The sequence below is a fragment of the Rousettus aegyptiacus genome, unplaced genomic scaffold, assembly GCF_014176215.1.
Source record: "Rousettus aegyptiacus isolate mRouAeg1 unplaced genomic scaffold, mRouAeg1.p scaffold_m13_p_12, whole genome shotgun sequence".
Classification (NCBI taxonomy): Eukaryota; Metazoa; Chordata; class Mammalia; order Chiroptera; family Pteropodidae; genus Rousettus; species Rousettus aegyptiacus.
Window position 1 is genome coordinate 61,446,413 of NW_023416287.1, and position 72,089 is coordinate 61,518,501.

The following is a 72,089-nucleotide window of genomic DNA, read 5'->3' on the forward strand; positions in this document are numbered from 1 at the left end:
TCAATTCATATTCAGTTAATCTTCCCAGGTTAGCTTTTATGAAGCTAAACAGCTAAAATTATGAAGCATTTAATATGTGCCTGTTACCTTGCTAATACTTTGCTTGTATTATGTCATTTAACACTCACAGTTATCTTATCAGTAAGGAACAATAATTATCTACATTTTATAGGTGAGAAAATTGAGGAACAAAGAAATAAATAATTGGTAACAAAGACACAGAGAACTAGGACATGAATCTAGGTATTTTTATTCTAGAATTTTATGTTTGACCATAAAGTGATACTAGGGAAGCAATAAGGGACAGGCAAAATCGAAAGATCGCCAATACCATCCACGAACATGCTATCATGCTATTGTCACAGGCTGATTTCTCCTGAAGCAGATGCTGAGATGGAGCTTTGGAAATAAGATATTTATTTGGGATCAACATCTTTGAAAGGTAGGGAAAGGGAGCAGAATGAGGAAGAAGGAGCAGTCAAATTCTGATACAGATTTGACAAAGTCTTGGTCAACTCAGTAAAGATGTGGAGTAAATGCTGCCCATCGGACGGTCCTGCATTGTCCTAAAATAGGTGGATCTTACTACCCTCACCTCACTCAGTCATTTTTGTGGGCTGCTCTGGGAAGAGTATGACCTCAGGTAAAGTAGCTCTTAGCAGTTGAGGCAAGACTTAAGGAGCTAACAGCTGAAAGGTGTCTACAGACATCAATTCTTATAGCTGGACAGAGAGTTCTTTCTTAGAGGGAGGTTTGAGGTAGAGCACATCTCTTTGTCTACCATCCCTCTTATTTAGATCAGTTTTCAACATTGACCATATATTAGAATCATGTGAGGAACTTTCGGAAAACACCAGTACCAGGGCCCTACCTCCTTTAATTAAATCTAATCTCGCAGTTACAGCATAACATCGGCATTTTAATAGAATCACCAGAATGATTCTAATGTGTAACCAGAATTGAGAATTGTTGATAGAGAGGAAGCCTGAGGGAGTAGGTAATTTTTTGGAACTTCCAAAAATATTAAGAAAAAAATTATCTTTGAAAGCCACTTGGGTTGTTGAAAAATTCACTTAATAAGGTATCTATAAACACATATTTTAATTAGTTTTGCTACAACTAGTTTTCATATTTACGGATATAAATAAAAACATGTACAAACATATACACATACAAACAATAATTTTATATAATTTTTGCTTAAGTATTTCAGAATCTTCCCAAACTTGCTTGTTTAGTATTGAAAAAGAGTTTTTATCCCTTTAGGCTTTAAATATCTCTCCCTGAAACAGTTCTTCAGTACCATGGAAACTCAGATGGATGAATTTCCAATTATCTATTTATAAATGAAATTCTGACCTCACTGCTGGAAAGGTCATGCCTAGTGTGATCTCTCAGCCATATGGCTGAGAAAATGAAGTGGTAAGTTTATTCTTTTGAGATATATGTTGATGCCTCAGCTAATTAGCCTTTTCCAAATTTATGTCACTACTATTAAAAGACCTAAGATAAAGAAACTCTATGGTATTTAGTTAATTATATACCAACTTACTCTGATATAAAGCCAGGTAGATCAATGAATAATCTTAATTAGAAGACATATGAGTAAAACCTTATAATTCTGAATTACACAGATTAATCACTATTGTTTTTAGTTCAACTAAAAATTTTTATAGCAAAAATTTAATTTGTTTCTAATTGTAATAGTTATTATAATAAAAAATCTTAATTATATTTTATTGAGGTATTTCCTATTTCTTGTGGTCAAGATCACTTTTATCCATACTTATAGATTTAACTCTAATTCAGACTTTGTAATCAATTGACTCAAAGACCTAGGAGACAATGAAAGACCTAGTCAGTAAATTACTGGTTTAGTATTGTTACTGTAATGCTATCTTCTTAGATAATATGCCTCCTCTTTTTGAACCCTTCACTTTGTCTCTATTGCCTGACACTAGACCTTTGAGATGCCAAGAGCTTACTTGGTTTTGCTGTGACTACCTGACACTTGAATCTTTGTAACCATCAGCCCATTCACTATTTGGAGTAAGAATATTGAATCTTGGTCTTAGTACTAAATTTTGGCAAACAGATTTTTTTTGTCTTTCTTTTTTCTAATAAATGCATATTTTACATTTAATAATGTATTTTCAGATTCTTGTTTCTAAGTGTCTATCTATACCCTAGATAACATTGTCTTACACTCAGATTTTAACCATCTTAGTAGATCTTTTGGAACTCCTATCAGTTTTTACAAGTGCTATATACTTTCCCAATTGTTAATATTAATTATCTTAATGTTACTTTGAACTTTAAATATTGTTCTATCCTGGCATAAAATTTTACTTAGATATTGTATATAAGCAGCAGATCTTAAATCAAAATTCTATGTTATTTTGGTGTTACTCAATGGAAGAGGATTATGTCTCCATTTTTCTTCTATACTGGGGTAATGGTACTTATCCAATCATGTAAAAATATCACATAAGTTATATTATCTACAGAATACTAACACATCTTTTAACTGAAAAAGAAAAACCCTAATACTCTGTGTAGGAAGCATTCAATAGCTGAATGTTAAAATAATATGAAAAAAAAAACCTACTAAAATAATAATAGAAATGCACATAGAAAATATTGGAGGAAATGAAGTTTGCATGGGTAGTATACATAAGCCATTAATTTTTCTAACTTTTGGTTCTTTTTCCTCTTTCAAGGGTTATGACCATTATCTCTAGAATAAAGTTTTTAGCCTGATCTTAAAGTCCATCAGTGATATGATATGAACCTAATATATCTAAATATTTATGTCCTTGACCTCTCTCACTTGAGGTTTTGAGAAAATTAAAATCTTTAGATAAAAACATAAAGATATATATAATACACACAAATATATATGAATACATATATAAGCTTGCATGTATGTATATATGTATGTATGTACATATGTATGTATGTCTATCTGTCTGTCTATCTAATGTACACTAGACGAAGACCACAAGGAACACATCTGTGGTTAAAGTGGTGTTTATTAGTGCTTTCTTGCAATAACCAGCTAACATGAGTAACCAGTAGAGGAAGGGCTTGTTATAGGACTATACCTTGTGTTAGGATTTTGAGTGTCTGGTGGAGTTTTGAATCGGGTGCTCTCAGAAACCAGAGCAGGTCTATAATTTGGTATCTAGATAAGTTTTATCTCAGGTGCAGGAGGAACAGAGTGAGCCTAAAACTCAATTTGGTAAGGGAATAAGGGAATGGCAGTCACTGACGTTAGCTGAGAGAGTATTTGATCATTTATTATGACTTGTTTTTTCTGTTTGTCTGTTTTATCTGTGTTCAAACATGATTATGAAATGGTTCTGTCTTTGTTATGCTCCATCATAGTCACGGAGAAGTCTTTTCTGGTGTTGATGTCCTTTAAAATGGTTTCCATCCAGTAGGAGAAGCCATGGTTTAGCTGTGAGTCCAGAGCCAGCCCTCATCTGACAGCTGTTAGGTCTTCTTTTTCCTTTCTCTCTCTCTAAATATAGGTACATGCATGTGTAACCAGATTTAGGATTTTTCTATTGCATTATCGTCATGTCTTATTTGTATTTGTGCTCATAATTATATTAGCATCAAATAGGGCTACTTTAAATGTTGAAGGAAAGTTAGAAAAGAAGAGAAATTGAGTTAATATGTAAATAATTTAATAACATCAATGATTGCTAAATGATGTCTGTGTGTTTTACAAACAAGAGTATTCTGGTTGTTTGGACATAGAGTGGTGTGAGAACTGAGTTTTCACAAGGCATATAGTGACATATAGATATGACAAATTCAAAAAGACCTGGGCTTTAACTCTTTTATGTTTTGAGCAGGGATTTGCTTGCACATACACCATTCACTACATTCCACTAATATTCTTGATATAAATTTTACTGGTTTGGTTTGGTCGTTTTTTATTTAATTCGTATGTAAATGTTTTAATTTTATATTTGGATAAGAATTATGACAGGAGTTAATGAAACCAGTTTAATTAAAAATAACTACCTTAATCTTTGACTATGAGAATTTTTCCTTTTAAATATTTCTGAACTCCATTTTGATTAGACCTCTGGGTGATTTGTCATCACCTCAATACACTTATGCTTTCTGTTTTATATATTTTCTAGTTTTTGTTTTTTAATTCTACCTGACTAGCTTTCATTTCATCTCTATCTCTTGCGATCTTATGCATCCTTCAAAGATCATCTCAGATATCACCTATCTTTTCTCATCAGTTCTGTGTAATTTTAACCCTTCCTTCCTTGTGTTTTTATCACATCTCTATACTAAAAGTAAACTTCTGTTCACTTGTCCTATTTGCTCTATTTGTGTGAGTGATCATCTGCTAATTATAAGCTCTTTGAGTATAAGGAGTATCCTATTAATCATTTCCTTCTCCATATTTTTTTATTTAAGTTTTGGCATACATGGTTCAATGAATAAACATTATTTTGCATAAAATTCAGATGATTAAATATTTGAAAATTACTAGGATTTTATAAAAAGTTGTAGGTGTCAGAGTATTAATTTTGAAATGAGAAAGGTCAAAATGTTTTAATAAACATCTAAAACTATATTAAGATAAAGGAAAATGTACTCTTTAAAGTAATAGTCATAACTATTTTGTTATAGAAATACATTGCATGCTGACTATATGTCAGACATTTTGTGAGCACTTAATTTGCAAACACTTGTTCAATTTGCATATGACTCATATGAGGTAGGAACAATTATTATTTCCACTTTACAGATGAGAAAACTGAGGAACCATGGTGTTAAGGACCTCACTCCAGATCACATAGTCACTAACCAGGTCACATAGTTCCAAATCTAGGTTTTGCTCTACAGTCGATGACATAATTAAATCATAAATTAAATTAAACTAATTGTAAAAATACAAATTCTATTTAGGTATAAATTTACTTTCAAATGTCAAAGGTATCAGGTTATAGAAATGATTTTTAAGGCACCTTGTAGCCTTTATTAGGGTATCTGAAAGTAGGTGACCAGAAAAATTTTTATTCACAAGTATATTTTTAAGATTAGCTATGTCTTGTAGGTTTTTTTAAAAATTAAGGCATTTGATGTTTCTACATATTTTCTACTTGATTATTTTAGAAAAATAATTATAACATTCAATTAAAATAAATATGCAAAGATTTTTTTATGAAGTAAATTTGAAAGCCTAGAATGCTTAATGCTGTCACATAGTTAGAGGTCATTATTAGTCTCTATTGGCTCATAAACAAGTTCCTTTTGATGAAATTTTATAACTCTATTTGTAGTTATATGGAAATTCTGTCTACTCACAATAAAAATCTGAAGCTTTATTATAATAATTTGCAGCAAATATACTGGAGCAGAAATTTTACAGTGTTTTTTCCCCCAGATACAATACAGATGACTAACATTTAAAAGGCTGACATTGTGTTAGATACTTCAGTTATTAAATGACAAAAAATCTTCCAAGAAGGATAATAAAGACCTTTTTTATGTTTGACCTGTGACCCAATTTTGTTCATTTTTAAAAATAATTTGTTTCCATGTTCAATAAATTGCTGATGAGTCATATTCATCAAAATAAGCTTAATTGGCATGCAATAAGGAATCTGGCCAGAACATTTTTGAGATGTTCAAATCAAGAGCAAATGAAGCTGTGGAATGCTCCTCTTTTGTACCAAATTATACATATATGCATAAATTCACTAATGATTGAGAAACAGAAATATAATTAGAGAAAGTTGAGTTCTCAGGGACATATCAATAACTGGCTTACAGACACATAAGGAATAGATAACTAAGAGGTAATTTAAAGGACCAATAAATATGAATGATTTCCCTTGAAATTAGGCCAATTCCAATTTACATAGGGTAGCTATTAGAGTTAAATACTAGTCGTAGTCATCATCTAAATGATATTCAAATCCAGTGTCCTCTGCAAACATTAAAATAAAACATTAGCCTTCGGAGTTATGAAAATATAAGGTTTGGCTTTGTTATTGATTTTTTTTCACAACAGCTTTGTATCTAAATTTGAAATCATCACAAATATTTAAGAGTATTCTCCAAATTTTAAATAGCTATTCCTGAATGAACATTTCGGGCAAGAAAAATGAGACCCAGGAAACTTACTTGCTTAATACCATGTAGTTAATTATTTGAACTAGAACTCAAGCCTCCTGATTTTCTGGATGGGGTTACTGCTACCACATTCTATATATGCCATCTAATTTATAGGCAAAAGATAAAATCTTATTTAAGTTGTGTAGTGTTTAAATTGAATTAGCAGTTTTAGTTTAGGATAACAAACTATTTTTTCACTTCTAATTCATTTTAAGAGCCCATTGAAATAAAACATGTGTATTAAGCACAATGAATAGAATAGTAAGAGGGTGCTATCAGAGAACAGGATATTGCAACCAAAAGAGATTGGGAGAGTGTTTATACAGAAAATACAACAAAGGACATCAGAACCCAGAATAATCTAAAGAAGACTACAGTAACAATGAAAACTGATCTGCTATTCAAAGTATAAACAAACTTCAGGAAATAATTGCAGTGGAGAATTAGATTTTTAAAAATCAGTTGAAAATAAAGGAATTAATTGATATTCTTTATGTAGAAATAATGATTCCTCTATATTCCAGGGATTTACCAGGCATCCCACAAACAATGGGACTATATCTAAACATAATCTGGGGAGAGTTAAACCTCCAGAGTGGTTATGGTGCCCAGAGTAGAGCTGTCCTCATTCTGGCATCTGAGGATTGACACATCCGATAAACGGAAGCCTACTAGTGTAATGCCAGACAACCTCCCAGAAATATTTATAGTGCAGATTAAAAGATTATAGGGGCACCTACTATTTTACCTAGTAGCAGAGGATGCTCACACTCTCAGTTTAATTCTTAAATATTGCAGAACCAACAATCACATATTGCAGTGTGAGTTTCCCATGAAGCTAACCCTGAGATAGAGTATCACGCAGGAAGTTTATGAGAAGTGCTCTTGGGATCAACACCTGTAGGGTAAGAAAAGGTGGCAGGACTGGGTAAAGGGAGAAATGGGGTTGTGATACAGTTATAACAAGGATGCAGCTAACCCTGTAGGAACTTTGAAGCTGCGATAGTCCTTCGAAAGTTTTGGAGCCACGGCTCTGGGTCTCTATGTTCCATTGTTGATTAGACATTACATGTGAGCTGCCCCAGGAAAAGCACAAGACCTTTGGTTAAGTGGAACACCCAGAGAAGGCAATTCAAGCAGTGATTGACAGCTAAGAATGGTCAGCTGACAACTATTTCAGTAGCTGGGGGAATAAATCCTTCAATCCTGACAGGGAAATCTGAATGACATGCCACAGCATACTCCAAATCACAAGTGTGTAAGGAAAAAGTCAGAGTGAAAGAGAAAAAACAAAACGAAACAAAACTATTAACCTGGGATAAAAAAACAATTTGTAAAACAGAAAAAATAAAAAACACAAATAAACTAACATAGTCTAAGAGATGCAACAAACCATTATATCAATAAAGTTGGAAATGGACAGTTGTAAAAGCTGCATTAGAGAAAGAAAGAGTTGTTATAGACTAAAAAGTAATTTGAAAATGTATGTAAACATTCAATTAAAAGTGTTGGAACATAAACAAAAGTCTAAGAATATAGAGTAACCAACAAGAGGCCATAAACAGGTGAATAGGCGAAGAGTCACTATATCAACTAAAAGTAGAGAAAGAGAGAACAGGAAAAAATGGAAGAAAACCAGAAAAATAATAGATTTTATTCATAAGAAGGGCACATTCTTCACATTGAAGGAGTTCTTGATGCTCTAAAAAGTCTCTTTAGGGTGATTCAAGGAGTGAGAGATTGGACACAGAGAGAGACATAAAGCTCTAATACTCTAAATGTTTATAGTTATTAATCATGTAAACTGTTTATCAGATTTTAGATTGCACAGCCAATTTAAAACTAAGCACAGAAAGTTTGATTAAGGTTTCAGAATGGGAAGTAAATGTTAAAAATCTCAGTAATGTAAAAGTTAAAGCACAGCTGACTAAGGATGTGTATCTGGTGCTGGATATGAACTGAAGGAGGCTAAAGAAAGGACAGGGAGACAAATCACATCTTACATTATCTTATATAGATGGGTGTGCCAGGTTTGCAATTCAATTTTACCCTACTTCTAAGTTAACCTGTTACTATTTCACAGATGTGGCAGAAAACCCAATTCCTTGGTCAGAGACAAAGAACTTATTACTCACACCATAGCAAATAGTGTATGAGAATGATGTTTAGGTCAGTGTTTCCTTTCCTCCCTTGTGCCATTTAGATGGATTTAGCAGGATGCTGGGCACACAGTGGGTTTGCATCACAGGTGAGGGACACCGAGCTTGATGAACCCACATCTTTTATAAGAAGCATTAAGCAAAACTGCTCTTTGCCCCAGAGAGAGACATTACATCTTCCCACAAAGTTGCTCCCTGCCAAGCGCAATCTTGGTAAACAGCAGTCAGGGCCTTGCCTTCTCTGTAGAACCAAGGAAAATGTGGCATGAAAAACTCATGGAAGACTTTTTCTCTCAACAGGGAGGCAAAATACTAATTCAAGTTTTAAAAAACAGGAAATACAAGTCCAGCTAAAATTTCAAAGGTGATCAATAGAATTGCTAAAAATGATACTGTAACTCTAAAACAGTGGGAGAATGAGGAAATAACATGTAATAAATCCCACTCTTTCATGACTGAAAATTAATAAATAGAGTCTAAAGTTAACAAATTTGGAAAAAGTAATAAAAATGTATTATTTAGAGAAATAGAGGCAGCCATCTACAAGAACTAAAAATATAAGTATTTAAAAAAGATTGATTTTAGAGTATAGTTAAAGATGTAGGAGAGAAGGTGGTTTTTGTCCTGTTTTATTTAAGTTTTTATCATGCCCATGGTTTTATGTGTGTGTGTGTGTGTGTGTGTGTGTGTGTGTGTTTTCTTGAATGTTAGACATGATATACATTTTAAGTAAGTACAGGAAAAAACACTAGAAATATCTTTAATCAACTACAAGAGACAACTAAACTTGTCAATTGCCAAAGTCAGAACATCTATGATGCTAAAATTATCAGAATGAAATAGTATTTTAGAAATGAGGTAAGTTTTAAATTCAGTTAGCTGAGACTCTACTTCTATTCAAATTAGAAGATAACTTATAAAATTAATTTAGCAAGTGTTTCTTGAGTGTTTATATGCTAGACAGTGTTTTTGGTGACAGAAATATAAGATAAATGTTCTAATGATAGAATTTGAAGTTTAATAGAGAATAAAGGCACAAAACCCAATAATTATAATACATCACATTAATTTACTATCTAATTTTCAAGTTTGACTTTTTTGATTACCTAATAGTATTTTAATTTAAACATCATTTTATCATTTAAAGTTAAAATTCAGACATATGTCATTTTTCTTTCCATAAGAAAGAAGTATAAAATGTTCTAATGCCAGATTTGGCTTTATAAAGCTTCAGTTATTAAGAAACTGAGTAGAAAATTTCTTAGGAAATAACAAAAATATGCTAATTTAAATTTTATTTTTCTCATTCTTTTTTTGTCTCCTTTCACTCTGAGTAAATAGAAAGATTAATTCTCATCATTCCTAAAGCTCTTCTTGGCTCTAAATTAGATAAACTTGAGAGTTTCTTCCTTATTATGTTACTTCTTCCCTGCTAGCATAGTGTCTTGTCTCTGTCACTTGTCTATAGCATGTGCCGTTTATCTTCCCAATTAAATTGAGAATCCTTAAAGTTTATCATTCGGCAATTTTAAAAAATCTGGGATTTAAAATGCTCATTTACATAAAAATATATATGAATACTATTAAGCAAATATTGCTATATTTAATGACTATTTCAATAATTGGAAATAGAAAACTTATTAAAGAGCAGCAATTTTGGAAATTATATTACAACATGATCAGAGTATTATCTATTAGATTACATATTTAAGTGCAGTAAAACTATTTCTGTATAACTACTGTGCATTAGAAATTCTATTATTAGAAGAGAATTAGTGAGATTAGTGGCCATATGAATTCTCGTTGATTAATAACTTAAATCAATACAAGTTATCTCCTTAGTATATATGACTACACTGAACTTCTCAAGTACTATCTGAAATTTATGTAACTAATATGATAATAATAGTGGAACATGAAAATATTAAGTATGTGTTATTTCTGTAGTCAAAAGGATGGGAAGGGTATACATTAGAAGATATATTCCTTCTAATTATGTAGAAGAACTCATGTGGTAGGAATTTTTAGCTTTTTAGATGGTTCTACATTTCCATGGTCAAAAACTTAAAAATTATAAAGTATGATAAATTTTAATCTGTTTTAGTCAGCCTCTGTTATGTTCCCCAATGATGCTCTCCTGCTTAATCCGTACTCCCTTGCGTAGTTAGTCCCCTCCCACATTGAATCAGAGGTGGCCGGTGCGACCAATAGAACACAGTGAATGTTATGCTGTGTTACCTTCTGAGGCAAGATCACAAAAAGCATTACAGCTTCTGTCTTGGTCTCTTGGATCATGTGTTCTTGGAAAAACCGGTTACTGTACTATAATGTAAAGACTGTCAAGCAGCCGTGCAAAAAAGCCGAGTGAATAGAAATGGAGATCCCAGGCCATCACTGGTGTCAACTTCCTGTCTATGTGAGTGAGCCACCTAGGAAGCAAATTCTGTACTTTCACTGCATCAGATGAGTACTTCAGATGACTGTAGCCCCAACCAATCTCTGATGTCAATCTCATGAGAGAATTCCTCCGGCTGAATTCCTGGCTCACAGAACCCATGAGAAATAAAAATTTAAAAAAAAAAAGATTATTTTTATTCTAAGTTATTAAGGTTTAGGGAAAATTTCCCCAAAATATAATCAAAATATAATCCACTATCTTTCTGTTATTTAAAAGTTGTGAAGAGCTCTGTGCTGCTTTTCAGATGTGCCTGAAATAAGTTGCCATATATGTGACCAATAAACCTTTTCAGAAACAGTAGAGTTTTTACACACAATTTTTTTTTGAGCTGGCTCTGTGACTCCCATCATGATGGCTTTTCATATTACTGACCACCTCATGCTCTCTCATTATTCATTCTAGAATTACAAGGAAACAAACTCAAATGTGTCCATATAACAGAAAGTTGGCACACAAACAGTGAGGCATTTTCTGACCGACTCTGTTTTATAATTGAATAAATCAAATGCTTTAGTGCAGTCATTGTGTTTATTCGAGCTTTATATTTTTTTCTACTTGGATAATGAGAAAGATATTTTCTTTTTGTCATTTAGAAGCATGGTGCTCCAGTGCTACAGAGCCATACATAGATGAACATTAAGTATCATTTAGATAATTCAGAAATAAGATTTCTTTGTATGAACAAGAGTTTCTCTGAAAGGAAGAATGATTTCTTAAAGGCAGATAAAGATAATTTTCTAGACTGAACACAGATGTCTCCCACCTTTCAAAAGTTTATGTTATTCCATTTTGCTTTCAAAAAAGCGAAAACACTAGGACCTGTTTTCGCTAACCAAGAGAAATCCAAAGATTTCACTTTTATGAAAAAAGCTGTTACAGTAGTAATATAGATCTTTCATGAAAGTGAAGTGTCATAGGGCAAACTTTTGGAAATTGGGGCATATTTTTAGCTTTACACCATTTCTTAGAAGCTCTTTACTTTTGGATAGTGGGCAAAACCTGTATTAAAAATAAATAATTATGAGATAATAAATGTAAAAAAGTCTAATAGTTTATAAAATTATGACATTTTAATATTACTTATATTGATGCAATCTAACTACCTGAAAAATATAATTTGGAGGCATAAGTTCAAGAGGCAGATATCAAAGGTTGAGTTTATGAATATCGATGCTGTGAATTGACTGAAATGAAGTTATGGAAAATGTAACTTTAAAGATATGTAATTTTAGCTATATAATCTTAGAACCTAAAAGTGAGAAGATAAATTTTAATGTTTATGCCAAACAGATTATAAAAGAAAGCATGAAACTAAATGAACTTTTTTCGATACTGTGTAACTGATGTAAAGAAAGACTTATACTTTCTTATTATTTTAGGGCTGTTTGTATGTCTGTTAATATTCATTGCCTCTGAAATATATTTTCTACTTTGTCTCCATCTCCACTCAAATTCATTATTTTATTTCACATTTGTTTGCTAAGTTATGCTCTATAGCATTCATCAATATCTTTACTATGCCAAAACCAAAAGGGAAAACCAACAGCTAAACAACAAGACATTTTGGCATATAAGTACATGTTTGAAAACTCACAAATAATGATTGTACCTTTAGGCAGCTCAACATTCAAGTTCAGAGATTTATAGTACTTGCAATCCAACTTCAGTCTGACATTTCCATTGTCTGACATTTCCATTGTCCTCATCAAGTACTTCTGCTAGAGTAACTAATATAATAATATTTGAATTCCATAGTCACAATTAAGATGCCAACCACTTTGTGGAATTTTATCATATGCACAGTCTAAACCAACATTCCTGCCTCCATATTCTAAATTAGGTAACATTTTCCATATGAGTATCATTGGAATTCTTGAAAAATGCTTGATAAGTTGAGGTTTTCAACAATTCCAAATCTTTAGACTAGAAGTCTTTGAGATGACAAAACAATATTGCATTCCCAAGTGTCCTTGATGCTAAATAGCTTTTTTTTTCTTCTCTGTGTGTTGTCATTTGGTCACTCAAGCAGCATTGCCTGTTTTCCAAAGTTTCATGACTTCTCCATGAGAGCATCTCCTTTAGCTTTTGCCTGTACGCTTTCACTCAAGAGTTTAAAAGTCATACTTCAGATTTCTATTTGAGCCAGGTCAATCAGTGTCTTGAACAGACATCAGAACACCCACTCCACCCTTCAGCACTCATCCTTCTTCTTACCAGAGACTCCCCAATCAATCTCATTTCTTCTTTTTCTTTCAGCAAAAAACTCCCAAGCAAACTGATGCCTTGGACACCTATCCTCTCTTTCATTAGATACTATGAGATATGCCTGAATCTGAGTTTATGTTCAAGTTGAGCAGTTTAGTTTCATAGAATTGAAAAACAACATCAATGTCACAGGGGTGTCTTTTCTTCTTATTTTTCTTTTGCCACCATGTGGTCAGTTGAAAATTATTTCTACAACTGGTACTTGATAATGCCATAGAAGAGAGTCAGAAATAAAACAATTTTGGATCCTCTGTTCTTGATCTTATTAAATAAATAATGCTGAATGAAATAAATGAGGGGAAAAAACATAAAATTAGAGGAAAGTTGTAGCCTAGTAGGTAGGTATTTGTTGACGGGCATAAGAATGATGTTGACAGGCTGCCATTCCCAACACATATGTAATATTGGGAATTCTAGAGTTTTGGATTAGAACCACTTTACCAATTACTAAAATCTTCTCACGTAGTAGATTATGAAAATAGGGTTCAGAAAGTTGTATTCCCTAAATCAGAATCGTTATCTCTCTTCTACAACCTGTGTAATAGTTTTATTTTAAATTGATATTTATTAAGCACTTAAGTTGAACAGTTGTAAGTCTCTCCTTACATTAATTACTCTCTTTTTGACACCTTTGTGCTTAACTATTAACCCTGTTATTGTATATATAACAGGAGGTTTATTGGTTAGTATGCAAGTTGGGCCATTGTAGCACATAGACAAAAATATAGATTGTTTTCCTCACACAGGTTAGTAATATAGAGCAGAGAAATTCTGTCTGACCTGGTTCTTTAGAGACCCATTTAGAGACCCATTTTCCTTCCATCTAATCGTTAGTTCATTTGCTAGGGTACTAGTTAAAACTGGGTTCTGCCATGTTCATGTTCCAATTCTTATGAAAGAAGAAAAATAATAGTGAATAAGCAAGGCCTTTTCTACAGGAAATAAGAAAGTTGTACATATTATTTCTTCTCAAATTCCATTTTTTAGAATCTAGATATATGATCATAACCAGTAACAAGGGAGGATAAGAAATTTAGTCTTTAGCTGGGTCTCCAGGATATATGTAACTGAACTGTGTTACTGTGGAAGAAGGAGAGACATGCTATCAGGGGGAAATGAGCTTTTTTATAACATTTATATTTAAATAAATACTTCCGCTAAGACCCTAAGATTATAGATAACTTTGTTATCTATGATCCACGAGTTATGAAACAGGCTACCCTGTAAAAGATACATAACACCAATAGCCAAAGCTCTTTAGATGCCTAAAGTTCTCACTCATATAAGAAATTTATGTATTAGGAATTAAAGAAAGATTTGTGAAGACTTTCTTTTAAGATATTTGAGGATTTTGAGAATATATATTTTAAGACATCTGAGTTGTAAAATACTAAGAGGGAGGATACGTATTTTTGTAGTAGCTTCTGACCCCAAGCCTTGTGAAATGGACTTTAAGGAGACTAGAGAGCTTTATACTTTTCCTATATTGTTTTGGAGAATGTAGTGGATTTCTCCCTGAAGCATCTAAATGCTAAAGATTGCTTTGAACACTGTGGGTTTGTCCAAACAAAAGTATTTCTTATAGACTAAACATGATCCATAGCTGAGAAGAGCCCAGGTGTTACTGTTCTAGGTTCTAGGCAACGGGGTTGCCTAAAAGGAGTAAAAGACTTCAGCTATGAAGGGCTGAGGAAGAAATAGGTAACCAACCAGAATACAATTGCCTCAGCATGGGTCAAAGGGATGTCAAAATTCTGTGCTTCTCCCCTAAACATCTCCAGAAAACCCTATTCATAAAACAAAGCTGAGTTTATTAAATTTATTACAGCAAGGAAGAATACCACCTTGACAAAATCTTAATATTGTCCAAAAATGGAAAGTTTGGGAAGAATATAGATGAGGTTTAGAGCTGGGCCGGGTGATTTTAAGACAGCGGCTACCTGAGATTGGGCAGGTGTAACAGCTTTGGATTGAAGACCAGGACAAGCAGAGAGTCATAAAGCAAATCTTAATGCACAAATTGTGTACTGGAATAGTCTTAAAGTACAAGCTGTTACCATAAAAAGTATCTTGTTTAATGGTTTATCTTCTTGGGAACAAGTACTGTATGGAACAAGTAGCAAAATAATTTTTGTTTTGCCTCACTATTTTTTACATAGAGACTGGAAATATATTTCAGTTCTCAAAAATTGCATGTAAGAGATTGGCAAAATGGGTTAAACCCAAAGAACCCACTAAACACTCAAAAGAGAAGTATTAGTATGAACATTGCAAATATTTTGCCAATTTCTGAGAGCGATAACAGTGGATCAGCATGAAAGTACCTCTTAAGTATGACTTAGCCTATCCATTCATTCTTCTCTAACCCATAGCCCTCTATCACGCTTGCCACTTCCTCCTACCTCTCTGTTCTGCCCCAAAGAGAAGAAACTACCCTTGAATTCCTAAGGAAGGACAAGTCAAACACAACTTAGGAAAACACAAGGTGCCCATGACTGTGACCTCTTCTCCACCTGCAAACTTCCTGATTATACTAGGCTCACATCCTATCCAGAGATAGAACTTCAATGTGGATATTAGGAGAAAAGAGAGAGCGAGAGCGAGAGCGAAAGGGACTTTATGATTTCATCCAGAATATCTGCTTGTTCAATGTATGGAATAGTTTTATATGGCTCTGACTGGGTTGAGATTTTGTTTCTGTCTACCTTCTTTACTAGATCTTTAAGCCATCATGTCTTACATACCTATGTGTGTAGAGAAAAGATAAGTAGCTGTGAAAAAAAAGAGACTTGTTGAATACTTTTCACTTGGTCACGTAAACTGTCAATGTCAGTTGTTTTTTTCCTTTGCTGCCTCCCTGAGATACTGTCCATATTGTCTCTATAGCATAATGGTGAGTAACTATTTTAGTTTGATGAATCCTAGGAAAATCTGTGTTTGTAATTCAATCTAAATCTAATTAGGTGTTTTGCTTTCAAATAAAATAAACTTTTTAATTTATTGTCCTCAATGTTGCCAAATCGTAGTCACTAAATATCCATTTTTTGTGTGTAAATAGATGATACAAAGAAGCATATAGAGCCTTATACTAGTTTACATGAATATTATGTAATGATAGTTCTACTTTTTTAACCTTACTAATGCTTTTCCATGCTGAATATTTGAAAACCATATTGAAAAGCTATCTTGATACATCAGGTAAAATCTAGACAATATCTGTTAACCTAATGTGTTCCAGATCGAAGAAAGTTTCCAGATGGAAAAGACCCTACAATTCGGATAGATTATTTTACCCATCAATGACATTGTGTACAATTCTGAGAAAATGCCTCATTCTCTATCGCTTTCTGCATTTATAACATGAAGAATAATTATTGCCTGCACTACAAAATTTGAACTCTATAGGGGAAGACTACCTTCTGAATGTTTTTTTTTTTTTCTCTCCCCAGGAGAAAGGAGCTGGGGTTTGAGGCTTTTTTTCTTTCCTATTTTGATAAATTATCTTCAGAACCAATCTATTCATTTTGTGATATGCACCTCTTAGAGTTGTAGAAAATGGGAAGAACATAGTATGGAAGGATTGGCTAGAGAAACTAATTGCATATCTCTTTTATATGTCTAATACATTTTTGTTAGCATTAATGCCCTGCTCTTTTAACTTTCCATGATTAAAGCATTCATTGAAGTGGAGGATAATTTTTAGTTCTTGGGTATTTTTCCCCCAAACATTAAATTTGAGACTACACCTCCAGATTGGGCTAAACATTAAGTGATATCTATAATGACTAAGAGAGACCACTAGAAAAGAATGAGCAATATCTCCTATGTTACTCAAATCTAAGTTTGCAGTAATGTTTTCTGGAGATGGAGCAGAAAGAATATAAGCAATGCTACCAGATAAAGCAGGGTTTGAATCCAGTTCAGCCACCGATTACTTACGTGAATTTAAATGTTTGTGCTCTCTCTTGGGAAATTTGGGATAATAATGATTACATCATGGTCTTGTGAAAATTAAATGTGAGAGTGAATACGAAGGAGCATTTCTTAATTTGAGCTTGTGGGAGGTACACGCCAAGTGATCCTTTCCTTCCTTCCTTCCTTCCTTCCTTCCTTCCTTCCTTCCTTCCTTCCTTCCTTTACTTCCTTCCCTCCCTCCCTCCCTCCCTCCTCCTTCCTTCCTTCCTTCCCTCCCTCCCTCCTTCCTTCCTTCCTTCCTTCCTTCCTTCCTTCCTTCCTTCCTTCCTTCCTTACCAGAAAAATTGATTTTCCTTTCAGTTGACTAATTGGTCTAATTGAAACAGTTTAATTATAGGATTTATAATCTATACTTCTGATTATTTATTTTACCTCTCTTTTTCTCTTAGTAATTTGTCTCTCAAAATAGTTTGTAATTCCTTGTTAAACTTTAGGAATAATTAAAAACTATATATTACGTCAGGTGCTTTTGTAAAGTATAGTGTGTGTGTGTGTGTGTGTGTGTTAGATTAGTTCATATATTCAAGCCAGAGGCAGGTAGCCTCGCTGAAGAAATGACCAGATAAAATTGCTCTGAGAAAGACTGCTACCTGTATCCTTTGGCTACATGTGTGATTGTTCATCATCGTGACAAATGGGGATACTATCTTTCAGTCAGCTCCTGTTTACAATGCATCTTTTAATATAAAATATGAAAAAGTTAAGTTACATATGGGCAGCAAAACAAAAACAAACTAAAGAAGATGTTATACCTTCATATTTAAATTTTGAGGAATTTAATTATAGGACACATATTTCTTTTTTCAAAGTTTATGTGAATTTCTCACAGGCTAGTTTGAGACAGGACTGACCATTGTTTTTTAATGTGAGCAAGTGAGAAGGGTTTTGATGAGCCCTGCAGTGCAGTAAATGAGAACACTATGGCCTGGCCTGACCTGGGTCTGTCACTTCCTCTCAAGCAGATCTGGTGCTTTGAGATACAGATTCTGAAGCCTTAATTTCTCTAGAGGTTTCTTGAACTGAGCAGCCTCAGAGACAGTGAAGTTGCTGGCTAAAACTGCATGTATTAATTACAAAAGACATTTTAAAAGATACTGTTTAATGCATTTTAAAAGACATCTGAATGCATATTATTAATATAATGGTATAAGATATAATTTTTTTTCTATTCCTGCTACTAAACACACACACACACACACACACACACACACACACACACACACAACATCAGAAAAACAACACCAGAAGACTCTGAAACACAGATAAAAGAGGGAAAATTGGCTGGGGACTTCAGAATCCAAGAATAAAGTGGTAACAAGTTCCCTGGGTATTCTTTTTGTCTTATATTTCTAAGACTTAGTTAAATTTGAAGAAGCTAGTAATCCAGAGAGCCAATGGGTGCAGACCAAAAACAGACTCAACAAAAGCCTACTCTTTCTAGCCAAAGAGCCAGAATGGAGGCAGCCTAATAAGACAGAACATTTTGAAATAGCAAATTCTCTTCTGTAGCCAAATAACACAGAAAAAAATTGTGCCCCTCTCCCCTGTTCCAGCAAAGGCTAAGTGGAGAGCTTAAGTGTCGACTCTTGCCAGACTATAATGAGGCATCTCAACACTCCTGCCAGGATGGGGTCAAAAAAGAATGATTAGGCATGGCTTATGCAACTGTTATATTAGTTTCCAAATACAGAAAAATGAGACAGGAGACAAAACTTGGATCATGATACTTTATAGTATAGAAATAATTCAGAATGTTTTTCTCAATGAAGTCCATAAGATCTGACTGTCTTCCCCTTTCCTGTCCTTCCCTTTTGGGTAGAATTTGGCCTCAACTTAGATTTGATGGTTATAATATTGCCACATCCCCAATGGCCAACAGGAAGACATAGACTTCCTAGGACTGAGCCTTCCTATCTCTGTGAGACTACATTATATGACCAAAAGATTTGTCATCAATACATCCTTTGTATTGATTTACGACTTAAAAGGGGAACTGTAGATGAAAAAAAATAAAATAAAATAAAAGGAGGTTATATGGAAAGTAACCTCACAGGGTTATCTGATCATAAATTCCTAACCAGGACAGTCATGATGGGTAGTTAAACACAGGCATATAACTTTTTAGTAAAAAGTTTATCTTTGCCTTGAACAATTCCTCTTCATTGTTTCAGTGCATCTATCTTAACATATCTTTGCAATAAACTATAACCACCCTCAAGAGAGCACATAATCTTGTTAATTATTCTGTAATCCAATCCCTGCTTTACTTTCTACTACCTCCCTATAATCTTCCTTACTTACCCTCTTTAATTTCAAATGCATCAAAGAAACTACAAAACTCTTATTTTCTGGAGAATTTTAGTTCTTGCTCCTTGTCATATGTTGTCAGTTTGGCTCAAATAAACTCTTTAAAAAAAAAAAAAGATTGAGTGAGGAAATAGGACTTTCATTTCCACTAGAAGAAAATGACCCTCCACCATCTAACAATGTCAATGGAGGCTATCTGGGAAGTCTGGACGTGCACTTCCATACAGCAGTAAGAAGGAGCTGCTTACCTAGGAGTCAACAAAAGAAAAATGAGAGACCTGGCTTGTATACAAATTTGGCAATAACAAGACAGTGCCCCATACCCCCCTCTGCCTTTTCCTATCAAAACAGCATCAGAAAAATCCAGCTAAAAGTAAAGGTTTAGATAAGATCCAGAATATCACATCATAACACTTAAAACGCCCAGATTTTAATTGGAAATCACTCATCTTACCAAGATCTAGGAAGACCACAAACTGAACAATAAAGAATAACCATTGATGCCAATCCTGAGATGGCAGAGATGTTAAATTAAGATTTTAAAACAAACATTATAATAATGCTTCAGTGAGCAACTATGAACATGTTTAAAACAAATAAAAATATAGAAAGCCTCAGAAAAATGAGAAAGGATGTAAAAATGAGCCAAATGAAAATTTTAGAACTGAATATGTAATATTTAAAATAAAAACTCACTAGGTAGACTCAAAGCACAATAAAGAGAACAGAGAGGAAAAGAAGTTAACTTAAAGATAGAACAACAAATTACTCAATATAAACAACACGGAGAGAAAATAGAAAAAAGAAAAATGAGCAGAGCTTGCAGGGACCTGAGGAAGAGCAACAAAAGATTTAATATTAAATTATTGACATTTTTAGAAGGAGAGATGAAAGAGGGTGGAGCTGAAAAAGTATTCGAAGAAATAATGGCTGAAACGCTCTAAATTTAAATTTAACAAGATATATAAACATACAGAATTAGGAACTGAGTGAATCACAAGCAGGACGAAACCAAAGAAATCCACTCAAAAATAAATTAGAGTAATGCTTCTGAAAACTGAAGCTAAAGCAAAAAAAAAAAAAAAAAAAAGGTTGTAGGCAGTGAGAAAAATGATACCTTACATATAAAGGAAAACAATTTGAATATTAACTGATTTCTCAACTGAAACCATAAAACCCAGAAGGATTAAAGCAATAGAATTTATCAAATATTGAGAGATTTATTCAACCAGAATTCTGTATTCGATGAGTATTGTTCAGGAATAAAAGGGAAATCAAGATTCTTGGATTAAAGAAAACCAAAAGAATCTGTTGTCAGAAAATCTACTCTGAAGGAACAGCTAAGGATATCTTCTAAATAGAAAAGGAATGGTAAAAGAAGGAACCTTGGAATCTCAGAAGGAAAGAAAGGGCATGACAAGCAAAAATTTGGGTAAATACACTAGAGTTTTTTTAATTTTCTAAATTATGTTTAATGTTTGAATAAAAAATTATAAAAGTACCTGATGTTCTAAATGCATGTAGAGGAAATACTTAAAACAATTATATTATTAAACAGCAAATTACTCTAAAGGGAGACGTCATATTACTTGAATTGGTAAAATGATGACATCAATAGATGATGATCACTTATTTATGTATAATATAATACCTAGAACAATCATTAAAAAGGCTATGTAAGAGATTTGATTAAAAAAAACCTATATCAAGATGTAATTCTAAAAAATGACCAAGTAACTCATAGGAAGGTGAAATAAAACAGAGATATAAAACAGATACAACAAGCAGAAAACAAAAATGGTAGACTTTACCCTCCCTCCATTAGTAATTATATTACATGTAAATGTTTCAAATTTACCAATTAAAGACAGAAATTGGAAGAGAAAATTAAAGACATGCTACAACCAACCATATACTGTTTAAAAAAATATACTTCAACATAATGATTTAATAGTTGAAAGTAAAAGGAAAGAAAATGACATATCATAAAAACATTAATTAAAAATACCAGGATTGGCTATATAAATATTGGATAAAGAAACAAATAAAATTGCAGAGACAGTGAAAGATGATGTAAATTGATAAAAGAGTCACTCCATTAAAAAGATACAGCAATCCTAAATGTGGATGTACTGAATAAGAGCGATCAAAATATTTATTGCTAAGACTGATAAAACAGGAGAGATAATACACATCCACAAATATAGTTTTGTGAAATAAAACTTATAAAATTGAAAGGATAAATAGATAAATTCATAATTGTATTGCTGACTTCAATAGCCCTCTCTCGACAACTGATATAACAGTCAGAAAAGCAGCAAGAGCATAAAAGGACTCAACAACACCATCAATATAAAAGGAACCAATTGACAATTATAGGACTGTTCCCCAACAAAAGCACAATACGCACTCTTTTCAAGTGCCCATATAACATATGCCAGAATAGATCACACCTTGACCATAAACAAACAGCAACAAATTTTAAAGAATTGAAATTATACAGTATATTCTTCAACCACAACAATATCAAGCTAGAAATCAACAACAGAATGATAACAGAAAACACTTGGAAAGTAAATGACACATTTTGATAGTTCATAGTTCAAAAAAGAAAGTCTCAAGAAAAAAAATTAAAATATATATTAAACTGAATGAAAATGACAATACAACATATCAAAACTTGTGGGATTCAGCAAAAGCACTTTTGAAAGGAAAATTTTTAGTACTAAATGCATACATTAAAAAAGAGGAAAGTCTCAAATCAATAATCAAAATTACTACTTTAATAACCTAGGGGGAAAAAACACATAAAATAAACCCAAAGCAATCAGAAGAAAAGATACACTGAAGAATAGAAGTCAACAAAACAAAACAAAAATAACAAAAAATCTATAAAACCAATAGCTATTTCTTTGAAAAATGAATACAGACAAACCTGTACCAAGACTGATAAAAAAAAAGGGGGAAAAATACAACTTACCAATACCAGGAATGAAAATAGTAATAGCACTAGAGCAATTGAAGGAATAAGGGGATATTATGAACAACTCTACAATTACAAATTTGACAGGTGAAATAAAATGGAAAATAAAATGGAATAATTCCTTGAAAATCACATCCTACCAAAACTCACCCAATATGATTTAAGTCACTTAATACTAATGTAAATATTAAAGAAATAGAATTCATAATTTAAAAGTTCACAACTCTGTAGTAAGTTTAGATGGGTTCACTGAATAATTTGAACAAATGTATAAAGAAAAATTAACACCAATTTTAAACAATTTCTCCTGGAAATTAGAAAAGGAGGAAGTAATTACCAATTTGTTTTATTAGGCTAGTATTACCTTGATACCAAATGAGACAAGGAGAGTTTAAAAGAAAGAGAGAGAGAGAACTATATTTCAGTGATATTAATGAATATAAGTATAAAAAATTCTTAACAAAATATTACTAAATAGAATTCAACAAATAAAAAATAATTATATGCCATTACCAAGTCGGGTTTATTCTAGATATCTAAGATTGGTTTAATATTAGAAAAGAAATTAATCAATTTAATATACCATATTAATGGGCTGAAGAAGTAAAAACGTGCTCATATTTACAGATGCAGAAAAAGTATTTAATGAAATTTGATACCCATTCATAATAAAATCTCTCAGAAAATATAAGAATTTCCTCAACTTAATAAAATCATCTATAGCAAAACTGCAGGTGACATTATACATAATGATGAATGCTTTTCCCAAGAAATCAGGAACAATGTAAGGTTATTCTCTCTTATTTCTCTTAGTCAACATAATACTGGTAGATCTAGCATTAAGGCAAGAAAGCAAGATAAAGGACATTTGAACTGGAAAGAAAGGAATAAACTATCCCAAATTGCAGGTGACAATATTATCTACAAAAAATCTTAACACAAATATTTCAAAAACTCTCATAGAGATAATTAGTGAGTCTTGCAATATCACAAGATACAAGATAAGCATACAAAATCAATTGTATTTCTATATACTGGAAATAAAAATATGGACACTCAAATTAAAAAGGAATGGCTGAGGGTAGGAGGGAAGTAGTAGTGGGCTATAAAAGTGCAATGTGAGGGAACCTTGTGGTGATGCAAATGTTCTGTACCATGATTACATCAATGCTAATATCCTGGTTGTGGTTTCACATTAAAGTCTTGCAAGATTTAACTGTTGAGGGACATTTGGTAGAGTACACATAGGATCTCTCATTTCTTAGAATTGTATATTGAAAGTAGAGAAACCCATAGTCTTTCTTTCTACCTGTGAGTCTTTCTTTACTCTCATACAAAACAATTTATATCTGACAGTTCTAATCACCAAATGTGTAGAGATGTTCCTCCACGAAGCAGTTCTCTGCTACATCACCTGTATGTCCCACAATTTAACTCAATGCAAATACTGTCTAGAGATAGCATCAGATCCCACAGGTTAAGGGCTCAGTCTTATAAGACTGCCGCCAACCCCTCACTTCAGATGCCACTTACAAATTTAGGTTGTCACCTGTGCTGCTTACAAATCTCTGAGGGTCCAATGACCCCTTCCTTGGGTTCGGTTAATTGCTAGAGTGGCTCACAGAACTCATGAAAACAGTTTATTTAGGTTTACCAATTTCTTATAAAATAATATGATAAAGGGTACACACGAACATTCAAATAGAAGAGATACTTAGAGCAAGGTTTGTGGGAAGGGGCACGGAGCTTCCCTGCATTCTCAGCTTGCACCTCCCAGCACTTCCACGTGCCTACCAGTGGAGAAGCTCTCCAAATCCTGTACTTGGATTTCATGGAGGCTTCATCACATAGGCATGATCCATCATTATCTCTGTTTTCAGCCCTTCACCCTTCTCAAAAGAATGGGGGAGGGTGAGACTAAAAATTCCAAGTATCTAATCATGGTTTGGTCTTTTTGGTGACCACCCTTCATTCAGCAACCATCCAGGAGACCACCCAGAGCCACCTTATTAAAACAAAAGACACTCCTACCACCCAGGAAATTACAAAATTTTGAGAAGTACTGTGTTAGGAACTGGAGTCAAATACCAAATATTAGAACAAAAGATACTCCTAATGCTTTTATCATTTAGGAAATTACCAGGGCTTCAGGGCTTCATACCTGGATAAAGGGGCAGAGGCCAGTACATATTTCCTATTATCTCTCACGTATGAATACCATTATCTCAAATAAACAGTTTAATAAGATGAATTTTTGAAGGGGCTTATATATGTTTGTATCTCTATATACTTTTTATTAATATGATTTCTATTGTATCTTTATTAACATAAGTACTCCTTGGTTACTGCAAGTTTTGTGGAACAATTCATTTTAGGAAGAGAGAAGTTAACATTTTTTAAAAGTTAAGAATTCAAGATTAGGGTCTATATTCAAATTCTCATGAATACAAGCAAGCATCCAATCCTTACTATTTAAGATTTTAAGAATGGTTTGAAGCAGATATATTTCAGTCAAATCAGAACTATGTAAGGTCATGTGTCCTCGTTTTGATTGAACACTCTTAATTATCTATAATAACACATTTCATTGACATTCCAATTTTATAGATTATGAGCCTTTCAATCCTAATATCAATTTCTATCTTCACAAGAATTGGAAGTAGTTGACAGAGCATATATCATTATTCTCATTTTTTCTTCAAGAAATAAAACCAGAAGTCAGAGTGTTTAAATGAACTTGCCCATATAACCATAGTTAACAAGTATCAGAATGGGAACTGGAATTTTGTCTGTTGAAGAAGTTCCTTATGCATGATGCTGCATCAAAATATCAATTGTCTTTTATTCTTATCTCATTCTCACACATAATAGTAACTTTTTAGACTGCAACAAGTGTGAATCTTCTCTTTCCTGAAATGTGCCATTTTAATACAGTACTAATCACCTATACATTTTCTTCAATCTTAATTCTTGAGATATATTGAGTCACTTGTTTACAACCAAGGGCATTCAAAACAACCCATAATTTTTATTAAAAAAAATTAGAAACAGAAGAGCCATGATGTAATCCTATTTAATACACTTTTGTAGACAGTAATTAGTATTTTGAGGAAAAACAGTGACTCTAATATTAAAATGAAATAAATTCCATTGAAAGAAACATAAGTATTGCTCCTCATAAACAAAGTTGATTTTACTCAAAACTTTGAACCAAATGTCATTTCCTGCATCACAGAAGAACATTTCTCCATAATTAAAACGTTAACTGTTGGTATCAACTAACCATTCTGAACATAGTACCTGCTAACTTGACTTGATCAGACTCTAGTTAACCTTCCACCTTCTTTCTGGCCCCTACACTTTACCCACACTGAGCCTGAGCCAGCACTAGAATGTGGAACAACTCTTTCTTAACAGCCTTTAAGATGTTAGAAGGAAAGATACTTTATGCTCAGCTATCTGATCATACCACTGACTCATCCTCTCATCCTAATCCACCATATCAGGTTCTTTAAAACCTTGTTTACCCTTCCCTATAAAAGAAATTTCTTTCTGCCTGAACTCTAAGACTCTTTCAGGTCTTACAGTCAGAGTATTCTCCTTATTTCTCCTATTGCAATAGTCTTTTCTGATAAATTTTCTCCTTAGCGAAGTCCAAATTTGTTTTTATTGGACAGTTGACAGTGGTAAAGGAATCAGGAAGGAACGTTAAAACACCTGGAGATGCTAAAGAACGGACAGCTATTACCACCCTCAAGCCTTAAGGGGCAGAGCGAGGAAACCAGGGCCTGCTTGAGAAAGCTACTGCGACAGAAGAAGGACCACTCTGCAAGAGTTTACCTATAGAAGGATGCAGTTCCGTGAAAACCACACTGTGGCAGGGAGGGAGATGAAGGAATAAACAAATACCTCCTTCTCTCACTTCCATACTATTTCTTGATGGTACTCCTCGTCTAAAATAGGCAAAAGCTAAAGGACAATGGGCTGAATGATGTAGTGCTACTGTTATCCCCACCCTAGGGTGGGAAGCAGGGCATAGAAGGGCAGCGGTGGACATGGAAACAGAGAGCTAGCACAGTTACTTTATTTTAATCTCACATCAAAGGTTTTGTTATTGTACTCAAGCTTCATTGTACACTGTGCTATTATCATTTTTGGATGTAGATGATTTGCTAGCCTGAACAGTATTTTGACTACAATTTCTAGAAAAATCTGTCCATTTCAAAGCTCTTTTTAACCATTCCTGCCAAAGTTTTTCAATTTGATACATTGTAAAAAATTTTTTTTCTAAGTGCTTAAGAATAATGGATCTTATAACATGGAACATATTACTAAATTTATTTATTCAGTATATATTTATTGAACATCTCTGACATTGTGGGCACTGGCTTAGGCATAAGTAGAGTTGCCAGATAAAATATGGTGTGTTCAGTTAAATTCGAATTTCAAGTGAAGAATAAAAAATTTTTTAAAGTGAGTGTGTCCCATGCAGGATGAGATGGAACCCATCAGAATCATTTTTACTAGGTAACGGTGAGGGAAGTAATCAGCCATTTTCCAATTTAAACTATAAGGAACTTGCATAAACTTTGGAGAAATAAAAGAAAAATATGTGTCCTATTATGATTTGCTAATTCTGGAGACCCTAGATGTGGGTATATAGTGGTGAACCCAACATGTATGCTGTCTATCCTCAGATTGCAGTTGGTGGAAAAGATACCTCATAAAGAACTACAAAAATAAAATATATAATTACAAATTGTAATGATAAGAGTTAGATGGTTAAAGGCATACTGGAATATCAAGCATTCTTAGAAAGGGAGCAACATGTACAAAAGTGCTCAAGTCAGAATGGATGTTGGTACAGTCAAGGAAATGAACAAAAGTTCAGTGCGGCTAAAGCCTGGAGGCCGAGGGTAAGAGTTAAGAAGATAGATCTGGAGTTATTTCAAGTAATGCACATCTTTTAGGAATCATTGAGGCCTTTAATCTTTGTCTCAAAATTGACGGAATTTACTCATAGGAATGAAATAGGCATTTACAAATATAATTCACATAGAATAGAATGAACTGTGAAATATAATTCAAATAGGATTAGATGGGGTAAAGAGTGATATGCTTTTTGTCCATTCAAAAGACTGTGGAAGTTTGAATTGAGAAAGTAGTACTGAATATGGAGAAAAGTGGAAAGATAAAATATACATCTAGGAAGCAAAATAGAGAGGATGTGGGAATTGATCATGAGGGAAAAGAGAGAAGAAGGCATTAAGAATAATTGTGAAGTTCCTGACTGGTACAAAATGATGCCAAAGGATAGATGTAAAAAAAAATATGCAGGGGCACCATAGTGTGAATTTGGACATATTAAGCTTTATGCTTCCTAAGAGTCTTGCACACAGATAGGAAGTACTCAGATATATGAGACTATTGTTCAGAAGAAACATGGATCAAAATTTTTAGCACAAAGATGATTTCCAAAAATTATCTACTTATTTATCGCAAAATAATTGAAGCTGGTATGTTAATCATATCATCAATCAGTTAGATGTATATTTATGATTTAACAGATATTTATTTTTTGTCAAAAAAGCATAACCAGTATATCAAATCCATGATTCCTTGGATAATTTTGTTATTTTACCTTCATAGACCAAAGAGTCTGTGCTCAGGCATCCCCTAGTGTTCAGAACTGAATCTTCTACAAAACCATCAGAAGTATGGAGGACATAGTTGTATAAATCGCAAGTGTAGATTATTATGTACTTAATACCAATATGTGAGCTCCTTTTCAGAAATATGGTGAATGGTCACTTCCCAATTTTTGAAAATCCTTTAGTAGACAATAAGATAATTTTGCCCCTTAGTTCAATTGTTTCACTGGAAGTGAAATCTATACTCTATGGTGTAACCAAGGAAACTCTTACCACTTATAAAATATAAGTATGTTCATGAAAGATAAATTCATGAAAGAGTAAAATATCAATTGTATGAAGGAGCTGACTGCTAAGACTCTGATTTCTTTTAGTCTTGTAAAGAGCTTGGCAGCTGGTCAATCATTACTTTTTCAAACTCATGTTCACTGGCATTATCATGGTCTTTAATTATCTATTTCAATGTCTGTAAGAACTTCCAGACAAGCTTACATGAGTATTGGTCTTGCTGGAGCAATAATCTAAACTTGGAGTCAGAATCTATATACCTTGTTCCTGCTAAGTTGGGTACTTTTTGTTTCAATTTGTTTTGGTTGAAGAACATCCAAGTTATGAGTAATGAATAAAACATGGAAATATTTTAATATAAAGAAGAGAGACTTAAAATTCTAGAAAGGTGGTCTTCATATATTTCTTCTAATCAAATACTATAAGCATTTGTTCCCAATCAAACCACTTTTCAGATAATACCAAATAACAGCTCATTTAGAATGAAAACATATGTTAGGAAGAGGTTAAGATAGTTTCTTGAAAAACAACCTTAACATGAAATCTGATAAAGGTAGTCAAGAAAAAAAAAATCATTGCTTAATCTTATTCATAAATATAAATACAAAAATTCTAAATTAAATATTCTCAAGAATTTAGCAGTTTATCAAGACTATGACAAAACAGGTTTTATATCAGAAATTCAATTATCAAAAAAAATCAATCAAAATATTGCAAGAGAAAATTATATAATCATTACACAAATCGTACTAAAAACATTTAATAACAATTAGTAACAATTCTTATCAAAAACTCTAAGAAAAATGGGAAGAGAAATAAAATATATAAGAAGATTCCCATAGCAAACATTGTTCTAAAATGGTAAAGTGATTCCATTAAAGCCTGAAAAAAGATACAGATGCTATGACTAATGTTATTAGTATTATTGAATTTGGGAAATATGGTAAAAGGTCAATATGAAAAATCAAGAGCTTTCTCTACATTAACAATAGCTAATAACAAAAAAACAGGGAAAACTTATTCACCCACAGAAACAATGAATCCTGTTAAGAGATTTATGAGTAAATTTCAAAAGAACGGTGCCGTATAAATATGAAGAAAGGCTATGAAATTCTATTGAAGTACACTTATATAGTGTTCCTTATAAGCCAGGCTTTGCACTTATTATTTGATACTCACAGACTCCTATGAAGCAGATTATATTATTATTTTTAAAGAAGAAGAAATAAAAATATAAAGAGGCAGGATAACTTGCCCAGGGTCACACAGATGAGAAATGTCAGGGCCAGATATTGAATCGAGGTAGTATGGTCCAAGATTCATGTCTGTAGCCATTAAACAATACTGCTTCTGTCTGGCCCGTGAGGACATATTATCTCGAACAGGAAATTTTAGCAGTACCATGATATTAATTCTTAAATTCACATTTAATGCAATGTCTCTCAAATAGGATAACTTAATAATATAATAATTCGATTCTCAAAATTTATATGTAAATGTATGAAATTTTGGAGGGGACATGTTGGATAAAATGTTTGGAAATTCACATGGAAGAAAAGGTATCTGAGAGTCAATAAAAGTTTTTTTTATTATTTTTTAAGGAATAGTGAGAATGCCTGACTTAGTAGATACTAAAACTATGCTTTTAAGCACTCACACAAGCCTCCTGCTAACTTTCTAGAACATGAAAAAGAATTCTCCATTAACTGGTGGAACACAGATAGAATTAGGTATTAGGCTGCTGGTCTTGTCAGTTCTTATTCCAAGTTATATTAAGGGCAGAAGTACCAGTATAATATCTAGAAAACTGTACATCTTGAAAAATACACCTCGATGAAAAAATTTGAACATCTCTGTGTTAGCTAACAAAACTTGTGCACATATCCAGACAGAGAAATGTGAAGTCTCGTTTTAACTTGCTTCTGGCCTATGTAGTGTGGATTCATGATAAAGGTCTTTCAAATTTATATTCACTGGCCCTGCAGTGTGGACACTTGATTAATGTACTTCAAATATTAACTAAAATCCCCGAGGGTATAAATTAAATCAATACATATTTACATTATGCTGTCTACACTAACATATTTTTAAGTTATTTACAGAAATTGTAAAGAAATTGTGAGAAATAAAAGAAATAATCATCAGGTTCACTTTATGTCTGCTTTACAGTGAGTTGGCAATTAAGTAGCATTGACTAATTAATTAAAATATTCATATATGTCTGTAAAAACCTAGTATAATATTACAGTTTGATGTGGTATGAATTACCAATACATCTTCTCTAGAGCAGTGTTCCTTAACCTTTTTGGCACCAGGGACAGATACTCTTCTGATAATCTAATGCTTGAGGATCTGAGGTGGAGCTGAGGCGGTGATGCTAGAGCTAGGGAGCTGCTGCAAATATGGATGAGGCCTTGCTGACCTACCTGACACTCACCTCCTGCTGTGCCGCCAGTTTCTAACAGGCCATGAATTTCTATTGGTTTGTGGCTCTGGGGGTTGGGGACACCTACCCTAGAGTATTGTTGAAAACATCTAACCAACTAGTGAGCTACCTTAGTCCTGGTTGTAGACTTAGTGCTTTGGTTTAGTCCTCATGTGCCTCCAAATTATGCACTGATTATCTTATTCCCCAAGTCACACTGTCACAGGTTGGGTTTTCTGAGACAGAGACTGAGACAGAGATTAGCACTCAGGGCGTTTATAAAGAATTGATCTTGGGATCAACACACAAAGGAAGAGAAGGGTACAGAATTTCTTCGAGGGAGAAATGGAGCCTGAGCTGATCCCGTGGCAAGTTTTAGAGCTGAGATGGATGCTCCAGGAAGGAGATAAAACCTTGATGGAAGCATTTTTCTTTAGCTGAGGCAGTCCTCAAAGAGGGATGACAGCTCAGGAGTGCCTTCTGGCAGCAGTCGCAGCAGCTGGGGTAAAGGATGTCATTCCTGAAGGGAAATCTGAATGGTGCAGAGGTCACCACACACACACTGATCTAAATGAACTATTGTTAATATTAGAGTTGGATATTTATTCTAGATTGCTATCAATCTCTGTTTATAGTTCCTTAACATTTATACTCAGAGTAGAGATTCGACATGAAGCATAATCATAAACTCTGGAAATGTTCCATGTGAAAGGGAAGGGATCCATCCTTGTTCTAGTGTATATTTCCATCATTTATGAAAATTTGCTTTACGATCCAGCCTAGGAATTCCTTCTGTATGGCAAGTTGAAGTGAAATTTCCAACAAAAGATAATAACTTCCAGCCTGCTAAGTCTTGGAATCCTCCAATGTGCTTATTTCACTGCCTGGAAGCTTGTGATGATTATGTACAGTATCTTTTCAGGAAGAATAGGATTTTTTTCTTGCCATTTCTTTGGAATTTTGCTGTGAAACAGTTTAAACTGCTCTAGGCATAAGCTCATTTCACAATTATAGTACTAACATGAGTATGCAATTTTTATTTTTGCTTTCAAATTTTGCATGTTAAGAATGTAAATACATTTCTTTTTGAAGGCTGTAGATTTTCCAAGGCCATTGGTCAACTAGCCAAAATAAATTTTCCAAATGACCTTTCTGCCATATTATTTTTAAGTCTGGTTTTACTAAAATCTCAGGACCAGTCATTTAAGCAACAATTTGTATGTTTTCAAGCGGGGGACCTAAAGGTGACTACAACCCAGGAGTAGGATTGCCAGGTAAATACAGGACAACAGGACACTAGTTAAATTTGAATTTCAGATAAATCCTTTTTTTTTTTTTTAGTGTATGTCCACACAATATTTAAGATATACTTATACTAAAAAAAAAATCTTTATCTGATATTCAAATTCAACTGCACTTCTGTATTTTCACTTATAAAATCTAGCAAAACTATTCAGATGTCTTTCTTCTACAAGGCAGTTCCTTGCACTTGAACCTGGCTTCTGTCTTTGTTGTGCTTTCCAAAGCATACCTTGTTCTATACTCATAAAGTAAAACATATGTGTCTGTGATTTGGCTTCTGTCTAAATTTCCAGTCCATCTTTAGCAACTTATCAGCTGAGACAATAACTCTCCCATGACCTCCCTAGACAATTCGAAATAAAGCATGTAGCTACCAAAAATGTTTTGGATAACTGACTTCCTTTTGGCAACATTTTATGTAAAAACATAGAATTTTTTGTTTGTCCTGAACAGGTTAAATAGCCCTTGTGGATATTACAGTTTAAAGCACAGGAAACCTAAGGATCTAAATCACCAGGCAGTCATGGAAATCTTGGCGGCGAGAATTTTGATTTCTCTAGGCCATTGACATCAGTTACTCTGTAAACCAAAAGATAGGTGGGGCCTTCAAGGGCCTCTCTGGGTAAATTTTAGCACAATAGGTAATCTACAAATGGGTGCATATCGATGACTAGATCTTGCCTGCCACCCCTAAATCCTTCATTATTATGTAGATTACTAGTGAAATTAAAACACCTCTAATATTTTACCAGCAAGGAGGACTGTGAAGGAACTAAATAAATAGCTAATTGTAGATGAAGTTGGAAAATTACATGAATTGCGATTTAGTCATCAAACTACATTTTTAAACATTTTCCTTTACATAAATAGTGATAAAATTTCTAGATTGCAAAAATATGTCTACATTACAACTAATTTAAAGTGTTAAACAAAAAAGGAAATGATTTGTAAATATTTTCAAATGAAATATGCATTTCCAAATGTTAGCATGATGACCAAAAAAATCTTGGAATGGTTCATAGGTATTTTGAAAATTCTTCAAATACAGAAAAAATGATCTTTTGTGTATATGTATGTATTTTTATTCTATCTATCATCTATCTATCATCATCTATCATCTATCTACAGCTATCTATCATCTATCTCTATCTCATTACTTATCTTTCCTTTGAAAAAAATTACTAGAAGGAAAACAACTAAGGATTATCCTTCTGAAATTATGGATAATTTATATTTTCTCTATAATTGTATTTATTTTCTAACTTTTCTTGAATAAGCATATTTTAGTTTGTCAAATTATGAAAAGTTAATTCAATATTTATCAGACTAAGTTAGACTAAGAAGTTTCTAGTAATAGTGTTTTATATTCTAAGATTGTTATGTTATTGCTCAGTGTCATAAAAAATGTTGGTTTAATGAACATTCATTCCCCCATTCAGAATGGAGTTTTTAATGCCAATTATATGCTAAGCATCCTGCTAGGTAAAGTTGGTGAAAAGATGAGAAAGACATGATTTTCATTATCAAAGATCTCACAATCTAGAAAAAGGGAAAATGGGTAGACAAATTGCAAAGTGATCATACTTCACAATTACCAACATTTGGACAGAATTAGATGAATATAAAAGAGGGTTCAATCAAGCTTACCTGGGGGAACTGGGAAGGTTTATAGGAGAATGAGTAGTGAAATGAGGCCTCATACTGGGAGGACAGACATTTTTGGAAGTGACGTCTATGTTTAAGGCTTGGCTATTAGTCATTTATTTTATCAATTGGACAATTAGGCATTTCCTATACTTCATATTATAAATGTCATCATGAATATTCTAGAAGCTAAAAATTCATGCACATCTATGCTTATTTCTAAGTGGAAGGAGGATTCTAGAAAAAAATCACAATATTAATTGCTTCTAAATATTCTTAAGGCTTCAGATACAATTTGCCAAATTATAATTTAAATGATTATATTGATTCACAGTTCCATCTACAAGGAATGGAAAACACAAACACACACACACACATAAGCATAAAATTCAAATAGAGAAAAAAATAAAATAAGCCAAAAGAAATTAGTAGGACAAAATTAATAGCATAAAATTAATTTAAAATAGATCAAAATCTTGGAAAGAAAAGGGGGGAAAGCAAATATACAAACATATTGAATATCAGAACAAAACAAAACAAATGTCCAAGAAATCTAACCAAAAAATAAAGAGGAAAAAATATAACAGTTTCCTAACTTTTAGGTTTTATATAGACTCTGACCTTGTTCACTTTTTCTCTTGTATGATATAGCTCCTACATGTTTTCTACATTTAAGACTATTTTATTTTTTAAAACAGTTTTAAATTCTTAGCAAAATTAAAAGAAAGGAACAGATTTCCCATGTACCCCTGCCCCACATATGCATAAACTCTCCATTATCATCCCTGCCCCATCGCCCCGCCCCAGAGTGGTCCATTTGTTAAAACTGATAAATCTACATTGATATATTATAACCACCCAAAGACCATAGTTTATATTAGGGTTCATATTTGGGGTTGTACATTCTATGTGTTTGGACAAATGTATAATGACATATGTCCATCCTTATAGTATCATGCGAAATTTTTCCTGCCTTAAAAATCCCAAGTTCTGCCTATTTATTTCTTTTACACATTGTTTTTTAAGGATGCATTTTGACTCTGAAATACTTCAAAACCTTAACTTGTGTCATGAATAGTTGCTGCTCCAAAAATATTTATTTGATTCATATTGATTACAAATTAACAATAATTTTGCAGCTCCTCACTTTACACTTTTTTTTTCTCCTAATTGTGTCTTTATATATGGGAACTTCCATTTATTGTGCCTTATTTTAACCAAGGCGCTCTTTGCTTCTTTTAATATAGTAAGTAGCACAACAGAGAGCAAAGCAGGAAACTATAATCATTATGAGGAACTTTGATCATAGAGCTGAATTTGAGTCCAAGTTATGCCACTTATAAATTATGTGGCTTTGGCTAAGGTACCTAAAATCTTTGTTGTAAATCTTAATACCTATCAGACTATTATGGGGGGTATATTAAGTCATGTATATTAAGCAGTGATTCATATATATTGCATGCTTGATAAATGTTAGCAATTACAATTACTTACCAGGTTCCTCAACCCCATAATGGAACTTCTTTGCCTTTCCATTAGTTCCCTTCCCATATTAAGAACATTAGCCCCTTCTGGTCATTGTGTTCAAAGCATGATTGCTGTTACCATGTCTCGATTTCTTGCACTGCTTATCCAAATTACCTCTTCTTCAAGCCTCCAAATTTTATTTAATCAGGAGATTAAGTTTCTCCTTGTTTTATAGAAAAACAAATCTAGCTAGTGTGAATTTCCCTTTTTATTCGGATTTTTATTTTAAGACATGTTTAGTGAGATATGCTAAGACATAATCTTTCATCTTGTGATTCAATTTTTATATACATAATTTTGCTTTATTTTTATACAACGAAAGCAGTAGTAATTTTTGGTTAGGCTCACTCATAAAATAATAGCCGGCCATGAGGAAAGAAATCTACTCAAGGTGAGTCTTTAGATTAACTAGAAAGGATAGAAAGAACTTTGGCATACAGTATTGTCAGGCTTACCCCATAGATGAAGTAAAAAATGGTCTCTTATGCCATTGTGTTTTGCGGGGCAATAAAATACATCACTTTACTCAAAATCATTACTTACAAATAAGCAATCCAAGCTTGTCTTGCTTGTGCCAAAAAGATAGATGCTGGAGCCTGCTTGAAAGAGCTCCCTCTGGCCTTCAGAGGGATCATTTGGGTATCAAAAAGACTTTGGCTGATTAAAACATTTTGTATACATATATAAAAAATATCATGATGACAAAATAAAAGAGATACACACAAAACAATATTCGCTGGACATTTCGTAGGTTGCACCAACTTGTTACTCAGAAAATTGATGATAAGAGGTGTAGGGGAGGAAAAATTTTATTCAACCCTTTTTGGGTCCCTGGCTAAGTTAAGTTTGAATATTAAACTGGCAAAATAGATTAATAGAAGAAAGGCATATAAGTTTATTTAATATAAGTTTTAATGACACGGGAGTCATTATAATGAAATGAAACAGTTAGACCTAAGTATTTTTTATGCTAGGTATGATTAAAAATGGACAGTGGCATAGAAATATAACAGGTAAAGGAGTATGTGTTAAGTGTAGTAAACCAGGGAAACTTAGCAAGTCCTGTTAGAATTTTTCCTGGCATCCCTTTCTCTTTGAAGATAAGGATGCTCCTTTTCTCCAGGTATAGGGAGGGCATCCAACACATGAGGGTTTCATGTCTTGTTTCAGGAGCAAAGGAGGAAGGAGGGGGGCAAGATCAAAGTGACCTTCCTATTTCTTCAATTTTCTCAAACTCTTTTAGGTGAAAATATTCACTATGTCAAGGTCCCATATTTCGGGGTAGTGTGTCCTGAACCCTGTATCAGTGGAAAATCCTTAAGCATTGATCCTGCCTTTCCTATATGAAAAATATTTCAGGGACACAAATAGCTTTAGGGTATGAAGGAAAACTGCACAAACAAACAAACAAACTAATAATAGAAGGAATAATAAGGTGATAAAAATCACCATTTTTAATCTTAACAAAATAATTAAGATATTCAATGGTGGCTGTCATTTGATAGCAAAGAAAATTGGTGAAATGTGATGAGGAAGTTTTCACATTGGGAGATATAATACGGTGTGCCAAGAAAACTTTCCTCACCATTTCACCAATGTGCTTTTTTTAAAAAGGGGTTTTGAATAAACTTCAGGCTTTCTTCAGTTTGTTCTCATCTCTATTATATCTTGTATGACTTGATCAGAGTTTCTCCTTAGTCCCCTGAGTCTAGGAGTCCAATGAACTATCCATTTTGCTATGGAGCCTTTAGTCTCTTGAGTATATAAAGGGTTTTTATTTTCATATTCTTTTGGTCATTTCAGTTAGAAGGGATAGGAATGAAAATAAGAGTGTGAGTCAAAATCCAATGTGTAAGTAAATTTAATCTTTAAATTTTTTTTACTTTTTATGTTTTTTCATCAAGCCTATCATAAATTAATTTTAAAAAATATAATTATGTAAAATATACAAATTGACTCAGAAAATATGGTGACCACAGTAAAGAGCAAAGGGAAAGATAAATCAGCTTAAATGTAACCATTCAGAGATAACTGCTGTTAACCTGTTAGAAATGCAAATATATGAGCCAGAAGTAGTCTTGAGTATACTTTCTTTTAATTCTGAATTGCACATATACACCTACATTTTTTCTTTTACTTACCTTACCAAACAGCTTTTTTTTTAAATCCATAACATAGTTTATAACCTGTAAAGAAAAAATTTAAAAATTGCATTATTCTTACTATCTTATTACTTGAAATGAAAAATGATATCTATAAGGAAACTGTCTACATATTTTTTTTTTCTAGCATGGCAGTATTTGTTAAAATATAATAGTCCTGATGCCATTTATTTTCTGTTAATTTCCCACAATTAGTTGAGCCAACTTACTTTCAGCATGTAGAATCATGCATTAATAGCTGGCTCAACTCTTTTAAGGAATTTCATAGAAAGTCCCTCTGAGTTTAGAAATCTCAAGAGAATTGCTGAAGAATAGAAATTCCCCATTGCCACCCTGAGACTGTCACTCAGTATAGTCAAGCCATGGCCTTATAGCAATGATATTTTTTTTTCTCCAAAAGCAAAATCACTCCATTGACTTTGAATTCAAACTTTTAGAGATAATTATAACTTAGAACAAATAAAAGACATTGAGAGAACTTCTAGTATAATTGCACAATATCTGACATGACACATGGGTTCTTGCTTAGGGAAAAACCAAATATAAGGAAGACAAAACCATGTATGGTTTATGGGTTTATGCTTTGAACTACTCAGAACTACTTTCCGAGAAAACTATAATCTTACAGAAAAAGCAAGCAAACAAACAAGAAATCCATATATGCTTTAAAATTTACCATACACCTGTAAAGTAAATTTAATAAGTAAAAATCAAACCATGCTGCCATTCCATGTTAATGCACTCCACCTTTTACTCATCTACTTACAGTGCTGGGCATCCAGGTTACTCTAGATTCCTTACCAGCACAAACAGTGCTGATATGGCTTTGAGTGGCCGGTGGTGTGTATCTGGACTATGAACATGCCCCGTAAATATTGGATCATAGATTTGGAATGTATTTATGTAGACCGGGTGCTAGCTTCCTCTCTGGAATGATTTTCCCAGTTTACAGTTTCAGTGCATAGAGGTTTCTATAGCTACTAATTCACATGCACGCTTGATATCTTCCATTTTTCTAACATTTTCCAGTGATATCTTGTTATTGTCTTAATTTGAATTTTCCTGCGTATCACCGACTCCCTTTATGTGATGATAAATTTTGAGGAGTTTCATTTCTTACAAGTGCATTTTGATATCTGTCTGCTGAGTAATTACACTGGAATCTGATATCAACTTCTTGCTTAGTGGGCATTTTTAAAGGCTGTTTTCTCAACCTGTGGTATCTCTCTTTTCTATTGACATTGACATCTGAGATATTCCTATATAACCTAGTTTGTAAAAGTCTTTTCTCAAAGAGATATAAAGTTGAAAGAAGAGAATGTATGAGCACAGAAAATGCTTCAGGCATATCTTATCCTGGAAAAAAATAACGAAAATGAAAGGGAATATGTAAGTTAGTAGGGTCCCATTAGAGGTGAGGAAGCCAGAAGAGAATAAAAGTATTTTAACTATATTGGGTCAGCCCTAGCATGCCTAACAGCATGAATGACTTGTGCTACCATACAAATAGGATTAAGTATGAAAGTCCGAGGGAAAAAGTAGTCTCTTTCCACAGTTACCCCATTCAAATCAACTTTTAAAAGTTCTTTTGGAGTTTGCCATTAAGTGAAATAGTTGAAAAGGGCTTCAAAATAACTAAAATATATCTCAGCATCCTAGATGAAAGCAAAAGAAACTAGCTTTCTGTCCAGTTTTATAGTCTACTGACTAAGAGAGGAAATTTATCCACTATTTTGTCAACTTTATTCCTTTGATCTACCAGTTGTCTTATATGAATTCTTTCTGTATCTATACATTCACCAAGCCTTGCCAATTTTACAACTCTAGATGTTTTCAAATTTGACTTCTGTATTTGTGCCACTGCTGCTCCAGTTCAGGATCTTATCATCCTTGTCTGAAACAGCTCCTGATTTGGTTCCTAAACCTGACCCCAGCCCTGCTTCTCTCAACTATATACTCCGTAACAGTGCCAATGGGATGCAGCTAAAATGCAAACATGTTGCTTTCTTCTCAAAACGTTTTTAATGATTGTCTGTTCTCCTCAGTATAAGGTACAGATATGTTCTCAAATGACAGATTTTCCAAGACATCATTTCCGTCCTTCCCCTCCACTGTAGTTCTCACGTTAATGTGGCTCAGCTGACTATAGCTCCCTAGACACAACAGGCTTCCTCCCGTTCCTGAGTCGTCTTTGATCACCCTGCTCTCTATGCCTGGCTGGCCCTCCCTCCTCTTTTTAGCTTCTTTGGAACAATCCTATTCACTCCATCAGGTTGAGGTCTGGGGCAATCAGCTATTGGTCCTTCTTCCCACTTATGCTGAACAAAGTGTCCTAAGGTGCTTCCAAAGTACCCATGAAAATCTCAATTACTGGATTTATCAGATTATGTTTGAACTTTCTCTTTATGACTACCTGATACTCTAGTGTAAGCATTCTTCAGCAAGGGAACTGTGAATAGTTTATGTTTATGTAGGTAGTAAAAATATTATTTTAAGGCAGGTGGTAGAATTCCTATGGGGAAGAGAATGGTTTTGGATTAGATACTTTAATGGTTGAAGGGACTTTAAGAACAAGAATGTCTAATGTTCAATTTTATATTTTTTATTGTACTGCCCAATAATATAATTGCCTGCTGTTGTGTTAGATTTTCAGTAAAGCATATTGCTATCATAGTCTTGAGCTTGTAAACTTTGTGAAATAAATTTGTTAGCGGCTGTTCAGAGCAATACTGTATAGAAAAATAGATATACTCAAGGGTGGCAAAATACAGAGAAAATATCAAGAATTCACTGGAAGCAAAAACTGCAGAAAAAGAAACTCTAAGAATTTCAAGAAATATATAGAGCATTTGTTAGATTTCCTATTGTACGTAATTTGAGCTAATTTTAGCTTAAAAGATAAGAAAAGGATGGTAAACTGGAAGACTTGAACAAGTAAATATTTAATAATATGGGAAAGTAAAATGTTAAATAAAAAATAGCAGAAAACAAAACAGCATAGGTAGGGGGTCCTTTTCTGTGTCAAAATAGTTTACATACATGAATAAAAGGAATACAACCAAATATTAATAGTGGTTTCTCTGGCTGTTATATTTTATTTACTTTTTAAATTTTTCTATAATTGCCTTATTTAATAAAATGGTTATGGCTTTTTATTACTGATAAAAAAATCTCATATTAAGAACCAGTTGTTGATGTTTGCCATATTTATCTGCACTTGGAAAAATGTTTTTGTCCAATCTAAATGGTATTGGGCAAAGTTTATAGAGTGTGTACCACTTTACTTGTCCCAAATTCTCCTTTGGCCTTTGCTGGAATCCCACATTAGGCAAACTAGGAGGAGGATATCTTTGGTGCCATTCTCAGTTCTCTTTTTGAAATCTACCTCCTTCATTTCAAGCCCTTGGAAATGCCTTGAGCTTCCACATGGAGTTCTCTTTTCACTCCTGTGTATCCAGTGGCATTTCTTGTTCTCCATTGTGACTTTGCTCTTATTCACCTCTAGTGAAAAATTATTTAATCAATGTCTTATTCCCTCAGCATTTTATATTTCTTTTGGAAATAAGGTAATCTGGAAAAATAAATCTTTGATAAGCATTACTTCTTTTTAAGTCATCTTTTAATCGAGTTCTCTTCTACTTCACTATTTCCACATTGACTGATTTGCTGTGTTGATTTTGCCTCTCAAACCTGTGGCCTGTTCCCCTAGACACTGCCTTCAGGGCCTTGCTATTGTTAGTTTTAGCCTTTCCAAGGACCTGATAGCTGGTATCCATTTCTTTTAATATTCTCTCCCATTTTTATTATCCAAATAGCCCATAGAATATCTTTATGCAGTATAGATAGAATTATCACATCCCCTTTCTTAAAAAAACAAAACAAAACAAAACAAAACAAAACAAAACTGGTGATGCAATGGCATGTTTAGAAATATTGCTCTAGAATAAACTTCAAATCTTTCAGTATATAGCATAAGACTTTTAAAATTTGATCCAGGTGTACTTCTCAAGTGTCAGCTTTTGCCATTCCCTCTCACTCCCTATTACTCTCCAGACATTTTGTTTTTTCTAACTACAGTATATGCTTTCCATATGCTATTCCCTCTGCCAAGTATTACTCACCAATGCATCTACCTAAATAATTTCTGTCCATTCTTCAAAACCTAGGCCATTTAATCTATCCCATGTGTATAATTCTGTCATTCACAGCTTTCTCTGCCATGCTGACATAGCACTTCTCCCTTTATTTGATAGTACCTAGAACATTGCATTGTAATTATTTACTAATATATCTGTCTCACGGTTACTTCCTGAAGTAATTGAAGTTCTATGTCTTGTCATCTTGGTAGTTACAGAGCCATAATATAGCAGTTCCAAATAAATGATTGGGGAATGAGATCATATAAATGAAAACTGAATTAAGTGCAGAATTGTTTAAGAAAATTTTGTTCACTAATCTAATGTAGGAATACAATTGCTTTTTCCCTAATATTTAAGAATATGATGGTAGAGAGGATTCCTTATATGCAAGTACTGCTTTTGGGATGCTTGCCTATTCTATTAACATATTCAGTTGTTCCTTCTCAAGCTCTCATACTGAGTTTTCCCTGTGGATTTGGCTTAGTGTTTTTGTGAACTTTTTCTGTAAAATACCAAATCATAAATATTTTAGGCTTTGCAGGCTATCACAACTACTTAACTCTGCTGTGGTAGCTCAGAAAAAGTCATAGATAACATTTAAATGAAGGTATGATTCTGTCCTAATAGCACTTTATTTACAAAAAATAGGCAGTAGGCCAGATTTGGACTGTAGGCTGTAGTTTACTGATCCTTAGTCTGGATTGAGGGTTTAAATTAATATATCTAGACTCCTGGCCCAGATTATGGTGGGTTTAGCTTTAATACATCAGCCAAGTGGTGAAGTAGTGCTGAGCTGTGATATTCCAGGCTTTCTGTTATAAGTAGTACATATGTACAGTCAATCTAAGATCCTTCCTACTGTGTATTCACTGACAGAACTCCTCAGGCAGCCTTACAATGTTTAATCTCATTAGGGTTCAGGTGATAACCATCCAAGTAAAGTTTTTATGGTGGTCACAAATCAGAGACGGTGCTTTGAAATCTGTATCTATCGTATCGTTTACTTCTGGGGCAAGTCCTGAACTCCCTAGTGTTTCCAAGAAACACCCTGCCTCTCGGAAGCTATACATACAACAGCTCCTCCCAGTGGTCGTGGGACTAAGTATAGATTTCCCAAACAATGCTTTTGAATCCTTGCATGGTGAAATAGGGGTGAGATATCTCTGCAGCCAGGACAACACAGGTGGTGGCAGCAGCAGTTTTGCTCATCCATCCCAAGCTATTTGACAGTGATTTTCTTCCAACTCGTCACCTAATAGTTTGAGAACCAGTCTGCAGAAAGTTTGAAGGATTTGTGGGGATGATTTATACACACACACACACACACACACACACACACACACACACACACACATATCAAGTACTTCAATATCTTTCATTTAATGAAATACAGACCATGCCTTTTGTGATGCTTCACTTACGGTATATTTTCCATACTATGGTGAATGATCCAAACAATTGCTTATTTTGAGAAAAATAGAAACTGGCAAGAAATGACGGATTGTTAGGAAGATATTAAGTACCAAGTTTGAGGTGCATAAGAAGCAATACTATTTGTTTATGCTCCTCAGAATCAAATTCAATTTCAGATAGGGTGTGTCATGAAAAATGTTAGTAGCATTTGGTTTATGTATTTATACAGAGATAAATTAGTAGTTGCCAAACCCAACAGAGCATTGATCAGACTTTTATTTCTCTGGATGTCTTATTTCCATGCTATTCCTGATTATTCATGCCCAGTTCTCATTGCCCTCTCTTACTTCTGAGGATGAAATAATTTTTAAAAAGTGCTCTCCTTGCACATCACCTTTGCTGTCATCTTGCTTCTTGATTCTGCTCTCACCGTGGTGAGTGAGCATCTTCTGAAGCAGCACCTGCCAGGAAACAACTGTTTTTGGAGATCTCAATGTGACATCCTAGAAAACAGATGACCTGAAGAAACACCATCATTTTACCTGGTAAGACAAATTCAAGGTAGGCCATAAAATTTTGTAAGGAATGTAAGCAAAGGTATATAAATGAGGAACTCTTCTGTTTTTTAAACTGTGTTTATTTTGTCATACTTCAGGCTCTTTTCTACATATACTTGTTAAATTAAAATCCCAACATCTATAATACTTCCAAGGTATTCTGAACATTGTGAATAGCTTATTTTTAAAAATGAGGTATCTTAAAAATGCTAGTTATTTTCCAGTAAATGTTCATTTCCTTAGAAAAATAAAAGGAATTTGAGAGGGGAAGAATCTCAGGAATATAATCAGGTTATTTACTGTAGAAAAACTTCTGTAGTTGATAAAATCAACATTGGCTGTTATTTGCTCTAAATATAATAATTATATTCTGGAAATTTATTGTATTAGTGGTCTGATTCCAATGCTATAATTGGAGCAGGTGATTTTTCTTTAATTGGAGACAGTGCTCTTAAATAATCAAAATAAATATTCTTGAATTTTGACAAGAATTTTTCAAATTTTTTAAAAGTTAAAAAAATGTACCTCCTTTTCAGTCAATATTTTTATGTGCTAAATGATATGATAATGGTACAATATCTTGCTTTATGAATAACTGATTAATCTTGACCATAAGAGTATCACTAGACTACATTTAATGCTTTGTTGATTTTTCACCTGTAAATATCAGATATTTTTTAGTTTTCTGCAGTGTACGTGTTCACTTGCAAATTACATAATAAAGGTTTATACATATATTTAAAAAGTAATTAAAAACATCTTTTCCTAGAAAGCATTGAGAATAGAGTGGCATAAAGCAATATATCAAGTTTATAAATAAGGAAACTGAAACAAAAAAATTCAAGCAATTTATGTAGGCCCACACTTGTAATTTGTGTCTATCTGAGGACCAGAAATCAGTGCTACTGACTTCTGATCCAGAGCTCAATAATTTACTTGCTTTCAGCCAGGAACAGGAGTTTGAATTGGCAAAACAGTTTGTTGGTAATGGATATAAGCCTTGCAGTAATGCTTCATTTCCATCAACAGAAAAATGAAATAAAAAATAGAAAATTTACAAGTATCTCTTGTTGCTGAGCTGTCATCCTTCCTTAGCAGACATATGTTTACTCTGGTCGGCTTTGTCTGGAGTGCCTGAGTCTCTTGGGGGATTGGCTGAATCCTTCCTGTCTTTGATTTGTAACCTTTCAAGAACAAAAGTGAGGCCAATTTAAAGCTCAAAATCAAAGCCATCTAGATCAGCAATTAAGCGAAATTCTTTTGGGAATAATTGAAAATGATCGATTCATCAATCTTTCTATTAAATTATATTTTTTTTGGGGGGGGGAGTCTATTATTTTACTCAGACAATTGTTAAAAGACAGAGTATGTGTTTTCTGTGCATGTATGTTAAAGAATATGAAAGAGGGAAAAAGGAATAGATTTAACATTCTGAGGTTTTTTGTACCTTGTTTTGAAAAAATTGATGTTATATTTCCTTTCAATAAGTTGTTTTTCCAGCCAGACAAATGAAGTCCATATTAAAATTATATTAGCAGAAAAGAAAAACAAAGTAGTAATTTTATCTAATCATAAGCTAGATAAACAAACAATTGATTTTATGTATAAATCTTTATTATATAATTTGCAAGCGAACACATGTAATGAAACATAGGGAATTCCAGAAAATTCCAAGCTTGCCAAAGCAGTCAGTATTGAATCTGAGGGAGAAAAAAAACCCTCAGGATTTCTGACTCCTAATTCACTCTCATCCAGAAGGCAAAATTCATTTCCTGAAACGTTAACAACAATGCTCATTGGGTCCTAAATATCAACCTCACAAAGCAAATAAAACTCAGCAATTTGCAGGCAGATAACAGAAAATCGGTTTGGCCTAGGAAAGTTCTCCCGAAATAAACCAATTAGAGGGGAAAATGGTGCCTTAGTTTGGGAGGCTGAAAGTAGAAGGGGTATAGTATTACCTGGAGCACCAGGGAAGTCTCTCTGAGTAAAGGAAAATGATGACCATTTAGGTTTGATTTTAATGGTCTGTTGCCTGATGAGAACATTGGATTCTGTGATTGATTCCCCTGGGGAAAAGCCTTGGTTCCTACAGCTTGGAGCCACGGCTTTTTTATTTCTTTTTAAGGCTGCTCAGCTAAGGGGTGGTCTTCGGCCTGGTTGCCTTGTATTTCATCTTGCAACAAAATTCACAGTCATTAACAAATGTAGAAGAATTAGGGCCTTGCATTTAGACCGCAAAGCCAGTTTCCATATCCACTTTTAACATTTCCCATTACTCAGAACAGTCTTCTAAGTAGCATTTGCTACTTTTAAGTAACAAAGTGAAAACACCATTGGAGAAAATAGAATCTAAGCTCCAGCCTGCACTACTTGTGGCATCTCTGAAAATGCATTTAAAATACCTGGTTTTGCTTGAGGACAACTTAGTCATTTTAAACTGCTTCTTCTCTATGGTGGATTGTGTGAGATGCCCTCTCCTCTCTCTAGTCATGTATGTGGCAGGATACTCTGAGTTCAGAGAGTCTGTTCTAGCTGGTTTGCTGCCAGGGATGCATTTTGACAAGTTCTGAGGTTTCTAGCCCTTGGGCTTATTACTGAAGATCTTTTTTTTTCTTTTTTCTTTTGGTTCAAAGCCTATGGGTGCCCTTAGATACACTTCAGATAAGCACCAGTCGAATCTGAGGAACTTTTGAAGTTTGCTTGTTAGTCCACTCAGAGAGAAAAAGTCAATTTCCATAAGAAATTGAGTACCATTGTGCATCCATGTTATACTGAAAATTTTGTGTCTTGCAAATTTCAAGCTGTCAATCTTTGTGAATGAGAAGAGCTTAGTGGTTGTGCCCCAGAAATGGGTGGAATATGTGGACTTTACCCTGTGTAATGAAAGCCTATTGTAGGAGGACATTTCATAACATAATTTAAAAGCCTTTTAAAGCCCAGCACCTCCGTGCCTAATTGCTAGGCAAGGCATTACCATCAGAGGCTCAGACTGCTCTTTAAAAGGTTTTTAAATGATAGTGTGAGGAAAGAAAGCCTTCTCGTCTGAAAGCTTTTTCAAATGTGCTCTTCTTCCTTATGCTAGAAACAGCAGTCTGGACTTTGCACATAATGAGACTGAATGGCTGGCGAGTGTCTGATGCTAGAGGAAGGAACAATGAAGAAGGGCTAAAGTGAATGGGGGCTTTCTTTGCATTGTGTGTAGCTTGCATTAAAGTGAAAAGAGGACTTCTGGATAGCACTAAGACCAGAAAGCAGAGGTCAACTTTTTTCTTACTTCCTTGCTCCCCTACTACGAGCAACTAGGGGACTAATATTAAGATCCCTTCAGGAAAATACAATATATAACTCTAGGGAAAATTATTTGTGCATCTATTCTAGAATAATAATTTGGATGATATAACATTGTAAAGTTCCATAGAATAATGGTATAGTTTTTGTTGCCTCTTTTAGTTTTTTTAAATTACATATTCAAATAACAGCTAAAGGATCGAAGTACTAGATTACTTATCACACTAAATTACCCATCCAAAGTTTCAAATAGATCCAAATGTCTTCATTGCTATTGTCACCACTGGGGTGATATGAAATCCAGCAGCATGGCATTGAGAGGAGAACAGTGGTGTGGTGTGCTTTATTCCTCGGTTCTTCCCCGCCAACGCAGCAAAGAATTACAGATCGGTGAGATTTAGCAAAAGTAAGATTTATTGAAAGTACGTTTTGGAAGGAAACAGGTATGTTAAGGAAGGCTGCAGCCCTGTGGAATTCAGGAGGTGATGAGATAAGATAGTAGGCCCCAAAGGGAGGAATGTATTTCTAGCCAGGAATGCTGTAACAATGCAGAAATGGGAAGGTCTGTTTATATTTGAGCTGTGCTGGGAGGGCCTAGATGATCCATTTGTGAGGTCAGCTTGACCAACAGTTGGCTGCTATATAACTTTGCCTACTGCACATGTGTTTACCCAGAATTCAGTCTGTTATAATTAGATTTATGAACTTCCAAGCATAGTCATGATACTGTAATGATGGTATAATGAGGATGAAGTTATGGGCAGTACTTTCTGCGCATGCATTTGTAGCTGGTTTAGCCAGCAGCTTTTATGGCCTTTGTGCTCTAGGATTTGGGGTAATTTATAGCCCTAAAAGGGAGGTATCTCTGGGAGGTCTTTAAGGAGGGTCTTCAAGGGAAGTTTCTATGGTTATAGAACTGGGCCTTGGCTCCTGTCACTCATGCCTAACTATCTAACTTATCATTTACTTATGATGATTGCCATTCATAAAAGCAAACTCCTCCTTTTAATGAACATTATTTCCCAGCACACACAAAGCTTTTTCTTTGATCTGGCATTACCTATTATCTTGTGTTTTGGTTTGGATCACTCAACATAGAGAAGTGAAGGGCAGCCTATCACAGGGAAGAAAGTGATTGTGTTTGTCTCCCTGTAATACCATATACTTGTTCCTTGATAAAAGGGCATACACTTCTACACAGTGAAACCCCTAGAAAGGCTTGATGGAGACCAGAGGTAAACTGTATCTATTTGGGGCCATTGTCTGAATAGAGTAAACATTATTATTTCTAGTCTTACTGAGACAGTTTTTTCTAATCAGGAGGTTCGAGATTACTCTGCTGTAGATGAATCAGATTTTTGAAGACTAAATGATCCTGCTATGCTTGTCCAGGTAGTGATCTCATTTTAAAAATCAAAGGCAGGTCTGCTTCCATTTCTGGCTAACGTCTGGCTATTCTTACTGTCTGGGATCACTGTTGCCAACATTCAAAGAGCAGGTCAGAAACTTCTATCATGCAGGAAGGAATGATATAAATCTGGGGAATCACAGCATAATCAATTTGGTTTAAGCCTTTTATATTTTCTCATTGACTAGATAAGATACCATCTTCTCAGTTAAATGAACATGCTTAAATTCTTTAGCCACCTCTGGTCAAGTGGAAAATAACTCTATGTTTTCTTTTGTTTATTGGAGATTATAAAATAGAACTGATTTCTCCTATCCTCTATCTTATCATTGTAGATTGATGAAGTTGGATTTGTAGACAGTGTCTACTATATAGTCACCACGGTTAATGGTGTAGAAAACTATGTCCAACAAAAATCAGTGTGCAGAAAAAAACAGCAAATACCTCTAAAGGCATTCTAGCTGTGGAAATATTGTGTACGTAGAATAGAACATTCTCCTCTCTTCCCATCTTTCTCAGTTTTCATCTTAGTATGGCAGAATAGGCTCTTTGTAATGAGTTACAAACTTTAATATGAATGGGGGGGCAGTTCAACAAACACAGAGTTTAGAATCAGAAATATTTGATTCTGCTCCTAGTTGTGTGACCCTAGGAAATATACTTGAGGCTCCATTTCAATCTCCACGAATTTAAAATGAGAATAACAATCTACATCTTGAAGTTCTGCTGTATTAAATAAGATAATATGTGTAAGATATCTATACATAGTATCTGCAGTAGGACTTCAAAATATAATAGGTTCCTCTGTTTGTTTGTTTTTTTATAGCTTTCCATAGAATTAATCAAATAAACATGATAATATAAGAATACAAACACTGACTATGCTTTGATATCTGAAAGAGTAAATAAACTAAAAACAGATTTCCTCTGAGAAGTAGCCTTGGGGAGTGTGTTTAGAAGGGAGAGTGTGTTTGTTTTGTCTAATGTTCCAATTTTCTACAATGAGAATGCAAGTAGGTATTATTTGTGTATAAAAGTCTATAATAAAATAAATGTAATCACAGAAACATATTGTATGATTTTAACTCCAAAGTAATAGATGCATTAGAGAGGCCTTGCTCTGATCTATATTTCTATTTGCTAAAAGGTGAGCATCTGGGAATGCACTGACTAAATATACAAGTGTTTCTAGGACTACTGATTTTTTTTATTACGGATTGCAAAATTCTATTGGTTCCTGAGTTGTGGATGGTGTCATGATGCACATATAATTACTGTTGCTCTGCCATAGAAAAGTAGATGATAAATTATTTTGCAACTATGTAATATTACACATTTCAGTGACCTTATGGGTTAAAATATAGTTTTTAATGATATGCCTATCATGAGAATGTTTTAAGGAACTGAGCATGTGAAAGTATAAAACACTGACCATTTTTACATTGGCTTTTATTTATTTATTTTTAAGTTGAAGTAAAATATACATAAGGAAATTTACCACATAGATCATTTTTAAGTGTAGAAGTGGCATTGATTACATTCATAGTGTTGTCCAGCCATCACCACTATTTCTAAAGCCTTCTCATTACCCCATCCAGAAAATCTTGTAACCATTAAACACTCACCTCCTATTTGTCCTCTCCCTCACCCCCTGTTAGTCTCTAATCTTTCTGTTTCAATGAATTTGGCTATTTTAGATATTTCGTATAAGTAGAATCATACAATATTTGCTCTATTGTATATGCCACAGACTAGGCAACTTAAACACAGAAATTTATTTTCTCACAGCTCTGGAAGCTGAAAGTCCAAAGTCGGGATGTCAGTAGTATTGATTTTTAATGATGTCTCTCTGCTCAGCTGACAGAGGACAGTTTTTTTGTGTGTGTCTTCACATGGTCTTTTTTCTGTGCCCACTGATGGAGTGAGAGAGAGGGAGGGAAAAAGAAGGGAGAGGTATGTGTATGTGTTAAGACGTTAATCTACGTATTTGGGGGGAAAATAATTTAGTCAACAACACATAAAAGGGAATTAAGAAAAAAAAATCTGACTAGACTGGTTTTTGTTAGAAATTTATATCAACAGGAATTTCAAAATTAAAGACACTATTCTTTTATTAACAGCAATCTGCAAAGCAGACCCTCATAATGATTACTCTATTTTGGACGTTAGTTCTCTTGTCTAATTTTTATCTCACACCCCTTCCTTCTGAGGTTCTCTGATTTGTGCACCATTAATTTTGGACACTATTATTTAAGATTACAGTTTCTCTATTTTTTATGAAAAAAATGACAAATTTGTCAATTTTGTTCTCCTTTTTACTTATTTTTTAAAAGCCCTCTCCTTTAAAATATAAATAATAATCTATTTCTTTGTATCTATCATTTATCCAGCTATCCATGCATCCACAGGTCCATCCATCCATTCATCCAGCACTGCCACAGAGGGTTGTATATTACAAAAAAAAAAAGTTATCCCTCTTGAAGAGGCAAGGAGTGCTGCAACTCAGACCAAATACCACGCCAAGCTGTCAGTCAGATCCACCAGGAGGAAGATGGTCATTTTTCTGTGCACACTGGTGCTGCATGTTTAAAATTTCCTCTTAGGGCCTTGGAAAATAGAGTTCCAGAAGGAAAACTCGTAAAGAGAAAAAGATGGAACTCAAAAGGTAGTTTTGTTTGTTTGTTTGTTTGTTTTCTTTTTCAATTTACAAGAAAATAATGAGGTTAAAAAGGATAATATCAAACTGATTGTACATCTTAGAATTTTATGTCTGAAACAGCATTAATCTTTATAAGGGTCACACTAATTCAATTACAATTTTTATATTTCTAATTGTTCATTCGTTGGCATTCCTTGAGGTAAGTGGTCATTCTACGCACATTTTGACAAAAACTCTCCCCCTTCTGTGTCATGTCTGTTGACCTGACTGCTTGCCACATGGCCAGAATACATGCAGGGTCAGATTTGGACTCTGTCTTCTTAGAACCTAAGTCTCAAGAGTCAATCCTAGGATTAGAAGCCAAGCTGAACAAGAGCTCATTACGGTCCCAGCAGTGTGAAAGCCAAAGCATCATCTCCAGAGCAGAGCATAGTCTCTCTCACTTAATTATGATGTATTGGTCTTCATCACATGGGAGGTGTTATTCCCACTCAGAAAGTTTTATATTGTGTTAATATTTTTGAAACAATTACTCATCTCATATTTTCTTTTATTGTTTTATTGGCAAACATTATGCTCTGCCAGCGTGAAGCTTCATTATCATCTAAAGAAAAATGCTTCTTTTGAATATTCTCCACAAATTAAACAATCAAGTTGAATAAACTCCTAAAATGAAAATCTCCTTAGGGGTAATGTATAGAATTTTAAATGAAAACTATGTGTTTGATACGCCATTTCTAATTAAAAAGAATACTTTCATGTTGCACATCATTAAAAGAGTAATGCAGATTGTGCTGCCTTCGACCAATATAGTCTAAGTGATCATGGGTGGAGATGGTCCTTTCTAGCAGTTTCCTTATAAAAGAGAAATATAATCTCTTGAGTTCAGACAAGTGAATTGCTCCCAATTCATTTGAAAGCTGATTCATTTTTATCTGCATGGTTTTAGTGCCATATGCAAACATTAGGCCTCTTTTAAAAATGATGGGAGATAATAAATGCTTTAGAAATTTATTTTGCTGACGTAAATTAATGTCAGAGGACCATATGGTGAAATACATTTTTAATTACTTTTCAACGATGTTAAATGTTGTTGCTTATTTTCTTATTTAGTGTTCTTGATCAAGTTTACTTAAGCGTCTTCTCAGAAAGAACACAGCATTTTGCAAATATCACATGACTAATTTTATGGGCAATATATATCAGTATATGTAAGCAGCATTTTTGCTCTAGGCATTTTAGACTCTGTTTATGATTCTTTATGTCTTCAAACAGAAAATGCTTTTCTTTCCTCTTATCCTAATTTAAGATATTGAAACCATTAAAATTTCCAATTCAATTGCTTTTTTTTTTTTTTAATCAGCAAGACTTTGGAGATAATTCAGCTGTTTCAGATTAACTCTAGCTTAAATACAAGAGGACTTTGAACACCCAAGCTTAAAATATAACTTTTTAACCACAAGCTGCTCAGTTTTATTATATTTGAGGAACTATGGCATGTAGAACATGTGCTGATGGACTGGCACACTTGGAACTTTCAAAATTGAAAAAATTAGTGAGTTGAAGTGACAAGTGATATCTCTGCTTAGATTCATGTCACAAAATGTCCTGGAGTTCTGATCTTTTCTCTCCTGAGTAGGCATAAATTACATCTGATGTAGTACTGAAGGTGAAATAATGACCCAAATCAACTTTTATTGTATATAAATAGTCACATACACATAAGAGATCACTGTAAGGCAAATCCATTATTAAAGGAAAAGAAGCATAGCATAGTGTTGTCTAATATCTCTTTATTTGTCCTTCTGTTTGTTGTTGCTTTGTAGAGTCCCTTAGATTCCAGGAATTGAACATTGCTTATTATCAGAAATGATGAAGAAAAGAGATATCATCTATAATTGTTAGTTCAGAGTACTTGCTATTCCTTTTAGTAAAAAATGGGCACATACATAAAAAGGGCACATTGAAGCAATACTTTTCTAGAGTTCAAACTCTATGGTAGATGGTATTTCCACATCTGAGTGTCCCAAATGTTTTCACTATGAGCAAAATTTATCGAAGAGGCGTTCTGACATGTAATTGAAAGATGGCCTAAGCGCTTGAATCAACACCAAGTTGGCTTATTGTAAAAAAATAAACCTATTAAAACATATGTATTAAAACATGGGACAGTGTAATTCAGAGAATTCTACCTGGGTCAGAGACCTCTTGTCTGCTTTTCCGTCTCTCGACTAATCACATTAAGATAATCTTTTTCTGGTTGTGAAACATTCTTCCTCTTTTGCCTGGCTCGAGCAACTGCAACAGCTGCTGAACAGGGTCAGTCACTAGATCTATAAGTTGGAACTGCTAGACCTTAGCCATATCTCAACGAACAAGTACTGTGGGCTCCAAACTGACTGCCAGCCAACTATGTATTACAAGTTAGGCACGGTTTCACATCCCATTTTCTACTGAAGAGATTTTAGATATGAGGAGAGAGCAAAGCAGAGAGAATTCAGACATTGAAACAGTACTTGAGATTCCTATGACAAGATATTAAAACCATTCAACTAGAAGGAGATTTTCCTCACAAACTTCTAATGTTTGCACCTCATGGGTTGGAAAACCAGATTACATTCAACCCCACTGTGAACATCAGGTGTCCTGAGGTGTTTACCTTTGGCTACAGTTGGTGTTCCGAGTTGACTATCAGTATGTTCTGCCAGCTCATTAAAGCAATATTGAAAGCACAGTTAGGCAGTAACAAAAAGCTGAAAAAAGCATCTCACACTTGGAAAATGTTGAGACCATTTTTCTTTGCAAAATAAATAAAAAATACATTTCTAAAAGTGAACTAGAACTATCTTAACTGGTTTTAAGTACGTGGCAGGAACCGAAAGACCAGAAAGCAAGACAGACAATTCACTGAGGACAGGACGACCTAAAGGAAAGCAGTACTGCGAAGGACATAAGAGGACTTGGTTTGTTCACTCTTGGAGTTGTATTTCGTTTCGATTATGGTGCGTCTTTCGTTCTTTCTCTTTCTTGAGTCTTGTTTCTTGCTTTTTTTTTCTTTATTCGTCTTTCTTCTTTTTTCTTTCTTCTTCTTCATTTCTTTCTGTTCTTGCTTTATTCTTCGTTATCTTTCATTTTTCCTCATTTCTTCTTTCTCTTTATATTTTCCTCCCTCTTGTCTCTTTGGGGATCCCAACCACAATTTGAGATACATAGGCATGTCAGCGTTCCGACTTCACTGACCACCTGGGTGCTCCCTGATGTGGCTGCACTGCATTCCCCACATGTGTATGCATGCGTTGTATGTGACTCTTCACCCAGCTTCTCATCTGATGTTCTGGGGTGTCCTCTGTTTTTACGTGATAAAGTCAACTGACTCCTCATCTGCTAGAGAAAGACACTTGGATTCTCCCTAGACAGTGTGAGAACATCAAGCTTAAAATTTCAGGAGGACTGGAAAGTTGGTGGTAGGGGGGAACTCTCCTCTTCAAATATCTTCTATTTCTTAATGGGCTTCTTTGACATAATTCTTAGAAAGGAGGTTTAATAGTTGCCTTGGGCTTTTATTTCTTCATCCCTTGTAGAGTTCTAGCTTTGCCTAGGAGCTTTTTATTAAGATACTTTTCAAAAGATGTGTGTACCATGTCTGAAGCCTCTTGCATATTTCCAGCTGTTGTGTGCTGCTTCTATTGGCACTTCCTTTCTTTAATCATCTCTGGCACTGCCTGCCTCCTGTTCTGTGCTGCTACCAGAAATATCCCACTCAACAGCTGGTCTCTAAGAAACAAGACTGCTGATGATCTTGCAATGTGACATCTATCCTGCAGGTAGATGATATCGTTTTGGCAGCTTCTAGATGTTCAGGAGTGTGTTAGGTTACACTGCAAACCTGCACTCGATGCAAAGCCCAAACGACTGAAATTGGCCCTCAGAACATTTTATACAACAATTTCTGAGCTCTTCTTGACCTCCTAGGAAATGTTGATGAACATCACAATTCACCTGTGAAAATTGCTGTGGACTGCGGTGAAGATGAAATCAGGCTAAGAAATTATTATTATTTTTTCCTGATCTCTAGACAAGAAATAGAGAGTCTTCAAGATGAATGTTTGTATTCTGGGAAGTGGAGGTGAGAATTTTTGTTTTTTAGTCTTTTGTCTTTAATCACTATGCTGTAGTATAATACTATGAATCTGCCAAATTGAACTACCTTTCAAACACAATTTAGGTAATGGGGTTTCCCAAAAAGAATATCAGAAGGTTTTTAGCTTTATCATCTTTAAAACAAACCAGTTACGTTTCATTCTCGTCCGTCTCAGGCTGTGCTTTCTTTATGGTAGTAGGTCTACAAGTTATTGTGCAAGATGCTGCACAGGTACCTTAGAAAGTGGTTGATGAAAACTTTTTACTTCCAAATGGACTGCCTTACAAAGAGAAAGCACTAGAATGTGTCACTTCCCTCTAGAAGTCACATATAAAGGAAAGTCTAACTCTATCTTAAACAGATCTGCTCTTTTTGCTTAACTATAATATCCAAAAAAAAAAAAAATCGGTAAATACTTCAGCCACCATCATCACTATCATTCAACTATCACCACTGTTATTTCAGAAATTACCCACCATACTGCATCAGAATTGTTTTTGATCCCATTTCTGGGTAGCACCTGCCGGAAGTTTGACTTTGTTGTTGGGATTTTGCCTCTAATTACACGAATTGCTAAGAAGTCTTAGAAATGGCCCATTTAAAAAATATATCTCATTGGAAAATGAGAAACAAAGTTTCTTTCAGATTTCATTTTCAGTTCAGAAGTAGGAGAAAATGTCTCATTATTCTGAGATGCTGCATTCTCTGGTCTAAAAACAGAGTCTCAAGCAATGGCCAATGCTGGGTAGTACAGCGTGTGAATTTTAAATGTTGCTACTCTCACAGATACCCAGAGGACCCAGGCAAGGCCCAGCAGGAGTCTGCTTGGCACTGAACACTGGATAATAAAACCGTACACAGTCGTAACTGAACCTAGGGCGGTTTTGAGGCCACAGAGATGTGTCCTGGTTGTTTTTAAAGCATATAATTTGCAATAAGAGGAACTCTAGTGTTTTCAGGCCCAGTTTAATTACCAAATTGATGTGGGAAGTACAAATGAGGATACTAATATTTGGAGGGAGATGTCTTTCAGAATAACAACAGGCATTGAATTGAAGTCTGCAACTTTTGATTTTGACAATAGATGTTTGTCAGTTTCAGTATAGTAGTATTGCCAGAGGGAGAAAATACATGAAACTTCCATGACAAGAAAACCCCCCAGCAAAACAAGTACGAAATAAAGAGCTACTGACCCTACTGACAAAGGTTCCCACCACAGGAACTCTCTAGCAGGCATGGATGGATGTCAGGATGGAGTGAAAAAGGCACATCAGGCAATACGGGAAGCTATTTGTTTCTTTATTTATTTATGACTTCTTTCTAGTATGTCCTTTATACTATTTAACCATGAAAAACAAACTTTAGACCACACGAATAAGAAATATTACTGGTAAAACAGAACTAAAATACAAATTTGTTATTAAATGTACACTGTTTCTATATGACACAAAGGAAATTATTATAGCCACAAAAATCTGGATAAAACCAGTTACATGGCATATATAGTCCAAAAGGAAAAAAAATATTAAAAAGATGGCTATTTTAATACCATCTTGATACAGTCCTGAGGGAAATTTAACATTCTCTGAGACAGCTTTCTAATGTCCTTCATTTGGATTTTGATGGAAATGTATGTTGGTGAGAAAAATATCATTATCTATTGCAGGAAGATGGTTGCCAGGCCTTAACTTAATGATATGGAGGGCTCTAAGAGCGAGTCAAAATGGTCAGGGAGTGAGTGGTTTTAATAAGTATGAGTGCAGTTAAGGAAGATTTTGTAGGCTGAATAAAATTTCTGAATGCTTAATGGTTTTAGAAAGCTCTTTGCAAGGTTGACATAGATAGCTGCAATTATCTGTCCCTTACCACACTGTAGACTGAAAAATGAATACACTTTCTTAATTGGGTGAACCGTTTATATTCAGAGTTTTTAAAAGGACTTGCTTCATTTTTCTTATTTTAGTTCAAAAACTAGAGTGTTCCCTGCTATCAGTTATTAGATGAGCTACAAAATCAAGTAATATCTATTTTAAGGACATGTAAAAATGTCCATGCTTGTTTCCTCCTTCATTTTGCATATCGCTATCTAAGTAGATGTTTTAAAAGCAAAGAAAATGTAGTGAAATAAACATCTTAACTATAGAATTTTGGTAGTAGCCCTCCCCACACAACCAACCCCTCCCCCCACTTTTTTTTTAGTCTAGAAATCTATTATACCAGTCCACCTCATTTCAAGGTGAATAGCTATTTATACTGTCAATTGTGAATTTTTAGGTGAGGAAATGCCCACTTAGTGTGGAAAGGAGTTACAAAGGTACAAAGAGATGCCTCCTAATTAGATATATTCAGAAATAGATCTAGCTGTGAATAGAATAATCTTTCTAAGAAAAATATAGACCCCTTAAAAACAATGCCTTGAAATCAAATAAATATTTAAGAAAAGAATTTAGATTTCTGCAGTGAAATCTGCATTGAATTTAGCTGTTGAAACAATCTGATTAACCATAAGAGGAGTATTTCTACTCTCATACTATCTTCTTATATACATTTTATCAGAAGATTAATTTCAGATCATTTTGATAAGAACTGTCCCGCATTGGAGAAATATTTACCGCAAGAATTCTGCAAAGTATTTTCTCTCTAAATGCCAAAGCACAGATAGAATAGATAAATGGTTTACATAAAAGTCAAAGTGAATCAAGAAACAGCATTTTTGGGAAAACTAATTTTGAAATTTATGGATATAAATGTTAAAGTTATTCTAATAAGACTGGAATATTTAAAAAAACAAAAAATGAAACTGTTATAGTCTTTTATTCTCATATTTCTTTTGATCTGCTAGTTTTATAGAGGAATAATTACCATTACTATAAAATATTTATGAATCTATCTAACTTGCAACTGTGTCACTCTTTATTATCATTTTGAATGTCTATATAATATTCTACTTTATTTCTGTACCACCATTTATTTATTCAATCCCCTATTCTTGACATAGAATTGCTTCTAATTATTCATAATTATAAGCACTATTGTAAAAAACATAGCAAAGAACCGACTTTTAATTTTTTATTCTGGGCTACCACGTGGAACAGATAGAATTTGATGTGATGAATAAATCTTAAAATATTTCCAAGTTATTTTTATGAGACAGAGTTCACTGCTACTACAGCACACCTAATTCCCAACACAAATGCACACCCACATACACATACACACATAGTTCTCTTCCCTTTAGGTAATTTAATAAATCAGAGTTTTCAATTTTTGTATCTTTAGAAAACATGCAGAAACATACACATAAACACAGACCCTCACTATTTATTTTAAGAACTCAATAAATACAATTTTTTAATTATTCTATCTCTTCAATTTGAGGTATAAAAGTGATCATTGCTGTTTTAATTTGTTTTTGTTAAATTACTAATCATGTTGAACATATTTTCGCAAATCATTAGTGAGTTATTTTTAGGGTGAAATCACTTCTTTACATCTTATATTAGTTTCTATTGTTGGGTAATAAGTCACTCCCAAATTTAACAGCTAAAAACAAGTCTTTATCTCAGAACTTCTATGGGTCAAAATTCTAGGAACAGACTATATATGGCTACTTTAGCTGAAGGTCTCTCATAAGGCTACAGTCAAGTTTTCATTACAGTCTGAACTGGAAACATAACTATGATCCACATCTAAGCTCACTCATGTGTTGTCCTTTGTTATATATGTGTCCCCACAGAGTTGCCTCATCAGATGGTAGGTGGCTTTTCAAAGGGTAAGTTAGAGAGCGAAAATTGCCAAGACAGAAGCCATTGTCTCTTTCTAATCTATCTTAGAAGTGACATCTATCACTTTGATATATTTTATTCATTAAAAGGAAGTCAATAAGTACAGTCCATATTTAAGGGGAGAGGATTATACTATACAGGGGCATGAATAACATATTATTTTTGGAGGCTGCTAACTACATACCTTTAAAATTTTTTTTTAATTTTCTTATTCACATGGAAGGAGTATTTATGTATTAAACTCCTTACGTATTATGTCTATCTACCCTTATAAAATATGTTGCATAGTTTTTCTACTTTGAATCATACCTTTTAGATTTTCTTTCTTCTTTTTGTCTTCTTCCATTCTTCTACCGTCTTTTTCTTCCTGCCTTCTTTCTTTTTATCTTTCCCTCCCTTTCTCTTTTCTCCTTTTCTTCCTTCCTTCCTTCCTTCCTTCCTTCCTTCCTTCCTTCCTTCCTTCCTTCCTTCCTTCCTTCCTTCCTTCCTTCCTTCCTTCCAAGCTATTGTGATATCAGGTACTTCTAATGCTCCATCATTTAATCAAATTTTAATTCATGGATCAATCTTTTAGTATAGATTAATTTTTGTAAGAAAAAATTAAAATAATCTTGTTGAAATTATTTCCACTAATGAAAGGTTTTGATAATTCTTGTGGCTTATTACTGAAACCTAATATATAATATAGACCCAGTGATAGTTCCAACTATTAAAATTTCCACAATTTCATTTTTTAAATTTATAAAATTATTAAATTCTGTCCCACTTTTACTTCTAGTAATTAACATAATCTGGAAATGAAGTGGTGGCAGGGGGGGGGCGAGAGGGGAAGGGAAGGCATTTGGAAGTTTCAACAACCTGAAGGGAAGAACTGTCAGTTGAAAAGAAGGAATAAGGTTATATTTTCTCTGTAAAAATTAAATTGAGATCAATGGTTGGCATTAAAATATTTCACTTAACTCTTAAAATAACTTTATAAATGTATAAGTGATTTAAAAAATGGAATGGTATTCCTTTTAAGGAAGAATTTTTTTTTCAATGTATGTATCCAAGTAACAATAATAACTATATATCAGTGAAGATATAGAAGCAGAATCTTGATTGGGACAGAAGGTTGAACAAGGTGATTACTATGATCTCTTACAAACTAACCCACATCTAACTTTTAATGATCGAAGTCTTGGCTGATTGCAGGCAAGCTTATTGCAGGGAAGCCATTAATGTTTTCTTCACTTTACAACCAAAAAATCATCTTTACAGAGTGTAAGACTAATTTTACTTTAAACATATCAGTTCAAATTCTCATTTTCTTCCTCTATAAAATGGAGGAATGACATTTACTTAAAATATTTAGGAAGATTACATGAATTCAAATTTTCTCAAATTTCTTATAAATTTCCAGGACCAAAGCGAGCCTGTGTGGATTTTCCCAGGTTTTGATAGCACCAGACAAAATACATGCCTAGAGGAGCCAGAAACTTGCAGTCGAAAGGATAATGTTAACATGTATTTTCTTGATAAGGCACATCATGGTCCTGTGCTCAGGAGCACTAACTAGCACTGTAGCCCTAAGCTGGAGCCATCTTAAACAGCAAAATCACTAGTGAAAAATACAAAAGTGTGAAAAACATGACGCTAAATAAACAGCAAAAAGGATATTGTGTACGCTATGAGAGCTGAAACAAGAAGTAAGAGTGTCACTTTGTTCAACTTTATCTGGGATTGTGCACATCAGGTGACTCAGTTTTTTAGCATAAATAGCAATTCGGGGGTCATTTCTCATGTTCAACAAATTCATGCCTCTGATAATTGCTACCAAAAGAATTAATTTAGTACACTCCCTCCTCTTTCTCCTTTTCTCTCTTCATACTTACTTTCTCATTCCATCATTGTTTTATAAGATATAGCATGGCTATTGTTCATTTATTTGGACATATCATAAGATCTGTTGATCTAGATTCTTCTGATTTCCATAAATGATTATACTTCTGAAAAATGCAATAGCATTTTACCTGTAATACTGTTTTTGAAATTGCATAATTATGGGAATGGTAGTTTTCAGATGAGAGTTAGATTTTCTCCACCATTTCTAACCCCTTTGTTATTACTACTATGGTTAACAGTGTGAAATTTAAAAGTGTCAAACTTTTAGATAAAACAAAGAACATAGTTTTTAACCTTATGAGAAATTAAAAAAGACAGAAATATGATTTTAGAAAAATGTTGCATAGAGGTAAATATATGTAATACACTTTTTGAAAGAAGGTGACCTTTCCTTGTGTTTTATGTAAGTAGCAGGAAGGGGTAGGCAAGAGATAACTTAGGAAGGCAGTTCAAAGAAACGAGCGGAGATAAGATGGTCCATTCTATAATATGCAATTCAGGGTTTGTATCAGTGAGTTCTTTGCCATTGAATTTTTTCTTAGAAAATTCACCACAATATAATGTAATTTTTACTTGTGACAAAGAAATTATAATCATTCTGCAGTCTGACATTTTGAAAATATTTGTAAAAACACCAGAACTCTTTTTCTGTTATTCTACAACATATCACAGCACGATCTTTTATGATCACATTATAAATACATACTTGGGGTTTTTTACAAAATGAAGTTTTTAATCATTCAATGGAAAAGTCTATGAATATGTTGAAGGCAGTATGAGTAAGTGGGTTTAAGAGGGATTGTGTTGAACATAGGTCTGTTGCCTCCCTCCATATTCTTGCCTGAGCTTGCTCTGCTTGGCAAGTGATTTAGAACATAGATCTGTTTTTATAGTATTCTTGACTATCTCACAGATGGATTTCCAATCACTGTTACATAGATATTCATTGTACATGTAAGAGGTGATACATTAACATAAAGTGTACTTATGGACACATAAAATATTATAGCTATAAATGACTAGAATAACTAGAATATATTTCAGTTTTATCTAAAATAGCGCACTATTTTTTATTCACCTAAGTATATACTACAATTCTTGATACTTGAAAGTACTTTCTATTTGTATTTTATTAAAGAGTAAGAAGTAACATAGCTCTTCAGTGAAGAAATTACTTTTTAAAATTAAAAATGACTCTTGTTGCAACATTCAGAAGGCTTGAAGTCTTGATGTATTGGGAAAATATTAAAATAAAATTTTAAGAGAAATACTTTTAAAATTACATACATCTAGTTATAAAAATTATTGAAAAGTTCAAAAATGAATGTAAAATCATAAAAATGTTACTATCCAAGTAAAGGCAAAATTAATATACATTAAGAATTTATCTCTGTACTGTGCATCTATATTGTGTGGTATATTCCATTAATATAGATATTTTGGAAAATAGATTATCTAGTCGTCTTTGTGTTGGCATTCTCCTATGTTAAAAAAATATAGTAGGTGTGAAAGATAAATTGAAATAGAGATACTACTTCTTAGAAAATGAAATACACTTTATAATTTTTATTAAGAAGTAGAAGAATAGAAAACAATGACAACTGAGATATTCAAGAGGATGATGTAATTTGGAAGTTAATATTTTAGTGTCTACTTTTCATGCCAATAATACAGTGAACTAGACTTCTATTCAAATTCATTATTTGTAATATGATATATCTTTGAATAAATTACCACAAATATAGAATAGCTGATATATAATGAATGAAAGAAGTTTTGTCTGTAGGACTGCTGTAATATTCCCATTTGAGTTTATATCTGTTTGCAGTTTTCTTAGCTTTTCAATGTTTTAATACACATACTCATTTTGTCTATAGCATTGAAACACTAAAAGAGCTTTTAAAATTAATAAAACAAAAAACAAGAAACAAAACCTTTGCCTAGGAGGATTGTAATGTCATCTTAGAACATTTTTGATAGTGTCCAAACACTTCAGCAATATTTTAAAGGTTGATGAAATCACCAGGATTCCTTGAGGCATTTAAAAAAATATGGCCATAAAAGTTCTAGATTGTATTTGATATGTATAGCGAATTATATTTATAATTGTTAAGTATTATCACAGTTTAAAAGTAGGCAGCACATCTATCTCAAAATAGATATTCTTATAACAATTTTCTTAAATGTCAAGGAACGAAATAGAGAACTATGCATTATGGAAAATTCATATTTATTATTTTTTCCACAAGATGAATTTAACATTTATAGAGCTACAAGATTTTATTATTCTAAACACAGAGCAGGAGGAGCATTCATGAAGAGAGCTGGAAACGCTAGATAAGCTTTTAGTGACTGGCAGTGCCAAAGCTAGTTGTACTTAAGTGATCTTGTATGCTTCCTTATTATTTTGCTTTGTTGTTGCTAAAGGGGAAGTCTATTAACCAAGGAGAAAATTCAGACCAAATAATCAATTACTTTTCTTTCTACATTCATCATGATAAGTCTACCCTTTTATGTTTAGCATGAGGACACACGTTGCAGTATAAATCACTTGAACACTTAAAGATGCTTTACCTTAAATAAAATTAGATAGTGATTACTGGCAGTCACAAACATGTGGAATAAAGGACATATGCTAAAATCACTTTCCTCTTACCAAATACATTATTCACTTTGCCACTGCTGTGCTAGCCCTGAGTTATTCTGGAGATTAGCTCACCAGCTGGGCTTTATTGCACCAATTAGAAAGGTGACCTTTTACAATAACCAGTGGCTTTATTATTTTTTTCAATGTGAAAATTATAAGCTGCATATGTAAAACATTTTAAATGAACAAAGAAGTCAAAGAAATAACATTTTAGGAGGTAAATCTACAAAGTTTTACAACATATTTCCATTTCATCATACATGTTGGATTGATTTCATGGACATAGACACAAAGTAATAGTTATGCCAAATTCAAGGGTCAGTACTGTTATATTTATCTTATGAAACACAATTTCTTTAACTTTCTGGAAAATATAAAATAATGCAATAACTTGACAAAAAACTGTATTGTGCATACAATCATGTCTTCATTCAAAGGTATGTGAATGCCTATAGCATATTTTTAAAAGGACTATTTAAATTTTTAACTACTCATTAATAAGATCATTTAAAATGTTATGCTTTGAAAATGTAGATATTTGATCATCTTTTGTTATTCTCTAAAGGACTATTGCTTTCAAGTCTACCAAACTGAAAATAATTGTTCAAATAAAACAAGACTTATTTACAGTATAGCATAGTTGATTGGAAATAAGCTTCAGGGTTAGTTCTGCTCCTTAAAACACGTGTAACCTTGATTAAATTAATCTTTTTTTTTTTTTTTTTTTTTACCTCCAGTCACATTATCTTAGAATAGAGTTAATAGTACCGATACCACAGAGCTGTTATTGGAATTAGTATGAGAGAATTTGTGTAAAATACATAATGAGTGCTCAACAAATACTTGTTGAATGGATGCATGGATAAATGTTTTTGGCAGATCGCATCATTAAATCACTTTTTATTTCAAGGAAAAAGAAAAATGACATTTTGTTTTCCCCCAGGTCATCTTTATTAGACTGTAACTCTTTACTGGCTAAAATATTTTCAATCATCCACTTTATTAAATGCATTTACAATTCTAAATTCTAGGTATACATACCCATAATCTCCAAACTGCAGAGAAAAAATGCAAAATTTAAGGGAAAGGACATGTTTAAGGATACACCAATAAAACTGTAAATCTTTATATTTCTCAGAATACTTTCGTAGAAGAATAGATACTCAAGAGTCTTTTGCTAGATAGAGAAATATATATACATATATACATACATATAATACATATCTACTACATATATATAATTTATGAGAAAAAATCTGTATCTAGAAGTAAGTTCTAGGAAGGGGGAAAGTAGAAGGACTTCTATGAAGACTGAGTTTAGAGTTCAAAGTTCTGTGCTTTCATTTCTATTGAACGATAACTTAGTTCTATAATTTTGGACAACTCAGGTTTTTCTGAAACTCGTTTCCCTCATTAATCAAGCATATAGAATGAAAAATGAAATAATAACTTGAAAGTGTTTGGTGAATCAGAAAGCATGGGTCTATCTATAGGTTGTCATCTATCATTGTCAGGGGGCAATGTTCATGTTCATTGTGATTTCCAGATCAAAAGCATGAGAAACTTGTAATAGTCTGTTGTGATCACTTTCCTCTTCTCACTCTACCCTGCTTCTTCATCATGGTCAGAAACTTTCCTCACATAACTTTGGTATAATGGTATTTGTGAGGTCTTGAAAGAAAAGGCATCCTGAGTCAACCTGTCCCCAGCAATTTATTTTGACTCTGTTTCTTATAATAAATCATTGCTGTCCATTGATTCCACCATTATTTCACACTTTTTGTTTATACATTACTATTTTTATGAGCTATGTTAACCTAGATCCTAAGCTTACGGCTACGGTAGCCTCAGAGAAAAATTAATATGAGCTCATTCATTACAGCTCTAGAAGGACTTCTCTGGACTTGCCTCCCTTAGTGCTATTTCTATATTGTTATACATTATTATTTTTGTGTTTACCAAACAATAATGTAAGTACATATCTGTCTGTCTGATTAGATTGCAAGATCTTTGATGGCAAAAACTATAACAAAAAAATAATTAATTAAAAAAATGTTCTGTCTATAGCAATCAACACAATGTTAAAATAAATACTGAATTGAAAAGGAAAGATTAAAAAACAGATTTATAAAATAAGTTACATAACATTTTATAATAAGTATACTCTTATTAAAGAAAAGTTATGTAATACTTTAAAAGAAAGAAGAAAAATACGGCTAGTAATAATACCACTGTCAAAAACACAATCACTGGCAATAATAACATATCATTTTAGAACTACTATATTGATAAAATTTTTAAAAACTGACAGTATTAAATACTGTAAAGATAAAGTATACAGCTGGTGGGAATATAAGTTGGGTCAATTAGCTTTTGGCAATATCTAGAAAATGTATATACGATATGACCCTATGATTCTTTACTAGGTATATAAGTTAGAAATCTCCAGTACAGTGTATTCAAGGAGGCCCATGGAAGCATGTTCATTGCAGTTGTTTGTAAGGGCAGAAAATAGAAAACAATCCATATGTCCTCTCAGAAAGAGAATGGATAATTGAGAGGATACTATGTAGCAGGGATATGAATGAATTGACTATAAATGAACAAATATGAATGAATACATCCTATGTTCATATCATTTATGTACATTCAATCCACACTTATACTATGCTATATGTAGTTTATGCATTTATATATACAGTAAAATTAAAAAAAAAAACATTGACTGGAAAAAAATTCATGATGTACTCCTAGGAAGTGTGAAAATGGGGGAGTATAGAAAGGGAGGAAGATGGGACTTGTGAGGGGAAGAAATGACACTTTAAATTTATATACGGAATTTATAGATTATAATAAAAACAAAAATAGCATGTTGGTACGTTGCTTCTACTCACCTACACATATAGTCTAAACTCCACGACACTAGTTATTTTTATTTATTCAAGTCTTAACACACACACATCTTTATTTTTCCTTCATTACATGCAATTTGAAAAGCTTTCCAATGGCAGTTATAGTATATGACATTTATAATGCATTGGAAACATTTATTGGATTCCTACTTGGTGCTAGGCAGCTTTTAAAAATAATGAACAAGAATGAGAACCAATGTCTAATTTTGAACAGTCTAAAAAATAATAGGAATCAAGGCAATGCATATTGATGACCAGCTAGAAAATTTCTGAGTCATTATTACCAAATCGAATTCTTTGTATACTCTCTGTACAACTTTTCACAGTAACATCTTAAAAAATACATCGCCTAAGGAAAAAACAGGTTAACAATAAATACACAAACCATAAAAATAGGGAAACATATACATAATCATTTAATATTACCCTCTCAAGATGTTACTTTCTAAAATGGATCCAGAATGGCCAGCAGTACAACTTACACTCTCTAGCAAAATCTTGTCCCTTTTTCTTGGTTCTGCTATTCCAAAGCCTTTCGAGATATCAGTGGAATAAACACATATAAATGAAATGATCGACTCAATTTTTATACCTACAAAACAGTGAATCAAGTTCCGCAGGGTCTCAGGTACTTACTGATGTTTCTGAAGTTAAATGAGAACTAGGCATGTCACCTACAGTGCATTTTTCTTGTGGAAAATTATAGTTCATGGTATAATAAGCTCTGGGGGAAAAATCTATAGATTATGATTGTCGATATTCTGGTAGAGTTTACAACTAAGAGCTGAAGCATAAAGAAGAATAAATGCCAACTTTGCAACTTTCTATGATAATCAAGGAATGTTGGATGAAGAAATACCATATCACATATTTTCAGAAAAGTACATGGTCTTTTAATCACACAAAAGGACAATTTCTCAAAATTCGAAATTGCATATACTGTGCCTTCTCATATATCTTCTCAACTCAAATGAAAAAAAAAAAAACTTGGGAATTTTGTATGGCATAGTCAGTAAGGTTGTTTAACTTTACATGTAGATAAAAATACATAAAAAGATGGATATATGTATATTCACAGGTAGTGCTGGCCTGTCTCCTGTGCTAGTTTTTCAGTTACAACGAGAGAGAATCCAGTCACTAAGATAGAGTTGATACATTAAAAACAAAACAAAACATGAGACATATTTTGCAAATTTGAACTTACATTCAAGGATATTTTTTTTGGACACTGACAGTGAAAAACGGCATTAAAAAGATAGACACTGAAAAGAATTATGAAGCAGTAGAAACAAAGTCGGTCAAACTCTGAGCTTCTGCCAAATCTGACAGGCAAGCAATTGGCAGAGACTGGAGGGGAACTTAGACAAGAATAGAAATAGTAGTGGCAAGGGCCACCTGGTTCTTTTAAGAGATTACCTATTGTTAAGCCCTTGGCACTCTGCGATGGAACCTTGTATCCACAGGCAGGAGGCAGAACATGCTGTGGTGTTAGTCTTGGGAATTCACGCCAAATCAGCATCATTCCTGCTTTCCATTGAGGGAGGACGGAGCATGCAGCCAAACAGCTGAGGTGTCTGCTGTCATGAGTTTTTTAGAGGTTGAACTTTCCTTCAGGCAATATATATTTTATCCATCCAATTTCAGGAAGAAAAAAAAAAACCTGGCTTCACAGGCGAAGCATTAGATCTTGTGCTAGTTCCTTCAACACTCTTTTATTTTGTTCTTTTGTACACCAACTATTGTTCAAGCTATAGATGACGACCCTCTCAAAATAACCCTAGAGATTATTAAGGAGGCAGAGAAGATATTGAATACAAATAATCATTATTATCTCTAGGAGTAGCTGTTTGCAAATGTAAAATTCATGATATTGGGCACAGAGTAATTAGATGTTAACGTTGCCTGGCACCTCCCGAGGAGGAGATATTTTGTGGTGCAGTGCAGGAATTGTCAGAGTCCTCATTTCTGCAGTGGCCTACCCCTTTCAGCTCAGATTTGAATCCAGAAGTGACTTTCCATGCCAAAAGTTGCTTAAAATATCTCTCAGATCATCACAGCAGCACCACATGCTGGTTTCTCATCGGAAAGAATGCAGATAGAGAGTGCTTAGATTAGACAAAGTGTCTTGGAGAACCACACAGTGCTTTTGGATAATAAGAAAATCAGGTAAATAGCATTCTGTGGAGTGAATTGGTGGGAACCAAAGGCTTCCACAGCAGCTTCAACTGGTGAGGGCTTGTCCTTAATAACTGTTGTTTGAATTCACAGATAGATTGCCTGCAGTTAATAGTAAGAATGCTAAGTAAGAATTCTCCCCAGAAACAGAGTGGCATGCGACTGCAAAAGAGGGCCCAGAATAGATCAGAAATATTTTCTCAGCTACACTGGTTTAATGTTATTATGAACTTCTTGATAAGAAGAAATGGTAGGTTAATCAGGATCCATTATGTCAATTTCTTAACTTCTTTACTGTAATGGCATATGATTAAATGTACAGACAGTCACCCCCATAAAAAGGGATTTAAATATATACAACAAATCCTGAACTTCGAGGACAACTACACAAACAGTGATAGTCCCAATTATCTCTTACAAACAAGATTTTTATGTCGTGCTGCCTAAGTGGACTTCGAGTTGGTGTGTACCATGTAGCTGTATATTTCATTAGTAACAGATAAGAACCACCATTTGAATGATTTTGCATACAATTAAGTAAATAAAGCAGACATGGGAAAATGTTAAATAGTGATTATCTGTGGGTAGATTATCTATGGTAAATAGTTATGAAAGGTTTTTCATCAACAATAAATACACACTCAAAGCAAACTCAAGTTTTGCTTTATTGTCATCTTTCATTTTCAAGGGCCCACATTGCATAATCATTTGCTTATATGAAATGTTAATATGGATTTTTCCCATTCCTCTTGAAGTCTCATGGTTCTGAAAGTACTACTTTTTTTATATATGAAAACAGTATGAGAAGTGAAAAAAGTATAGTGTTTGAAATTCAATAGGCTTCAAAATATAGTATTTAAAGTTTCATGCAGATCATTAAAGTATTAGGATTGTGAGATTCTATAAAATTTGCTAACATAATACTGTTACCCTTTCCCAAAAGCCCATTATGTTTCAGACACTTAGAGAGTGCCTTAAATATTTTGCCTCTAGTCCTAATGTCAGTCCTGCAGGGTTTAGATTATTATCCACATTTGTTAAAGGAAAACACACTGCTCGTGCTCAGTTCAACTAAGATTTTGCTCGAGATGTCTCAATCCATAAAGAGCATAAATGTTTCCTCAAACTAAATTTTCTTGGCTCCCTATGGAAAAGTTTACATCAGTACTGTCCAAAAGCAACATAATACAAGCTACATAAGCAATTTAAAAACTTCCAGTAACCATATTTTAAAAACTAAAGGGAAATCAGTGAAATTAATTTTCAGAATATTATTTGCTTAATTCAGTATATCCTAAAATTATCATTTCAACGTGCAATCGATATAAAATATTATTCATGAGATATTTTACATTTCTTTTCTTATTAAGTCTTTGCACTCTGTTGTGCATTTGACACAGTATAGTTCATTTTCGTCTAGCCTCATTTCAAGTGCTCAAGAGCCACCAGTGGCTAGTGGCTACTTTGCTAACACTATAGGTCTACATGTTAAAAATAAGTTATGGTGCAACGTAAGATACAAAGTGCCAGGTTTAGTTGACCTCTAGTATTGTCATACTAAACAATAGCTTAGCTGGAGTCTTTTCTCACAAGTATAAAAATGGGGTAATTCTACCTACTTTACGAAGTTGGGAGGGATAAGCTAGGTATCTGATGGGCAAGATTTGGCAGATTACCTGACACATAAGAAGCATCTAAAGAAAATGGGCCTATTCTCTCTTTTTTCCTCTCTTGCTCATAGACTGTGTTCCTATAAAACTGCCTTTTGGAATCCAAAAGCTTAAGCACCAAGATGTCTCAAGGTTGAGAAGCCACATTTAGCCTCATGAATTGTATATTTCAGTCTGAGTTTATACTGTCTGCCTATAGTTAATGTATTGTCCATTTATTTCTTTATAGTCTATTTGAAATGTCAAATTCATAGAATGTTATCCATTCCTTGGAACCCCTGCATTTTCTCTCTGAACCCATAGTCTTCTCTCATTTACAGAGGTAATCATAATCTTATACTTTATTTTGCTCAGTTTTATTATTTCATTTTGCTGGTTTCATTTTTAAACACATATGAATGTATCTTTATATTATGCATCATGTAGTTTTGCCATTTTTATACTTCACATAAATGGAAATAAACCGTATGTATTCTTCTATAATTTTGCGTAATATAATTTTTATAAGATGGAAGGAGTTACATTTGGTTCACTTTCACTATACTGTATGCCATGCAACTATTTTAAAATTATTCATATTCTGTTGTGGGACTTTATGTTGTTTACAATTTTTTGCCATAACACATAATGCTTCTAGAAACACTTTTTGTTCATGTCTCCATTTATATCTATATACATATGTATATATCTATACATATGTATATACATGTGTACACACATATATACACACACATTTTCCTAGGATATATCTCTCAAATGGAATTGCTGGGTTTTATAATAGGCACATTTTTAGCTTTACTAGATAATACCAAATTTTGGTCCTACATGACTATACTAATTTATATTCCCATAGAGCATCATACTTAAAAGACTTTGGTATTGTCATAGGATACACAGAGTAATTGAACAGAAAGTCCAGAAACTAATCTATGTGAGTGTAGGAACTTGATTTATGAGAGTGCTGGCCTTGCGGATCAATAAAAAGTGCAGGGTAATTGGTTAGCCATAGAGAGGAAAGACCACGCTGAATCCCAAGACCTACTTTATTCCAAAGTCAAATATCATTTCCAGGTGGACTCAAGACAAATGTGAAAAGCAAAAGGATAAAATTTTTGAAGACCAAATAGGAAAATCTATTGCTCTGAGCCAAAAACGTTTTTCAATGAAGATGAAAAAGTGAAAAGTATAAATGAAATAAACATACATAGCTAAGTACATATTTTGTTTACCAAGGGACACGAAAAGGGGACTACAACAGAAAAAACAGAAAGTAGAAAAGTAAATTCATTTATTTTTTTAAAACCTAACTATTGCAAGTTGCCAAATAACAATAAGGCAAAATGAATAAATTAGAAGATAACTACCTAGCATGAGTCATCAAACATATTTTGTAAATGGCCAGATAGTAATTATTTTAGCACTTTGTGGGCCACATATGATCTCTTTTTCATTGTGTGTGTGTGTGTGTATGTGTGTGTGTGTGTGTGTGTGTGTGTGTGTATTTTAACAAATCTTTAAAAATGTACAAACCACTCTTGGCTCACAGGCAGTACAAAGCAGACCATAGGCCAGATTTGTCCCATGGGCCATAGTTTGCTGTCCCTGTGTAGCACTCAATTCCATCACACTTGGAACTGCTCTATGAACAACAGGAGTACATATAAGGATACTAAAACTTGAAAAATTGAATTCATGCAGACACAGAATTATAATTTAGAACTACAAGTGTCTCCAAACCTCTTATCCAGCAACTGTACTTTACCAAAGGAGAATTTGAGGCTCAGATAGCCCAGAGCTAGTGGCCAAGGAACTAGAGGACAGTCTCTAACTCTTGCTCTGCTTAGTGCTGCCGCCTTTGGACATCATCGAGATCCTCCACTTGGTGTAGCTTTCATAGTTCATCTTGGGCCTGATATGACTTCACAATTGATACAGTAAGTCATATCATTGTCAGACAGGACATGGCTTGTTTTCTAGCTTCTTGGAATAGACAAGAAAGCAGCTCATCAGAGCTGTGATATCATTCCTTTTTATTAAACTTATTTTTCAAAAAAACCTGATAAAGTGAGCAATTTTATCAACAGCCTGTTCCAAAATAGACCACTTTAA